Source organism: Cannabis sativa, chromosome 3 (genome assembly GCF_029168945.1).
Source record: "Cannabis sativa cultivar Pink pepper isolate KNU-18-1 chromosome 3, ASM2916894v1, whole genome shotgun sequence".
NCBI lineage: Eukaryota > Viridiplantae > Streptophyta > Magnoliopsida > Rosales > Cannabaceae > Cannabis > Cannabis sativa.
In genome coordinates, this window is record NC_083603.1 from 41907281 (window position 1) to 41977837 (window position 70557).

The 70557-nt window shown below is 30.9% G+C and overlaps 9 protein-coding genes across 18 annotated transcripts; 6 read left to right on the plus strand and 3 right to left on the minus strand.

Moving 5' to 3' along the window:
- The first annotated feature begins 4446 nt into the window (after positions 1–4446).
- On the plus strand, positions 4447–6456 carry LOC115710269 (transcription factor JUNGBRUNNEN 1). Its single transcript, XM_030638630.2, has 3 exons — positions 4447–4754; positions 4883–5178; positions 5811–6456. The coding sequence occupies exons 1-3, from the start codon at positions 4556–4558 to the stop codon at positions 6315–6317; spliced, it is 1002 nt and encodes a 333-aa protein (XP_030494490.2). The 5' UTR covers positions 4447–4555; the 3' UTR covers positions 6318–6456.
- A 176-nt stretch (positions 6457–6632) lies between these two features.
- On the minus strand, positions 6633–10664 carry LOC115708659 (uncharacterized). 2 transcript variants are annotated; one of them, XM_030636642.2, is made up of 10 exons: positions 10370–10664; positions 9611–9824; positions 9320–9477; positions 9055–9203; positions 8383–8451; positions 8218–8310; positions 7842–8003; positions 7643–7749; positions 7375–7550; positions 6633–7283 (listed from the first exon to the last, which is right to left on the minus strand). In XM_030636642.2, the coding sequence occupies exons 1-10, from the start codon at positions 10488–10490 to the stop codon at positions 7039–7041; spliced, it is 1494 nt and encodes a 497-aa protein (XP_030492502.2). In that variant the 5' UTR covers positions 10491–10664; the 3' UTR covers positions 6633–7038. The 2 variants fall into 2 exon arrangements, with proteins under 2 accessions (XP_030492502.2, XP_030492503.2); XM_030636643.2 differs by having other exon boundaries at positions 9055–9200; positions 10370–10663.
- A 1724-nt stretch (positions 10665–12388) lies between these two features.
- LOC115709935 (uncharacterized) lies at positions 12389–16272 on the plus strand. Its single transcript, XM_030638200.2, has 12 exons — positions 12389–12905; positions 12999–13127; positions 13323–13415; positions 13529–13608; positions 13865–13978; positions 14400–14473; positions 14593–14669; positions 14863–14946; positions 15039–15131; positions 15227–15334; positions 15418–15489; positions 15604–16272. Exons 1-12 carry the CDS (start codon positions 12594–12596, stop codon positions 16021–16023), a joined length of 1656 nt encoding a protein of 551 aa, XP_030494060.1. The 5' UTR covers positions 12389–12593; the 3' UTR covers positions 16024–16272.
- A 5495-nt stretch (positions 16273–21767) lies between these two features.
- On the minus strand, positions 21768–23856 carry LOC133035740 (UDP-galactose/UDP-glucose transporter 7-like). 4 transcript variants are annotated; one of them, XR_009686858.1, is made up of 3 exons: positions 23151–23856; positions 22800–22941; positions 21768–22340 (listed from the first exon to the last, which is right to left on the minus strand). XR_009686858.1 is itself a non-coding variant. In XM_061111899.1 (2 exons), the coding sequence occupies exons 1-2, from the start codon at positions 22538–22540 to the stop codon at positions 22075–22077; spliced, it is 348 nt and encodes a 115-aa protein (XP_060967882.1). In that variant the 5' UTR covers positions 22541–23138; the 3' UTR covers positions 21768–22074. The 4 variants fall into 4 exon arrangements, 1 of the variants encoding a protein (XP_060967882.1); XR_009686856.1 differs by having other exon boundaries at positions 22800–22944; XR_009686857.1 differs by having other exon boundaries at positions 22617–22944.
- An 8080-nt stretch (positions 23857–31936) lies between these two features.
- On the plus strand, positions 31937–35437 carry LOC115708821 (uncharacterized). 3 transcript variants are annotated; one of them, XM_030636838.2, is made up of 6 exons: positions 31937–32172; positions 32664–32768; positions 33149–33233; positions 33662–33858; positions 34039–34226; positions 34945–35437. In XM_030636838.2, the coding sequence occupies exons 2-6, from the start codon at positions 32668–32670 to the stop codon at positions 35229–35231; spliced, it is 858 nt and encodes a 285-aa protein (XP_030492698.2). In that variant the 5' UTR covers positions 31937–32172; positions 32664–32667; the 3' UTR covers positions 35232–35437. The 3 variants fall into 3 exon arrangements, with proteins under 3 accessions (XP_030492698.2, XP_030492697.2, XP_060967130.1); XM_030636837.2 differs by having other exon boundaries at positions 31950–32172; positions 32969–33233; XM_061111147.1 differs by having other exon boundaries at positions 31966–32172; positions 32563–32768; positions 32969–33233.
- Positions 35438–35826: 389 nt separating this feature from the next.
- Positions 35827–38720, plus strand: LOC115708675 (rhomboid-like protein 11, chloroplastic). The gene is made up of 7 exons (XM_030636657.2): positions 35827–36321; positions 36517–36641; positions 37158–37243; positions 37373–37413; positions 37510–37676; positions 37751–37813; positions 38375–38720. Exons 1-7 carry the CDS (start codon positions 36042–36044, stop codon positions 38528–38530), a joined length of 918 nt encoding a protein of 305 aa, XP_030492517.2. The 5' UTR covers positions 35827–36041; the 3' UTR covers positions 38531–38720.
- Positions 38721–41675: 2955 nt separating this feature from the next.
- Positions 41676–45587, plus strand: LOC115709092 (elongation factor 2). The gene is made up of 4 exons (XM_030637127.2): positions 41676–41816; positions 42435–42473; positions 42572–42659; positions 42846–45587. Exons 2-4 carry the CDS (start codon positions 42471–42473, stop codon positions 45284–45286), a joined length of 2532 nt encoding a protein of 843 aa, XP_030492987.1. The 5' UTR covers positions 41676–41816; positions 42435–42470; the 3' UTR covers positions 45287–45587.
- A 2595-nt stretch (positions 45588–48182) lies between these two features.
- Positions 48183–51579, plus strand: LOC115710171 (protein WHAT'S THIS FACTOR 1 homolog, chloroplastic). Of its 4 annotated transcripts, none has more exons than XM_061111149.1 (4): positions 48183–49641; positions 49873–49926; positions 50698–50736; positions 51409–51579. In XM_061111149.1, the coding sequence occupies exon 1, from the start codon at positions 48183–48185 to the stop codon at positions 49356–49358; it is 1176 nt and encodes a 391-aa protein (XP_060967132.1). In that variant the 3' UTR covers positions 49359–49641; positions 49873–49926; positions 50698–50736; positions 51409–51579. The 4 variants fall into 4 exon arrangements, with proteins under 4 accessions (XP_060967132.1, XP_060967133.1, XP_060967131.1 ...); XM_061111150.1 differs by having other exon boundaries at positions 48183–49637; XM_061111148.1 differs by having other exon boundaries at positions 49873–50736.
- Positions 51580–65372: 13793 nt separating this feature from the next.
- Positions 65373–67317, minus strand: LOC115709298 (probable BOI-related E3 ubiquitin-protein ligase 3). The gene is made up of 3 exons (XM_030637371.2): positions 66863–67317; positions 66341–66767; positions 65373–66231 (listed from the first exon to the last, which is right to left on the minus strand). Exons 1-3 carry the CDS (start codon positions 66919–66921, stop codon positions 65473–65475), a joined length of 1245 nt encoding a protein of 414 aa, XP_030493231.1. The 5' UTR covers positions 66922–67317; the 3' UTR covers positions 65373–65472.
- Positions 67318–70557: the final 3240 nt, after the last annotated feature.

A 70557-nucleotide genomic window follows, 5' to 3' on the forward strand; every position in this document is an offset into this window, starting at 1 on the left:
TCCTAATATAAAATTTGAAAAGTGAATATTATAAATGCTCTAATTGAACAAATATAAATTTTGATGTGAAACGAGAATATTCACGTAGCTTGTGTGATCTTTTAGATTATTACTCAATACAAATTATATGTTATTCTATCTCAAAGATGCAATAAATGATATATAATTTAAGACTTTAATGATTTGAAAAGAATTAAAGTTATTTTTATAATATGTCATCACTTAAAGAAAGAAGATTAATAAATAGCATTAACAATTAAGTAATTGAAACAACTTGATTCATACCCCTAATCTTTTATCCATATTTAAATAATGTTAATCGCTTTTTTTTTTTAATTTTTGACAATTAATCAAATAAAAATATAAGTCCAATTTAATAGTATTCAATTTCAATTTTATATAGTTCAACTTAATATGTGTACTTGAAACTAGGGGTGTGCATAAATCGATCCAATCCAATGAGAACCGACCGATCCAATTACAACCGACCGCCAAACATTGGATATCCAATTGTGATCGGATCGGATTGGATGTTATTTTTAAATATCCAATTGGATCGGATCGGATGGTGGATGGGGTGTCTAAAAATCCAATACATCCAACATCCAATCGAACTAATTAGTATTTTCATTTAGTTTGGATGAGTAATTAGATTTTATATTGTTATACGTCAAATTTATATGTATATATGAAAATTAACATTAAAGTTTTACTTTTTTTTTTCTTGGATTGGATGGATCCAGTCCAATCCAATACATACTGGATCTAAAATATTGGATGGATCCGATCCGATCTAAAAATTACTAGGTCTAAAATATTAGATTAACCCAAATTAAACAAAAATATATATGAAATACATCCAATGGATAAAACCGATCCAATCCAACATCCAATGGATGTTGGATCGATTGGATGACGAAATTAATTGGATCGGATCGGATGGTAAAATCTAACATCCAATATATGATTGGATCGGATCTGGATAGGCCTAAAAACATTGGATGTGATCCAATGAACACCCCTACTTGAAACGTATATATTGGTTAGTTTATAATTTTTATAAAATACCAAAATAGATAAAGGTGCATTACTATATTATAGAATTTTCTTATATATAAGTTATTTCTTGTTGATTTCGTTTTCATACATAAATGTTCCACTTTAGAAAAGTGAAAAAAAAAAATGTACCGAAAAATAGGAGTATGAGATCGATATCAAATAATAAATATATATGTGTATATATATATACTAGCAAAAACTACGTGCGAGGCACGTATACTAAATTTTATGCTAGTTTTTTTCTATGTTATTTGAAAGTGATACAATAAAAATTAAAGAAAAAACATTATTAGTTATTAGGTGAGATTATTTGAATAAAGAACAATAAATAATCACGTAAAAATAAAAAATAATTATTTGAATAAAGAATTCAATATACACATTTATATATATCAATCTCATTAATCAAAAAGAATTTTTAAATATATGAACAATAATTTGTCACGCTATATGTTTCCCAATAAAAAAATCCACCTCCTCATAATAAAAAATAAACAATACATGTAATACAGATCTTTGTAATGAAGTACCTAAAAGAAACAAAACTTCAGTTAGCATAATCGGAAAAGGTTTAAGTGAACTAAATAATAACTAAGAAGATCTAAATTACAAAATAAAAATAACATGTCTATATGAGTATGATTCTATTGCTATATGAGCATAATTGATCTAAGAGAAAATAGATAAACTTATAAACATATAAATATACTTAATATTAATTTTGACAAAGAAACAATTCAATTATAAACAATTCTAAATATCAAATTTGACAATTTCAACACACTAATTACTCATTAAATAACCATAATGTATACATCATGATAATTTTATTTTATTTGATATCAAATGATAGAGATTATTGAGGTTTTCAGCCATGGAAAACACACTATGATCAAAAAGTAATGCTCATTAATTGTATATTTCAAAGAAACCCTAATTTCCATGAATGTCCCTAATAATATATAAATAATAAAGTTGTAAATTAAAAAAAAAAAGTAGCAAAATTTCATTTAATATAAGAAATAGAACAAATTGAAGATTTATACAATACTGGAATTTGAACTCTTAGAAGTCATTAGCGAAGGGGCGAAACTCGTTAGATCTCCTAGTTGAACACTACCTTAAAAAAAATTAAATGATGTGGAGGTTTTTTTATGTGTTTCTGTTTCGATATGTTCTTTTAAAACACCATAAATTGTAAAACAAGCCTAACAGTTGCTTAATGTTTCCTTAGCTTTAACGTGGCACCCACTTCTTAGATTGGCTTTTTTATCTTGTATATTTATGTATCTTTGAGATTTAACGGAAAAGGCTCTATTGCCTTGAGATTTAAACCACGTTTGATTTTCTTATTATTTACAGGGCCGGCATGCTTTGGTCTATGATATAAATACAGCAAATGAGACTTGGGAGTGGGTTGACCTTAAGGAGGTAACAATTGTGTTTTAAAATTTTGGTTCCTGAAGAATGTTTCAAGATACAAGTATGATGGGTTTTTTAATTATAGACGATTTGTTCCAAAACATAATAGAACTAACCAATTTAGGTTAATGATCTGGCTTCTGATGCGTCTATATTAAAGATGATTGGGGGTGTGCGGTTCTGTAAATGCTATGAAATAATTTTGTAGTTAGTCTGTGAATATTGCAATGAAAGTGTTGGTTTGACTTGACAATTTTGTGGTTACAACTTACAAGAATTCTTGACAAGGTTGTTGAATAGTAAACCAATATAAAACTTGTTTTACTCTGTTGAATAATATGAAAGATAATTCATTTTTTCACCATGTTTAAAAATAAATACAAATTTGATGAGCATATTACTTTTTTTTTTTAATTGAGAGTCTCAGAGTATCAAATCTCGGGTTGTTTTTTTTTTTTTTAAATGTGTTGTGATTCTCGAATATTTAGCATCAAATATCAGTTCAAATATTAATGGAATTTGTTTTATTATTATTTTATTATATATAAATAATATTTTATTATTTTATTAAATAAAAATTAAAAGTGACCCAAATATCAGTTCAAATATTAATGGGATTTGTTTTATTATTATTTTATTATATATAAATAATATTTTATTATTTTATTAAATAAAAATTAAAAGTCACCCATAAATTTCTCAAAAACCAAGAATTTCAGTTACATAGGCACACTTTATATAGAATAGATGTATTATATATATAGATGGTTGGCTTTTTGACTAAGTAAAGCTATTATTAATTTGGCATGATTAAATACTTTTAGCTAACATTTAATACATACAAAGGTTTCGTTTCAGGAAAAAAAATACATACAAAGAGTTACATATGATCTATATATTATATGTGAAAAGGATATAATTATAGAATTATATTTTTTAAAAAATCTAGAATATGTCATCGTAAAACATTTTAATAATTTGTACGACTAAATATACTCAACTTTTTCTTTCTTGGTCCATTATTAAAATACCAATTATAAAATAAAAGGCTCAAATCTCTATTATATTATATTAAATTAAATTATATATTATATTTTTATATAATATTATTAAATTTTAATTTATATTAAAATATTATATATATATATTTTTTTTGAACAAAAATAATTCATTAAACAGCAATATCCGCTATCACAATAAACTAAAGAGCATGTAGAACATATAATTAATACAACATATAATCTTATATAAAAATATTATATATATTAAGTGTTCATCAAATTAATTAATACAACATATAATTTTATATAAAAATATTACATACCATATAATTTAATATAATATTATAAAATATAATCCAGTATTTACCAAAAGGAACCCAAAAAATATATTTATATATAAGTAGGCAAAACCCATTTTTTTTCCAATACTGAAACAAAACTTTTAAGAATAATTAACATTTTTATGTTTTAATTTTATGACCACCTCAAATGAAAAATCATGTCATTTAAAATATATACGAATTAATAATTAAAAATTCCTCAAATATTAAAAATCCAAATATGAAATCTTATCCACCAAATATTCAGTATAGTTAGACAAAGTAGTCCACATGGACTTTAGTTTTGGCATATCTCATATAAATCATAATATGGTCGAGAAAAAAATAAGAGAATTAAAAAGTCTCTACTAATACTATTACTTACTACTACTCATTAATTCTTTTTCTGGGCAAACTTGTTAATCATATTAAATGTATATAGAAAGGTCTTATTTGGTTAACAATTAATAATAATGAGGAATTGTCGTGACTTTGTTTGGCTTTTGAATTTGCCCTAGTCAAACTAATGACCGTTGACCATGTTAAATATATTCAACTAACCAAACCAACCACTCTAATTATGAAGTAATAGTATTGCTCATCAACTTATATATATATATATATACATACATACACAACTTTAAAAGAGAGAATAGTATAAGTGTTACAATTACATATAGATGAGACAATTAGATTCCCTCATCATAATATTATTAAGAGAAGAATTATTATATACTAATTAATATATATAATATGGGTAGCAATAATAATAATAATCATATTAAGGATCATGATGATCATGATGATGATGTTCTTCCAGGGTTTAGATTTCATCCAACAGATGAAGAACTAGTTGGATTTTATCTTAAGAGAAAGGTTAATAATAAACCAATCACCATTGATCTCATCAAATCCATTGATATCTACAAATATGATCCTTGGGATCTTCCAAGTAAGTTGTACCCTTTTTTTATTACATTACATTACATATATAGTTCTTCTTTAAAATTCCCTAGAACTAAAACAGTTTTATTTTTCAATTATTTATGTATTTTAACATGATGATATGTGTATATGTAGAAGGATCATCATCAGGTGGAGATAAAGAGTGGTATTTTTTTTGTAAAAGAGGTAGAAAATACAAGAATAGTGTAAGACCAAATCGAGTAACTGGATCTGGATTTTGGAAAGCAACTGGAATAGATAAGCCAATTGTACGTAATAATAATCATATTGGTCTTAAAAAAACTTTGGTTTACTATCGAGGAAGTGCTGGTAAAGGTACCAAAACTGATTGGATGATGCATGAGTTTCGTCTTCCTCATAATTCTAACAACAACACTACTACTACTACTGATCCCCAATTATTAGAAGCTGTAAGTGTATACATATATATTTATATATCATAGTCTTTAGATTTCTTTGTTGTGTAAACTTAGTTTATTTTCCAATGCATCCAATAATATTCAAAAAATTAGTACACCAATTTCAAAATGTATAAAAATAAATAAAAACCCCATTTTGAGAACTACCCCATGTTTGTTTTGCAAACTTTAATTTACAGCTAGTAAAAATATTAAGTTTTATAAAAAAAATTATAATAGAATCATAACTATCATGTTTTTATTATGCATGGATGCATTTTTACCATTAAATTTAATATTCTAGTCAAAAAAGTCTTCCTAGGAACAAATATAATAATAACCCCAAATTCCCTATTTTATTAATATAATATATATATATGCTTTGTTTCATAGGTTTAATTAATTAAGTGAGACTATATAAAATAGTGATTTACTAATAATTACAAGTGGTTATAAAGTAATTTTTTGTACTAATTAAGCTACCATGGTACTTTATTATGTTATAATATATTATTACAAAACAAAGGATGAATATCACATGCTTTAGATTTTATATTTTTTTAATATATTAATTAGTTTTATTATATATATGATATATTATTAATTAGTGGTTTTAAATAATTAATTAAATATAATTTTTGCAGGAAATATGGACTTTATGTAGGATATTCAAGAGAAATGTGTCTTATAGAAAGTACACATCGGATTGGAGAGAATTATCAAGTAAAGTACGTACCACTACTCATCAACAGCCATTAATGGATTCTAAAAACAACAATGCCATGATGATCAATAATAATAATTACACAATTGATTTCAGTTCTTCAGTGATTTATGATTATGATCATAATAATTATAATGAGGAGATGAAGCCTGTTATAAATAATAATAATAATCACATTCATCATATCAAGATGAATAACAATAATAATAAAAATATTAATCATCATCATCAAGATCAAGATACTCAAGATCAACATCATGAGTTGCATGTAACTTCTTATGATGATCATAATATGGATTCCTTGATCTCATCAAGCCTATTTTCATCATACCAAGATGATCAACATGAATTCAACGATCAGATTTTCACACGTGCTGACTGGGATGAGCTTAGATCTATTGTTGGATTTACAGATTTTATTTTGTAAATTTATTAGTAATTTGTTACTACTTTTATATTATTAGTTACTAGTAATAATTAAGTGTGTGGTGTGGGGACTAGTGTAGCGTAGTGTACTGATTTTTTGCCACCCCCTTAATTAATTAATTAATTTTCTTATTCTTACACATTTTGTTTATTTTATTTTATAGCTACTTTTTAGGTAATTTGTGTTATTGATTTTCATAAAGTAAACCATTTTTCTCCCATTGAATAATATTATGAGATGTTTAAATATTTTCATTGTATTGTGACTCCAAGTTTCCCATCTTTAATGGTCAAAATTCAAAAACATATTAAGAAATAATGGTAACTTATAGAAATGGATTCATCAGAATTCAGAAGGGCTAATTTTGTTACAATTTACAAATCTGAAGCTGTTACATTACATGTTTGAAGTATCATATTCTAAAAAGTAAAGTCAATCTTAAATATAATTACAAAATACAGGGGTCCAACTCCAATCTGTAGCACACTTCACAGCTTCACAGCTCAATCTTGTTTTCTCTTACATGGTCTTTTTCCGGGATGCAGTGCAGCCAAAGCCGACAAGTAAAGAAACCGTGCAATCTCATTTAGAAGTCGATGGCTGCATTGACAGCATTGTACTTAGCCTCCTTCAATGTGCATATACCAAAGCCATCTTCTCTTCTCCATCTCATACTATGCTTGCCAATCATGATTCACCTAGTAACTGATTAAGACCATGGTTAAGAGAATTGAAACCACTTGCCCTTTTGTTCAGGTCTTCTACCGCTAGGTGGAGTAACGCTAATTCTGTCTGCACTTTTGGAAAGCCATTTCCCAAAACCAGGTGAAGAAACAAGCTCTTCGAGGGCTTTCTCGGTGGATTCTTTGGTGAACTCTTCCCAATCAGGCTTTGAGAATCTTCTCCTTTCAGGTGTGGTATGAAAACTAGACAAGTATAGCTGACTGGAGGTATTGTTGCTAAAACCTGAAACATAAACAGGTTCATAAAACAGAGCATTTTAGGTTGGTCCATGGTGTCTTTTATTAAGTGGTGTATAGAATCAGCAGAAGCAAACCATGATCAGAACTGCTTGGAGCAATAGAGTAACCCTTTGATCGATGCCCTGTTTGGAAATTGAAGTCTTCACTGCTTCGGATATTGTAATTGTATTTATCAAGAGAATCTTCAGAAGAGGAAAGCTCAGACAGACGTGACTTTCTGTGCCTTCTGTGAGCTAATTTTGTTAAATTTCTGAAAAGGTATTAAAAGGAGGATATCCATATCATTCATGACTAATTTATCCAAACCAAAAATATTTCAATATGGGAAACAAACAGCCTTACCTATGGATACGACGCAGGATTCTCGATCTAAAGATTCTTCTAGAAAGTGAAGAGATCAATATTCCAAATACTAAAGCTTCCAATGCCACTATGGTATCCACAGAACTCTGGAAATTACAAAGCACCCCTCATCTATGCAGTCACTTATTTATAATTAATTAACATAGAAACATTAAGAATATTGTTCAAGGGTAAGAACCTGAAGAATTAAAACCGCAGAGAGGATTCTGATGAACCATTCAACAAAGTGGGATGTGCTTAAATCAATTGATCCATCTTTTGTTAGGATACACTTGCGAACAGCCCAAAAGCCCAACCATGCGCCAGCAAGAAAATTGAGAACCAACAGAAATAATACCAACTGACACCATTGATTATCAGAGAAGCATTTAGCTTAGCACTATAGCCATCTATGACATATTTCCAAGAGAATTTAAAAAGAAATAAGCTGCTTTACAGGCAGTCTTCTCTATGAGTGAAAAGGCTAAGCATTGATAGAATAGCTTGCCGTAAAATTTATTTTAGACTTTCAGAGCAGAGAAACAATGCAGTTCTAATAGCCAAAAATTACTTACAGCATAGAATATTTCCTCATCAATTCCAATCTCCATAAGTATTGAATGCCAAAATTGAGGAAATTGGTATAAGAGAAATGACACATAACCGACCTGAGAATTGAGACGTAAATGTATCATGCTTGTGTAAGCTAAAGGGAATAAGGATTAAGAGCTGATACCTACAGCAGATGAATAAATTAACAATGAAGTCTTTGGATGAGTTGGATAAAGATTTGTTGTCTTTTTCAGTCCCTGTTAATGAAACCAAAACAAAGAGTCAAATTACATCAAAAAAAATTGCCAAACAAAACTCAGTTATTTTTCAAAAAAATGAATGCAGTAGATAATTCATTCTCATTCGAAAAGATGCCTTGCCGAAATTGTGGCAAAACAAATGTATCTAGAAGGGAATGGCACATTGTATAGCTCAAACATGAAATTACAACATAATTATTAACCATATATTAGATGCAACTTACAAGTGGATAGAATTTTAACTTCATGTTTAACTTGAGAATATAGAATCCATCTAAGAAACTTAACCATACCAGTCACTTATTTCTAATGTTGATTGATATGGTAACAAAACAAACATGATTAAAGACCACATGCATAATAATAATAATAGGTCACACAAACATAACAAGAAATACTTATCAATAAAGTATGAGTGTGTCTGGTGAACAAGATTCTGAAGTACATACTAGAGTTAAGCATCACAACAAAGTGAATTAGGCAAGAAATCCATTACTCATTTCTATGTCAATGACTACGAGCGAAGAAATGAATCCTTAGATAAATAATAAAGCCTACATAAACAGGTTAGAAATAGCACAAGAGAAAGAAATGCAGTACCTGAAAAAAGCAAATCAATATTACAAGGACGGCACCAGTTGTTATTGTACTGACATAGTAAAATGCTAACGAGTTGCTCAGATTGGGAGCCAAACTCATGAGGATAATACCCAAGATCAAATATATTACACGACTAAGGAAAAATCCTGCTGAAAAAGAACAGAGAAAATGTGTGATTAAAAGAGAGCAAAGCATTTGAACTACTTAGTAATGCAAAAATTTTACTGAATGGGAAAACCATCTGACTGTAAGTTAGGCAGTCTACCTTCTTCAATAGATACTACAAAACCTTCTAAAGATAAATTAGTAGTCCGAATATCTAACACCTTGTATCCAAAAGGCGACATGGAACGAGCCCATGAACCATTAGAAATTTTCTCCCATCGGCTATTGGGGCACATTCCTATCTCCAGAGATATGTTCCTGCAGATCGAAAGATAGATTCCCCGAGTTCTTTAAAACACAAGCTGTTACCAAAATGATGAGACACCAACAGAATATACCAACAATGCCATAAAGTTGAAAAAAAAAATGGCTATAGAAAGTAACAACTCACCTATGGAAGCAAACCTCAGCCTTTGGCAAAACACTTGAATCTTTCGCGGATACACTCAACATAACTGAATGAGCAAACTTTCTAAGATTTTTAATCCTCGAAAATCCATAAACATGAACCCTTTCACAGACCATGGAAGTGCCAGGCTTGGAACTGTGCAAGTATTTCACTGGTATGCCATGAGATAATTGCAACATGGCAAATGGAGCAACAACTGCAAAATCAAAGTTATAAAAAACTCTAATGATAGCAGTCTGCAATGATATAACATAAAATCCCACTCTGATTCATCATCAAGCAAAATTCATAAAAGAAAGTTTACTTTGGATCTTCAACTTTGATCACATTCTCTCCCAATAAAGAAAAGGCACCCCATAAAGTTCACTTTGAAGATAATTAATTGCATTTTTTTTGAGCACTACTTAATAGATTAGTAAACCAAATACATTACAATGTATAGCCCTTAATTTACTTGTTAAACAGTTCTTGCACAAAAAGTAGAAGTACCTACATATACATATATTTCAATAAATTGGATACAATAACTATCAAAGAACCCAAAGGGGGCAACTGTTTCACATGTTTATGAAGACAAAATATGAGCTTTTACCAGCCAGATTAAAAAAAAAAGTAAACTTTTTCCAATTTCCAAGGCAACCAAACAGAAGAAAAAGATAAATTCACATAGTTCTCATTGATGTTGCAAGTAAAGAATGTAGGCAAGCGACATAGTGAGAGGTGAGAGAGAAGAGAGATTACCTAAAGAATGTTGATTGGGTGGTGGAACAGTGGAAGAAGAGGAAGATGGAAGAAGAAGAAGAAGAGGAAAGAGAAGGGAAAGAATGGATGTAGAAATTAGGGCATTGTTAGCAGACTCCATTGCAGCTTGAGCCTTGAGGTTCAGTTCCGTTCTTTTCTGTTGTCGAAATTTTGTGAATATATTATTTATGGCGCGCTCTACACCCGGGAGAAGAAAAGGAGATTTGTGATTGTGAAACCAAAATTATTTTCTCTCATTCTTTCTTTCTCAATCTTTTAACTTTCTTGTTTTATTTTTTATTGGGAATACACTGCTGAGCATCACTTGGTTTGGTCGTTTTTTTTATATAAAAATTTAAAATTCGATTTTCGATTTGGATTGCTGCAATTCGAAAACCGACCGACCGTATTGAACCTCGGTCTGATCAGTTTAAATGCCTAAACTAAACTTTTTTTAGAAAAAAAAAATGATCCAATTTATTCTATAAATTCATTAATATTAATATTAAAGTTAAAAGAATAAGATAATTAGTTTTTTAACAATTAATTTGTATGTTTGTAGTTGTAACAATAATATATTATTAGTAATTATAATACATGTAAAAAAAAATTAATAAATTAATATATATGTATAACGGTCGATTTATTATCCAAAAAAAATCGACCGTTCAATGGCGCTTTTAACCATTAGCGGTTTTTTTGGTTTTCGGTTTTGTCAGTTTCGATTCCAATGGTGTTCGGTAAATCAGTTTGAACGATTTTTTCGATTTTTTGGATTTTATGCTCACCCCTAGAATACACTCATTTACTACCTTGTGTTTTCATGAAAAATATATTTGGTTTCAATAATATTTAATTAGTACCTTATATGTTTAAATTGTATAAATATTTAGCACCCTAAAGTAAAATTTAATCGATACAATTTTATCAATTTAACCAAACATTCCTCAATTATATGTAATCAAATAATTAAATTTGATTTCAAAATTCATAAAATTTTAGACTGTTAAATGTATTGATAAAATTTTATCAAAAAAATTTGAATTTAAAGTACCAAATATATATATGATTTTAAAATACAAGGTACTAAATAAGCATTATTAAAAATACAGGGTACCAAATATATAGACACTCTTTTTTTTATTTTTCTAATTTTTTTAATAATTTGTGTTTTCATATCATTAAATTCTTATTTTCTATTTAGAAATTATTCTAAATATACTAATAAAAAATGACACGTAGACAATAACTAAATATTTAATGGCCAAATACTTACGGAAGTTTTAGAAAAAAAAAAATGGGTTTCAAAATTATAAGTCGGGTTCGGGTTTCATTAATTTAACACCTGAAAAAACTAGGTTACAGCTAAACCTGCCCGAAACTCGAATGTATATTATTTTTAATTTTTTTTTATATATTTTCTATTTAGCCCTAAAAATATAAACTTAAAAAAAAAAATCCTATTTTTGAAAAATGATATATCTTCTTCCTTCATTTATTTTCTTTTCTTTTGTTATGAAAAAATGCATAAAAAATTATATTTTCAAAAGGAAAAAAGGCCAGCCCAATCCGAATTCAGTCAAAACTCACCTAGACCCGGTCCAATCCACACCCGACCCACTCGCACCCAAAACTCGAAAACCCAATCAGGAATTTGGTATACTAATCTTAAAGGAAATTACACTCTATACCTTTTTTATGTTGTGCTTTTTTATTTTTACCTTCTTTTTTAAAGTCTATCATTTTTACCTATTTTTTTAAATATTGTACCAATTTTGCCCTTGTAACTTCAAGATACTCTCCATGTAATTCTCTTATGTTAGGGTATTTTGGTTACAATAGATATAAAAAAAGTTATGTTTCATTTATATAAGATTAGAGATAAATTTGATTAATTGATTAATAAAAATTGTATTTTTCAACTTACCCCTAATCCTATACTTCGGAACCCGAAAATTTAAAATCAGCACCCCAAAGTAAAAGGATATTATAGAAACTTAGGGACTTAATTGCTAAAACATTAAATAAAAGGACCAACTATAAAAACCCTCCTCCTCTTTTCCATTAACAGACTCAGCCGCCAAACAACACAACGGACACTGTTCTCTCTCTCTCTCTCTCGGCCTCAGTTCGCCTGAGCTCGGCTCTTACGACGGCGTTTTCTTCCGAATTCGTTCGGCCATAATCATCTGCGCTGTCGTGGTTCAGCTTCGTTGAGAGCTAAATGGCTATGGTGGAGGAAAAAATAGAGACTGGTGAGCCGATAGTAGTGAATGGAGCTGTGAAAGTTGTTGAAGAAGAGGTTGAAGATGATGAAGGTGAGCTTTCTTGGTCTTCAGACTCTGAAATCGGAGAAGCTTTGGACTACTTGGATTCCAAGGATGATTACGATGGAGTAGAAGGGGGTTTTACGCTTAATTCGAGGCGGCCTAATGCTCATGGAGGGCTTCATTCACGACCTAATTCTTCCACTCTTCAACCTCTCAATAATCGTAACCAGAAGTTCTCTAATCATATCCGAGCTTCGCCTTTGGAGGTATGGTGTGTAGTTAAATTCGTTTTGAGACGTAAATTTCATTAATTTGTTTGAATTGGATGAAATTCAGTAGGGTTTTGGTTTGGATTACAGGAGTGGGAAGGGAGAATCAATGTTGGCATGTCGAATTCTGTAACCACTGCAATTCGAGGAAGCTTTAGGGATATGGCAATTGGTAGAACAAAAACTACTGAGAAAGCTGATCGTGCCACTGTTGAGCAGGTGAGCGAAAATTCTTGCCTTTTATCAATGTGCATTACTTTTTTCTCACTCTGTTTTTATTCTGAGTGTGTTTAGTTCTACTTGCTAATGTTGTTGATCACTATTTATCTCTTTGTGTTTAGTTATTTCAATGGAATTTTTCACACGTTTGATTATCTCCTTATATGGAATATGACCAAATATGATTGTTTCTAGGCAATTGACCCAAGAACTCGGATGGTTTTATTTAAAATGCTGAACCGGGGTGTATTTCATGATATTAATGGCTGCATTTCGACTGGTAAAGAAGTAAGCTTTCACTATTCTTGCCTTCTGTAGTTTGAAGAATATGTGTTAAGCTTACCGTAATTATAGAGAGTATTTTACTTTTTGTTTAAACTCTTGTCTGTTTATTTCTGCAGGCAAACGTTTATCACGCAACCAAATCAGAAGGCCAGGAACTCGCCATTAAAGTTTACAAAACATCTGTTTTGGTATTTAAGTAAGTATTTGAATCTGTGTAAATTCTTTAATGTGGTAACTGCAAAAGAAAAATATATCTATGTTTCTCTTATATTGAGTATGACTACTTGTTCTAGAGAATTTTGGCAGACTTTGTGATAAATGTTCAGTTTTCTTGCAATTGACTATAGTTCACTTTCTAAGTAAAAGCAGCATGTCAGTTCTTTTATCCAGAGAATTTTTCTTTGTTTAAGCCTGATATTGTATTTATCTTGTTCTCTCCTTTTCAATTTCAGGGACAGAGATAGATATGTACAAGGGGACTATCGCTTCAGACATGGATACTGCAGGCACAATCCTAGGAAAATGGTCAAGACTTGGGCTGAGAAAGAGATGAGGAATCTTATTAGGTAAGCAATAATTTCAGTTACAGAGAACCTCTGTATTTATATTTATATAACAGTGTATCAGTATTCAGTGTCTTGTTAGGTAAGCAATATTTAAATGAATGTGCACACAGAACTTCTAGTACCACAGAAAAATTATTGATTCTTTAATTGAGGTATAATTCAAGTGAATAGTGGGCTACTAGAGGCACTTGTGCATGGAAATTTATTCTAATTTTGTTAGTTATACCCCATTTCAAAGGAGATTTTTTATTAATTGTCAATTTTGTCTTCAACCAACCTGTAGATTGGGAAATTAATGGCAACCTAAGTCTCTTTTTCTGCTTGCCTCTAGATAGGAAATTTCCATAGATGAGCGTGCTTGCTTATTATTAATTTTAGTTGATGTCATTTAATAAGGATATATAACTCCTATTATGTGTAGGCTAAAGGCTGCAGGAATACGGTGCCCAACTCCAATACTTTTGAGACTTCATGTTTTGGTGATGGAATTCATAGGTATTCGTTGCCTTTCTTATTATTATATCTTGATGAATGTTTAAATTAATTAATATTCTCTCTTCTTATATATGGTTTTGTAGTGTTTGACACTTGAAATACTTTTGGTATTCTTATAGGAAAATCAGGTTGGGCTGCACCTCGTCTTAAGGATGCTAATTTATCACAGGACAAGCTTCGTGAAAGTTATATGGAGGTGTGTTTTAATTATTGAATTTAGTTTTTTTATTTTTTTTTTATTTTTGCAAATAGGAACAAAAACCTATGCATGCCATAGCCTGCTCTGCTGAAGGCATGCTCTAAAAGTTGTTTTATGTCCGTGGGGTCACTGGGATGTGATGGTTTTTCTTTCATTTATTTTGAATAATGTCTTTGTGAATTGTTAACAGATAATAATTGCTATGAGGACATTATATCAAAAGTGCAAACTGGTGCATGGAGATCTTAGTGAATACAACATACTGTATTATGAGGTAAGCTATATTTGTTATATGACTTGGTGATACGGTATACATGTTATTCTCTGCATCTTTATTCACAAGTAGTCTTCTCTTTTGTTTTTCAGGGTCACTTGTATATAATTGATGTTTCTCAATCTGTTGATTTGGACCATCCTCATGCCCTTGATTTCCTACGTGAAGATTGTGTTCATGTTTCTGTAAGTTATCCAGACAACATTAAAGCTGATAAATATCTACTTTTTTCAATTAAAAGTCAGCATCAAAACCTTATAAAACATTCGGTGAAATGCAGGATTTTTTCAAAAAACATGGTGTGGCCGTTATGACAATCAGAGAACTATTTGATTTTATAGTCGATCCATGTATTGCTGATGATGGTGTAGAAAGTTACCTTGAAGAGGTATTACCTTATCTGCATTCAAATCTTATTTTTATTTTCGAAAGAATCCTGGGAAAATCCTGACTTCTTTTGTTTTACATCAGCTGCAACAAAGAATCATGTCGAGAGGGGATGTAACTGCAGAGCAAGAAATTGCAGATTCTGTATTTGTGCAGGTACCATATTTGACAAGCTATAAAAATCTTTGTGGTATCAATAATATCTTACAAAGATAATAGTTTTTAAGCTAATGTTGGGTGGTTAATATTTTATGTTGGTACTTTTCTCAGTCATACATTCCAAAGACATTGGATCATGTGAAAAATGTTGAGGAGGATGTGATTCGGCTGACTAGTGGTCAGGACACGGGCGATATGTACTATCAGACTATCACCGGACTAAAGCAGGCTCTTTCTAAGGAACAACCGGCTCTATCTGGGGATCAGCCACAGGAAAATGAAGCAAACCTTGTAGGAAATTCCGCGGAGACTGAATCCGAGGCTAGTAGTGATGAAGACGAAGAAGACTCGACAGATTCTGAAGGGCATTCATCGGAAACTGAGTCACAAACTCCTGCTGATAAGAAAGCTGCTAGAAAAGAGCACAAAAAGAAGGTGAAAGAAGAGAAGAGAGAGGGTCGAAAGAATAAAGTGCCCAAGGCTTTGAAGAAAAGAAAGAAGAAGTTGTCTAAAGCCAAGAAGACAAGATAGTTAGTAGTAAGATATCTCTGAATATTTATTGTAGATATCAGAGACAAAGTGGTTAACATATTAGATATCCTAGCAATTTTGGCAGCTATTTTGAAGAGCAAGCTGTTTAATTTTTCATTTATTTACCCACTTTTTCTGGGATGTAGTGAGGTTTTCTCACCTATAAAATTTTGTTTTTAAGTGATGGCTTGCTTGCTTGATTTGTATGATATTAATTGATATCTTTACAAAACTTAAGAGGGTGATCATCCACATGCTACTTCAACCGATTATGGTAATTCTGATTAGAAGTTATTTACATCTATGATTTGAAATAACCAAAATCTGCACAAAATTAGTCTAAGAAAGCTGAATAAATGGCCCAAGGTAAATTTTAAAAATAACACACACACATTAAGGTGAAAAATTATACAACCTTATTTCACATGTCTAAAAAAATTTGATTTAAAGTTAAGTTTTGTAGGTAAGTGAGTGTCCTTATTACAACTTACAAGCATAGAGGAATTTATCTCATTGTTTGGATATGCCTCTCTTTACCTCATTCAAATAAAGCTATTTAAGATTTTTGCTTCCCGAACTATAACTTATACATTAAACATCAATTTTTTGGAAATAAATAATAAGTTATAGTAAAAGAAGTCGCGAGAAGCAAATAAACTTTTCAACACGTTAAAGATGATTCATAAACTATATACAATATTATAAATTGGTCATTATACGTGACAAACAAAATGATGATATCACTGCTTATACAGTTATCACGTCAGTACCATATCACGTATGTAATTAATTTGAAAAAAAAAAATTAATTAAATTTTACATATTTTTCTTAATCACTAATTGATTTTTTAAAAATATGTAATTTTTATTTTTTATAATTTTAAATTATACATGTGGCGCTGATGTGACAACTAACTAAACAGTCATATTATCATTTTGTTTGCCACGTGTGATAAAACTTGAGAGAATGACCAATTTACAACACTGTGAATAGTTTAGGGACCATTTCTAACGGGTTGAAAAGTTCAGGGAGCACAATAATGCATAGGTCATAGCTCGGGGGTAAAAATTTTAAATAACCTTTAAAATAAGGGTAAATACCATTTTAAACCTTGTGTTTTGTAAAAGAGTACAAATAGAACTGGTTAAATGATAAAATGGACTATGTATTTTCTAAAATAATACTAAATAGAACCCTGAACTGATTTTTTATCAAAATAAAACTTAAAAATAATATGATCCGGAGATATTACGATAAAATGGTTACATTTTCTTTATCTGTTCGTTTTAGAAATTGTCTTTAAGTTGATTATAGTAAAAAAAAAAATTATCGAAAAATTGAGCTCATGGTGCCTACTTTTATTATTTTAGAAAATATAGTGTCTATTTTATCATTTAACAAAATAAAAAGTGAAATCAATAACTTTTGTAAAATACAAAATCTAAAATAGTATTTATGGGTGATGTTAGACTATATATATAGTGTATGTAATATAGCATATACAATGATATGAAATGCGGAAAATAAACTTTAATCATATCAATAATATATGCGATGAAAGGATCGATGTACCTCCAACCATTGATCTTTGAGCTTCAATCCCTGCGATAGCTTCGGTATTGGAGTTCGGGCTTCCTCGCTCTCTCAACTCTCTTTAGATGGAATTTGCTGAATGAATTCAGAATGAGTGAGGAGCTCGGGGACCAAGACCCTATATTTATAGGTGAGATACTCCATCAGTATCTGCGCCACATTAATTGTCAGAATATTTTGACAATTAATTCAGGAAATCAAATCAGGTAATGAATATAGAAATCTGACCATATATAGAATATTACATAATTGATTTTGTTCAGATTCAATGAATATAAAATATTCATTTATCAGAAAATCAATTATTTATTTATTTCCTTAAATAGAAAATCATTTCCTTAATTAGAAAATAACTTCCATATATAAAATATTCTAATATTCTCCCACTTGGTCAGCATTTAAACTAAAATATTCAAACCCAACGTTCCTCATTATATAATAAACATACGAATCATAGCGACATGTCCTCATTATGAATCGAGTATTATCTTCCATGTATTACAATACATTTATTATATAACAATGTACTTTATGTGGCAATGTACTTAAGTGAATAAACCCTAAACCTTATGTTTACTCAGGTCCTCTGAAATTTTTCTCAAATGTAAAATTAAGATGCGCATAAATATGAGAAAATCAAAAATAAGAGTTTCATTAATAATAACTTTATTTGTACAAATTACATAAGGGAACCAAGTCCCATGTTCTCTACATGATCCTTGAATTTATGAGGTGGCAAGCCTTTTGTCATAGGATCGGCAATCATCAATTCAGTGCTAATGTGTTGAATGACCACTTTATTTTCCTTAACACGTTCTCTAATAGCTAAGTTCTTAATGTCGATGTGCTTGCTTCGACTTCCACTTTTGTTGTTCTTAGCCATGAAAACAGCAGCTGAATTGTCACAGAACATCTTTAGCGGCCTTGCAATGGAATCAACCACTCTAAGGCCTGAAATGAAACTCTTTAGCCATACACCATGTGATGTAGCCTCAAAACAAGAAACGAACTCAGCCTCCATAGTAGAAGTAGCAGTCAAGGTTTGTTTGTTACTCCTCCAGGACACAGCTCCACCAGCAAACATAAACACGTAACCAGATGTAGATTTACGTGAATCAGTGCAACCAGCGAAATCTGAGTCTGAGTAGCCAACTACTTCTAGATTGTCAGTTCGTTTGAACATCAATTTGTAATCCTTAGTACCCTGAAGATACCTCATTACTTTCTTTGCAGCTTTCCAGTGGTCTATCCCCGGGTTACTCTGAAATCTTCCTAACATTCCGACAGAATAAGCAATGTCGGGTCTTGTGCACACCTGAGCATACATTAGGCTTCCGACAGCAGAAGCATAAGGAATGTTCTTCATTTGTTCTCTTTCAAAATCATTCTTTGGGCACTGACTCAAATTTAATTTATCACCCTTCATAATTGGAGCAACGCTCGGTGAACAATCTTTCATATGAAATCTTTCTAAAACTCTGTTGATGTAGGCTTCTTGAGATAAACCTAAGATACCTCGGTATCTATCTCTATGAATCTTAATGCCTATGACATAGGATGCTTCACCCATGTCTTTCATCTCAAAGTTCTTTGAAAGAAATTGTTTCACTTCACGTAGCAACCCTTTATCATTGGATGCAAGAAGAATATCGTCCACATATAAAACAAGAAAACAGATCTTACTCCCACTTTTCTTCAGGTATATGCATTGATCCATGACATTCTCTTCAAATCCAAAGGAAGAGATGACATCATGAAATTTTAAATACCATTGGCGGGATGCTTGTTTTAATCCATAGATGGACTTCTTGAGCTTGCATACCAAATCCTGACCTTCACTAGAGGAGAATCCTTCTGGTTGTTTCATGTATACCTCCTCCTCTAGATCACCATTCAGAAAAGCAGTTTTTACATCCATCTGCTCCAGCTCTAAATCAAAATGAGCAACTAATGCCAAGATGACTCTGAGGGAATCTTTCTTTGATACAGGAGAAAAAGTCTCCGTATAGTCAATTCCTTCCTCTTGAGTGAATCCTTTAGCAAACAAGTCTCGCTTTGTACCTCTCAGTGTTGCCTAATGAGTCTTTCTTAGTTTTATAGACCCATTTACAGCCAATGGCTCTCGCCCCATTAGGCAACTTTACAAGTTCCCAGACTCTGTTGCACCTCATAGAATTCATTTCATCATCCATAGCATTGTACCACAATTTTGATTCTCTACACAACATAGTCTTTGTAAATCTTTGGTTTGATAGGTCTAGTAGATCTTCTTAAGACTTCACCAACAGGCTCTTGGGGAGCAGCAACAGGTTCAGCAGGTTGTTCAACAGTTGCAGGCAACTCTTGAACATTTTGATCTACTGGATTATCATTACCAACTTGTGGATCTTCAGTGATTGGTAATGGTTGTTCAACATTCGTTTGAACTACAGGAGTGTTAACCATTATCAATCTTGCTTTTGAAGTGGAAGGTTCTGAAGGATCTTTCTCAGGACCTAAGTCCTTTGATTGATCACTCCCACTGATCAAGGCATTCTCAAGAAATTTTGCATTCCTTGATTCCACAATTCTTGTGCTATGAGATGGACAATAAAACTTGTAACCTTTAGACTTTTCAAATGTACCCTATAAAGAATCCGCTTATGGTCCTTGGGTCCAATTTCTTCTCTTGTGGATTATATATTCTGACTTCAGATGGACATCCCCAAATGCGTACATGATTCAAACTTGGTTTCCAACCTTTCCATAATTCAAAAGGAGTTTTTGAGACTGCCTTTGTTGGAACTCGGTTTAATATGTACACGGATGTCTTTAATGCTTCAGTCCACAAGGATTTAGGAAGATTAGAGTTGCTACTAAGCATACTCCGCACCATGTCCATTAATGTTCGGTTTCTTCTTTCTGCAACACCATTTTGCTCGGGTGTACCGGGCAAGGTGTAATGGGCAACAATCCCATTTTCTTCAAGAAACTTCGCAAATGCACCAGGTGCTTGTCCATCTTCTGTGTATCTACCATAATACTCACCTCCTCTATCTGATCTCACTATCTTAATTTGCTTGTTGCATTGTTTCTCTACTTCAGCTTTAAATATCTTAAAGACATCTAATGCTTCACTTTTATTATGAAGTAAGTAGATATACATGTAGCGTGAGTAATCATCTATGAATGAGATGAAGTATTTCTGACCATGTGACTCCATATCTGGACTACATATATCAGTATGTATGATTTCTAATATTTCAGAACTCCTATGGACACCAGTTTTGACAGACTTGGAGGTTTGCTTTCCCTTAATGCAATCCACACAAGTATCAAAGTCAGTAAAATCTAAGGTATTGAGTACCCCATCTTTTACCAACCTTTTAATTCTATCAATGGAGATATGTCCCAATCTCCGGTGCCACAATGTACAGGAATCCTCTTTCATACCAGATTCTAATAAATACACACTACTACAAAAAGGGGTATTTTCGTCGTTTTATAAGTGACATATAAAGATTTTACGTCGGTCTACAGAACCGACGTGTAATCCGTAGACGTAAATAGTGCTTTATTTGCGTCGTTTTTAAAAAGACGCAAAATACAATTTTCGTCATTTGAAAACCGACGCTAAAAAATTACTTTTCTATTTTATTTTAAGCGTCGGTTAAAAAGTGACGCTAAATGTGTCATGGCATTTTAAAATTGTCACAAAAAACTTATTCCGTCGGTTTAAAAATGTCATATCTATTACGAAAAAACTTTTTTTTTTTACCTATTGCGTCACTTATAAAATGAAGCACAAATATAAGTAAGGGAAAATTGCAAACTAAATATAAACTAATTACATATACAAAAGATAACAACCATAAAACTTGTTTCTCAGATTATGCATGAAAAATCTTTCAACACAAACTATTAGCTAATTAACTATATCATGTTTGAAGAAATAATGAACCTATTTTTGAAATTGACAAATGACAACTAAATCAAAATTTACAATTTAGTTTGGTAACGAGAAGCATTCAATTTGAATTGACAGAGACAAACAAACCATACAACATTTGATAAGCAAACACCAAACAAAGATAAGCAAAAATTGCCATTTTGTTGAACTAGTTTCACCTCTGCATTAGCCTTTTAAATAAGAGAGCAAATATTACTCATCTGATTGTCAATGCATCCTGACATTAATATATATCCTTTATATTACAACAAAAGGAACAATAAATATACAACCTCTTTTTTCAAATTAAACTATACAAACTCTAAAAAAATTTCTTCTCTTCTTTTCAAATATTTCCAGCAATTATCACTTTCCACATATGATATGAGTAAGTCCTACTTACTCCAATCTAGTCATTGTAATCCATGAAATATTTCACAATTGACAATATTCCATATCCACACAAAGTGAGAATATAAATTTTCTTAGATACACTTGTACAAACAACCTAAACTGAATTGAAAATAGTCTAAGCATCATAACATACCTGTGTTGTAGGTCTTCCCTTTCCTGAGAAGAACCCGTCAATCAAAACTGCGAGTGGTGTGAGTCCCTTTATAGCAATGTACATTGGAATATTAACTCCCTTCAAGCTTGCCAAGGCAAATGCCACATTAGCATTATAGAACAATGACACTGGAAGAAGCTTCTTGGCAGTTGACATCTCTAATCCTTTAGCTTTTGTATACCCTGATCTTCGACCAGAGTATATATAAGAGCTGCAATGGCCAATTGCTACCCCAAAAAAATAGAGAGAAAGACAGAAATTAATCACCCTTCAACTTTGAATTTTCAATAAATAAGTACAGTTTCTGAAAATTAAAAGATTATTGTCTGTTTCATTAGGTAATACCTGCACAGTGAGAAGTGTCAATATAAATATTGCATAAGAATGGCTTTGTTAATAAAGACCATGGCCATGGAAGCAATCCCATATGACAAAGCAGCAAACAAACTATGAAAATAAATCTAAATTACAGAAAAATAATTACAACCCAAATAATAACTTACAAATCAATAATTCCCATTCAATTTCATCAAATCCCAATTGTAATTTTAGGCTTTGGAGTTCACCACTTAAGTCATTAATGAGAATTGATAACTTTTTTCATTGTGACAAATAATCAAACGTCTGGGCCACATTGTATTTTGTGTTGTTGTTTACAACACGTAACTATGGAGGGAGAGTTTTACCACAAGTCATGCTTTACGTGTAATCATGGTGGTTGCTTCCTGTCAACATCATCCTATGCTGCTTTGGATGGAATTCTTTACTCCAAGCACCACTTTGCCCAGTTATTCAAGGAGAAGGGAAGCTATAATCACCTAATTAAAACTTCTTCAATGAAGAAAAATGGAGTTCTATTAAATCAACAAAAGCCTGAGATAATAGACAAAACTAAAGCTGAAGAAGGAACAGAAGTAAACCCAGATGAGGATTCAGTCCAAACATAATTAGAGTGGATGAATAAATAGGGTCACCTATGAAAGAAAATAAAACGAGTAAAAAATGACAAAGAAAACTTGTATTGACTTATTTCTCACCGTAGAGACTATGAGACAGAGTGAGGCTCCATGAAGGTGGCTGCCGAGAAAGGGAAGATCTACTTCGTTCAGTACTTAGGAGACGATGGAGTGTTTTGGGCAAAGGGTTACCGCGAGGGTGAATATATATATATATTATAGCAATTAAGCATAATACAAAAAGTTACACAGAAAAATCACAATCCAAGTGAAGATTTAGAAGAAGAGTTATCGAGGGTCAAAGAAAAAGGGTAATGTGAGGGTTGTAAGGGAAAGAGAAGCAGAGTGGTTGACGGTGGAGGATCGACAATGGAGACGAAGAGGAGAGCGGAGCGGTCGACGATGGAGGATCGACAATGGGTCGAAGAAGGCAAATCCTCAGAGCTTTTTTGTCTTCAAAACGATTGAAGACGAATGTGAACAGTGGGATCGATTTGGGGGTTTAGGGATTTAGAAGTTGTTCCTCGCTATTTTATTTCTCGTCAATTTTAAAAGCTGACAAAACTTTTACTCGATTACAATTAACCGACGAGATAAGATCTCCATTTTTAATTTTTCTTTGCTTTCTTTGCCGTCAGTTTTATTTGTAGCGTCATTTTACTATACGACGCAAATCAATATTTTTTAATGGCGTTTAGTAAGCGACAGTCCTATCTTTTGCACACTATTCACGTCGGTCAACGCTGTGAATAGTAGCGTTGACCGACGCAAAAACTAGTTTTTGTAGTAGTGACACAACATAGTCTTTGTAAATCTTTGGTTTGATAGGTCTAGTAGATCTTCTTAAGACTTCACCAACAGGCTCTTGGGGAGCAGCAACAGGTTCAGCAGGTTGTTCAACAGTTGCAGGCAACTCTTGAACATTTTGATCTACTGGATTATCATTACCAACTTGTGGATCTTCAGTGATTGGTAATGGTTGTTCAACATTCGTTTGAACTACAGGAGTGTTAACCATTATCAATCTTGCTTTTGAAGTGGAAGGTTCTGAAGGATCTTTCTCAGGACCTAAGTCCTTTGATTGATCACTCCCACTGATCAAGGCATTCTCAAGAAATTTTGCATTCCTTGATTCCACAATTCTTGTGCTATGAGATGGACAATAAAACTTGTAACCTTTAGACTTTTCAGCGTACCCTATAAAGAATCCGCTTATGGTCCTTGGGTCCAATTTCTTCTCTTGTGGATTATATATTCTGACTTCAGATGGACATCCCCAAATGCGTACATGATTCAAACTTGGTTTCCAACCTTTCCATAATTCAAAAGGAGTTTTTGAGACTGCCTTTGTTGGAACTCGGTTTAATATGTACACGGATGTCTTTAATGCTTCAGTCCACAATGATTTAGGAAGATTAGAGTTGCTACTAAGCATACTCCGCACCATGTCCATTAATGTTCGGTTTCTTCTTTCTGCAACACCATTTTGCTCGGGTGTACCGGGCAAGGTGTAATGGGCAACAATCCCATTTTCTTCAAGAAACTTCGCAAATGCACCAGGTGCTTGTCCATCTTCTGTGTCTCTACCATAATACTCACCTCCTCTATCTCGATCTCACTATCTTAATTTGCTTGTTGCATTGTTTCTCTACTTGACTTTAAATATCTTAAAGACATCTAATGCTTCACTTTTATTATGAAGTAAGTAGATATACATGTAGCGTGAGTAATCATCTATGAATGAGATGAAGTATTTCTGACCATGTGACTCCATATCTGGACTACATATATCAGTATGTATGATTTCTAATATTTCGGTAACTCCTATGGACACCAGTTTTGACAGACTTGGAGGTTTGCTTTCCCTTAATGCAATCCACACAAGTATCAAAGTCAGTAAAATCTAAGGTATTGAGTACCCCATCTTTTACCAACCTTTTAATTCTATCAATGGAGATATGTCCCAATCTCCGGTGCCACAATGTACAGGAATCCTCTTTCATAACACATCTTTTAGTGCCAGCGTGAACATGCATAACATTATTAGTGGTATTATTTTGTAAATTAAGGCAGTAAAGACCATCAGACAAAATACCATTTTCAACACATTCAGATTTATAATATAAATTAAAATATTTGTCTGAAAATGTAAAGGAAAAACCAAAGGGTATAAGTCTTGAAACTGAAATCAAGTTTCTAGAGAAACTTGGTACATAAAAGGTCTTTTCTAACTTTAAAATAAAACCATTACTTAAAACTAAATTGCATGTTCCAATAGCTTCCACATGTGAGCCCATCTTGTTTCCAGATAAGATGCTTTGCTCACTTGCCACTGACTTCCTTAGATTTTGAATATCCTGCAAGGAATTTGTTATGTGAATTGTTGAACCGGAATCAATCCACCATGTGTTAAGATTAACATTAGCCATATTAGATTCATAACATACTAAGGAAATTGGATTACCTTTGTCATCCATCCATTTCTTGAACTGGCTGCACTCCCTTTTCGCATGTCCCTTTTGTTTACAAAAGAAACATTTGATGGAATTTTCTTTATGGCAGCCTTGGGAGCCATGGGCTTTTTCCCTTTGTTCTTCTTGAATGACTTGCGTTTCTTAGGTTGAGTGGTCAGGTGAACACTTTCTCCTTGCTCCTGTAGGAGCCTGGCTTCCTCTTGAACACACATGGTCATCAATTCATTGATAGTCCATTTTTCTTTATGTGTGTTGTAGGAAATTTTGAAAGGCCCATAATGTGAAGGAAGATTGTGAAGGATGTAATGAACCAGGAAGGTATCAGGAATGATAACGTCGAGTTTCTTCAAATGAGCAGTGATGTCCCTCATTTTAGAAATATGTTCTCGAACTCCTTTAACACCGGTGAGTTTTGTGGACGAGAACTCTTGGATGAGGTTGATGAACAAAGATTTATCTGAAGTGTCAAACTGCTCATCCATAACTTTGATAAAGTCTTTCACCTTCTCAGGTGGCTCCACCGATCCACGCATTCCCATAGGAATTCTAGACATAATGAACATGATGCAGAGACGATTAGATTGCTCCCACTTTTCACGCAAAGGCAATCTCGAAGCAGTGCTAGTATCAGTGATAGCATCTGGTTCATCTTTCCTTATTGCATAATCCATGTCAGTGCAAGCTAGGTGGAGAAGAACTCGTTCCTTCCAGATTTTGAAGTTGTCACTCCTAAGCTCAGGGATTTCACTAGTGATTTCAGCATATTTAGAGGTGGATGAAATAGCTGCAAGAGTAGGATTACAAAAATTTAGATGTTAAAAGAATTGAGGCTTTAATGAATTCATGTTTTACCAATGTAGAAACATGATGAAGATGAAAATTTTATTAAATCTAAAATTGCCTGTGGGCTAAATTTTAAATCTAATAAAATTAGATGAACTTTATGATAGATTTAATGAAGTATTTAATTTAGAAATAATGGAGGAATGAAATCTATCTTTAATTAACATTTGTGATAACACTATTAAATCAAATCCTCATAACTCCCTGTGGGGTAAATTAAGAGAATTTAACTTAATATATTATCCTAATTAATTATAAAAATATAATAAAATCCCTGTGGGGTAAAATTATTATATCCAAATAATTAATTACAAGTTTTGTCCATTAAGGTGAATTTTAATTAATATATAATTTTATATAATTAAAGATGCTGTGGCTACTCCCTAATTATAAAAAATTATATTTTCACTTTAGACATTAGGTATTGGGCTCTACCTAAAAGTAATTTCGTTATTAACATAATAGACAATCACTGAGATTAGTGCTCCTAGTGTGGTCGTCCGAAGATCATTAAAAACCATTCTAGATATGAGCATTTGTCCCAGGTTCATGTTTTCTTATGTCAAACCACAAAACTACTTACGTTTTATTCATATTTTATTCATTTTATAAAGTTTTATGAATATTTTATGAATAATTTTATGAAGTTTTATGAAACTTAATTGCTAAATAAAATATTCAACCTATCTTAATGTTTGAATATTTCTAAATATATCTAGCACTATAAAAGGAATTTATGTATAGCATTTAAATCATACAAATCCAAATTAATTGCATTAAACATAAATTTGTCAAATAAATACAAAATAATACAATTAATGTATGATTATTAATTAAATGCTAATTCCTTAATATGAAATTAATGGCAGATTTTTCAAAATTAATTTAGACAATAAATTGCATAAATTTGGTAATATATAATTAAATGCACAAATTAGCACAATTTTTACATGCCTAAATAAATCATGTAATAAATTACCAAATTTAAACAAATTTCCATTTTCAAGTTATATTATATATATGTATTAAACAAAAATGGAAAATTAACTAAATGCAATTTATTGACTAAATTAACACACAAAATAGGAAAATAATTAATATTCCAAATAAATAAAAAATTTATCAAAAATTCGGAATTATTCCTTTTTTTTTTTTTTTTTGAAAAATCCATACTGCCAAACGACATGTCGTTTTTTATATTCTAAAGTGTGCAGAAAACGTATAAAAACGACGTGTCGTTTTCCCTAAGGTAAAAACGACATGTCGTTTCATCCATGAAGAGGCTGCCTCAGAAGACGGAAAACGACATGTCGTTTTCCACAATGTGAAAAACGACATGTCGTTTTTCAACAACGACAACTAAATGTAGGCTATCAAACGACACGTCATTTTTGACAAACGACACGTCGTTTTGGGCAAACGACACGTCGTTTTTTGGCAAACGACATGTCGTTTGCGTCGTCTTCTTCAGCCAAACCGGGTCGATTTTGACCCGTTTTTCTGCACGCGGGTCCGTCGAACCCGACCCAAACCCGATCGGAAATTGCGTTTCTGACGACCAAATTGCGTGTTTTCAAATCTAAATGGTTCTAAATCAAATAATAAAGAGATCCACATAGATTTTATGCACAAAAACACGAAAAAATATATACTTTAATATCACGAAATTAATCGGGTCCGAAAAAGTTTTAACTGAAAATTTTTTCCATCCTTAAGTTTTTCAATAGATTTTCAATGCTTAGATCGATCTATAATACTATACGAATATAGTAATGTATATAGAATTCGAAATAAACACCGAAAAATGAAAAAAAGGAAAAAACAAAACCATGGACCGATCGTGATTATATATACGCATGTATATATATATATGCATGTATATATCACATAATAAAAATGAATATTATGATTATTATTATGTGACAAAACATATATATAATATACAATATATATAAACATATATACATATAAAATATATATACACGTACGAGTATAAATGTATGAGTATATAATATATATGTATATATGAACAATAAAAGATATATATATATGTATATACTGATTAAAATGTATATATAATATAAATGGTATGAATATAAATATATATATACAGAACCGAAAACAAATATGTATATATATGAACAATATATGAATGTATATATATATATATATGAAACTCAAATAAAATCAAGGCAGAGATAAAACCTGGCTCTGATACCAACTGTTAGACTATATATATAGTGTATGTAATATAGCATGTACAATGATATGAAATGCGGAAAATAAACTTTAATCATATCAATAATATATGCGATGAAAGGATCGATGTACCTCCAGCCATTGTTCTTTGAGCTTCAATCCCTGCGATAGCTTCGGTATTGGAGTTCGGGCTTCCTCGCTCTCTCAACTCTCTTTAGATGGAATTTGCTGAATGAATTCAGAATGAGTGAGGAGCTCGGGGACCGAGACCCTATATTTATAGGTGAGATACTCCATCAGTATCTGCGCCACATTAATTGTCAGAATATTTTGACAATTAATTCAGGAAATCAAATCAGGTAATGAATATAGAAATCTGACCATATATAAAATATTACATAATTGATTTTGTTCAGATTCAATGAATATAAAATATTCATTTATCAGAAAATCAATTATTTATTTATTTCCTTAAATAGAAAATCATTTCCTTAATTAGAAAATAACTTCCATATATAAAATATTCTAATAGGTGAATGAAAAGTGAAAAAGTTAGTCAAACTCAAATTTTCCTTTCCATATTGACTTAAAATGTATGGTTGATTGAAAAGTTGGGACTCGCCATTCCAGACAACAGATTATAAACCACATGAAGGGTACGCGTTAATTGTTGGGACCAATTCTAAAAGAACATATATAATCTCTTACATTATCATGACCATTTCTAAAGATGTGTAATTTGGTTATGTCTAAGTGAATCAGTCTATGTCAATGAATAAACTTAACAACATAGATCCTACTACAAAACTTAACAATATCATCTAAAACGAAACTCAAAAAAATAATGATAAATTTTATTTTTAATTTTAAGCATAACATTCAAACAATCAAATTCAATAATGATATTGTCATACCCAAAAGAAAAACATTAAGAGATAGCATTTTGAATAGCCAAAGTTTCAACAACTTCTGAGTCAAAACAATCTTCCAAGTGTCAAACACCTGAGGCTTTAGCCACACCCAATTCATCACAAATCACCATATCCAACCCACCGCAATGATTTGCCAAATTAAGAGCAACATTAGTATTCACTTTCAAAAAACTACAAGGGGAAAACCCAACCGCGCGTGCAACTGAAGCACCATCCTGAGAACCAGTCACTCTCAATTGTGACGGGGGGCCAGCCACTACCTGTTGTTTGTTGTGGAAATTTCTAAGGTAATCTCTAGCCCAGATAATAGTGAGCTCAGGAGTCAACTCAACATTGTTATGGACTTTCCTGGTATGCTGAAACCAATTTTGCCACAAAATTACTATAACCAATTCAATCATCTCTTTGGGAAGGGGATCAACAAATCTATGAATAAAGTCCAGAAAATCTACGCAATGGCTCCTCGGGTCACCCAACACAAACTTACAAATCTTCCTACACTGTATCAAAGAAAGACAACCCCAAAGAACATGATGAGTAGTTTTCTCTTCTACCCCACATAAAGGACATAAACTATCGTATAAAAGAGCATGGCGAGCCAAATTACCTTTAGTAGGAATCCAATTATGGGATATTTGCCATGCAAAAAGTCTCACCTTAGGAGGGAGATTGAGGGACCAAATCTTCTTCCACCATCCTGAAAAACCATTAGACAGAGAGGCCCGAGTCAAAGCCAAGTTACGACGAGCCAACCAATAGCTACTCTTGATGGTAAACCACTTGGAATTCTCAAAGTTCCAAATAAGTTTGTAATCCACTCGACAACTCACACCACTCTTGTTGTAGGGAAACCAAATCGCAACCCACACCACAATTCACACCACTCTCACTGTAGAGAAACTAGAATCGCAAGCCACCCTACGGACGTTCTAGTTGTGAAGAAACCAGAATTCCAACCTACACCACAACTCACAACACTTTCGTTATAAAGAAACCAGAATCGCAACCCACCCAACAACTCACGTGACTATTGTTGCAAAGAAGCCATAATCACAACCTACACTACAACCATTCTATTTGTGGAAAAACTAGAATCACATCCTGATCTGCAACTCACACTACTTTGGTTATAGAGAAACTAGAAATTACAACCCACCTTGCATTCATACCACTCTAGTTGTGATGAAATTAGAATTGCAACTCACACTGCTCTAGTTGTGGAGAAAACAGAATTACAACCCACTCCGCAACTCACAACACTCTAGTTTCTTTGAGGAAAAATCGGAATCCCAATCCACCCCACAACTCATAGACAGTCACACCATTTCTGTTTCAAACTTATTTTGTTGGGTGTAGGCTTTAGTGCCTCTTAAAAATATCTTTGAGCTATCTTTTCTTCAGTATTTATTTTTTTTTTCTATAAATTTATTTGTTTTGCTGAAAGTCATAAAATTAATTAAAAAAATCTTAAGATACATAAAAGTAAATAACACATGTCAAAACATTAAAAAGTTTTTAATAATTGTATATATAAAAAAGACTCACTATTATAAAAATGAGCTTTATTTTTGATATTTTTGCTGGTCTATCTTCGGTTGAAAAGAATCTCGTTATTGAAGAGTATTAAGGTGAAGATGTAAGTCCTGAAAACATAGGTCCAAAGACATAGGTCCGCGATATTTTTATTTCTTTTTCTCCTTACTTTTATCTTCATGTTTTATATTTTGTATTGTAAAAAATTAAAGATATACAACATTTTTCTAATAGTAGTTAATAAGGATTTTTATCTCTCGAACTTTGATATGTACCAAATCATGTTTCCCGAACTTTTTTAGGCTACTAAAAATTTCTCGTAAACAATTAAATTGTTGGATTTAAGGACTTTTGTCTAATTTACTTAAGGAAGTCTGACATAGATAAAAGTTCAAGAAACATAATTTGGTATATATTAAAGTGTAAGGGCATAATTTGATAAAGGCTAATTAGCAATTTTTACCCCCGAACTTTGATATGTATTAAATAATGCTCCCTGAACTTTTTTTGCCGTTAAAAATTCCCCCTGAACTATTAAGATTGTTAAATTTAAGGACTTTTGTCTAATTTTAGTAAAAAAAATTCTAACATGGATAAAAGTTCAGGGGACATGATTTAATACATATCAAAGTTTGAGGGGCATAATTTGGTGAATATAAAAGTTTGGGGAGCATGTTTTAATAATTCAGGAGGAATTTTTGACGGCCAAAAAAATTCAGGGGCATAATTTAGTATATGTCAAAATTTAGGGAGAAAAATTACTAATTAACCTTCGATAAATATCAAAATTAAAAAGATATAATTTAGTACATAAATAATCAATAAATTAATAAAATTGAATAAACTAGACAAAAATTCATAAATTCAAGAATTTTAATAGTTGAGTGTAAATTTTGAATGTAAAATTGGAAAATTGAATGAAATTTGTACATGTGAGAATTTTTTTTTTTCTTTCATTTTGTAAGTTACTTTTTGCAAAAGTTGGTTTTTCTGTTTTGATTAGAAAAACCGACCGGTAAGCTAGCTGCTTAATTGCTCCGGTGATCACTCCAGCGGTTGAACCGCTTCTCATGTTCCCTCTCGTCTATCTCTCCATCTCCATTTCGATCTCTCCAGCAGCTGGTACTGTTACAGATTCTTCTACATTGTTTGTTCTTACAGTTTTTGACATATATCGTTTTTTTGTTGATTCTCTCAAGCATATGTTTCGTAACACATTGATTTTTCTTGTGGTATATATGTGTATAAGTTGATCTGATTAATGATGATATCGATTATTTGTTGCCCAAATCGGAAATTGAATCCTGACTGTACATTGTTTGTGTTTGGGAATTTGATGGAAGTATTAAGGCTGCCTTATCTACATGAGCTTAGAGAGATGATGATCAAGTTTCTTGATTAGTTATTTATGATTTTACACTTCTCCGATAGTTATTTAATCCCTAAATCATCTTTCAATTTTCAATTTTCCTGAAAAATCATAATGATATAATTCACCTTAAATTGTATTAGGAAAGTTATTAGGCGTAACGAAATTGACTTGTTAGGGGAGGATTGGCCTCACCTTATTAATAAGTGGATCGAGTATATACTCTAATAAATTGCTTGAAGAGGAAGATGTTACGACGTTTTTTGGCTATTTTAATTGTGGTGGTTTCACTTTCATGGAACCTTGGTGTTATAGATGCCAGTGTTGGTGATGAAGATCCTAGATACAGGTATGGTATGCCTTTACCATGTTTATCTATATGCAAGAATAATTCCATTGTTTTCTTCTCTGTTTTAGTAATTAATCAAGCTTTTTCTTTTTGGTTATAGCTATTGATAAAAAGGGGAAAATTGTGAGTTAAAAAAAAAGCTTTATAGAATGAATTATAATAAAATTGTTTATAGTGATTGTTATTAATTATCAAAATAGGGTTTGTGTGAAAGAGTGTAAAGAAACTGGATGTGTTGGGGAAACATGCTTTCCATATTGCAAGTTCTCTTCCAATGATGCCACCATTGATGGTACTTGGTTTATACTAGAACCTCTTTATTTGAGGTGGAAACAATGGCATTGCCAAAGTGATTGTTGTTACCATTGTATGATTGATAGAGAGAAAGAAAGAGAAGCTCTTCTTGGCTCTGCTCCTCTCAAATATCATGGTAAATGGCCCTTCAAACGTGTATATGGGATTCAGGTAGGATTCTTAACTACCGTGCAGTATATTTTTTTTATTTGAAATTGGCTAATTAGGATATTTTCACCCGAACTTTGACATGAACCAAATTGTACCCCTGAGTTTTTTAGGTCGTTAAAAATTTCTCTCAAGACTATTGAAATTGTTGAATTCAAGGACTTTTGTCCGATTCTGTTCAATTTTACTAACGGACGTCTAATGTGACGATTATCCATGTCTAAATCGTGTCTCCTAAACTTCCGTTCACGTCAGACGCCCATTAGTAAAATTGAACTGAAGTCCTTGAATCCAACAATCTTAATAGTTCGGGAAAATTTTTAGAGACACTATTTAGTACATGTCAAAATTTTGGGAGAAAAATCCTAATTAACCTTTGGAATTGATGTTAACATAGAGTTTATGTTTGTAACGGTGGTTTTCTTATTCAGGAACCTGCTTCTGTTATTTTCTCTCTTCTGAACCTTGCAATGAATTTTCATGGCTGGCTATCCTTTTTCATTCTTGTACACTATAAATTGCCTTTGAAGAGAGATAAGAAGGCATACTATGAATTTGCCAGTTTATGGCATATCTATGGGCTCTTGACAATGAACTCTTGGCTCTGGAGTGCTGTTTCCCATTGTCGGTAAGCTTTTAAATGCCTTTCTTTATCTATGTTCTCAATCAGAAACTGAACATGGAATCTAGTTCTACTATTCCTTTTTTCTTTGGCTTCTGAGATTAATAATAGTATTCTCTTGTGAAACTGCATCATAGCATAGATGTGCTACTCCTTTTTTCCTTGTGAGATTAATTTTCAATGCAGAGATGTGGAACTAATGGAGAAGCTAGACTACTCATCAACAGTGGCATTACTTGGTTACTCCCTTATTGTGGCCATACTAAGAAGTTGTAACTTGAGGGATGATGCTGCCAGAGTCATGGTTACAGCCCCAGTCCTTGCATTTGTAACCACCCATATAATGTTTCAGAATTTCTACAAATTAAACTATGGTATTATTCTTCTCCTTGTTCTCTATTTCATAATGGTAAAGAGGAAATCAAACATATTTTAGCTTAAGATTTTTGTTCTTTGGTTGCAATCAGATTTTTGATAACTGTACACTACAATTAGATGTATGATACAACAACAATTACATTCGAAACACAAACATATACCAAAATAATAAGTGAATAGTTTGAACTACTTTTCTCTTGTTCTAGTATCTTATACAGTCCAAAATTTGAAACTAAGTATGAAACAAGGGTGTTGAGCGAAATGGGGTGAGTTTTCCATGTCTCATCGATGGAGTAATAATATGTGTAAGCATAAATCACGCACAAATTTAACACACACCTATGTGGCAAAACACTTTAATAAGTGGGAGTCGCCTTAAATAAAAATGATTGGATGAATTTACTTGCCACATAAGTATGTGTCAACTTTGTATGTGGTAGATCTTATGTAGGCACATATCATTACTCCTCATCGACGTACTCAAGAATTACAAGTGACTCTGCTAAAGAGCTTTTCATTGTGGACAGAGGCAGTAACTTTCTTGTGAATTGGATTATATTTGAGGAGAGAAGAGCTCTTATTCCTTAAATCTTCTTCAAAATATTTGTATTCAATGCCTTTGAGTTTCAGAGCTAGTATGAAATGCTGTACATTTAAAGTTAATGCTTTGAACCATCCTTAAATATTGAGTCTTAAAACGTGTTTAACTTGCAGGGTGGAATATGATTGTTTGTGTCTTCATGGGCGTGCTGCAGCTACTTATTTGGGCAATTTTTGGCCGTGTCACTCGCCATCCATCTCGGTGGAAGTTGTGGCTGGTGGTGGTGGCAGGTGGTCTATCAATGCTTCTGAAAATCTGTGATTTTCCTCCATATGAAGGATATGTTGACGCCCATGCGCTATGGCATGCCACCACAGTCCCACTAACTTACATTTGGTGGAGTTTTGTCCGAGATGATGCTGCATTTAGAACCATGAATCTGCTGAAGAAGGCAAAGTAACTTGTTTTGAATATGGGAATGGGAAATTGGGAATGTGCTAATAATTTTTGTGCCTCTTCTATTTCTTTTTTTTATTCTTTCTAGATTAGTTTGTATCTCTTTTCATTGATGTAACCATCCAAGATGTTAGGCATTTTATTATTATTTTTTTTCTTTTTTCTTTCACATTATCTATATTAATAAATTCATAAACTAAATTAAATGCATATTATGTCTTTCTAAAAAAATATGTACGATATTATGTGAAAATTTAAGGTAAATAAAAAAAAAATAGTATTTTAATGAGATATTTTAAAGGACGACGTAGAAAAAATAATAGAATAGAAGTGCTCCAAGAAATTAAAGTAAGAGAAATGTTAAACAACACTTTAAAGTATGAAGTACCACAAGAAATGACATATGCCTATAATATACTTTAGAACATTATTATTGGGCACCAGTGGTGCCTACACTTTTTATAAGTGACGTTTCATGATTGATTAGTAGTATTTTTTTAATAGCATGACACCAAGAATAATACTAAGCACCAATAAAATAATACTTTTAGTAATTCTCTATATTTTAATATCGGATAGCACACATTTTAATTTGATAACCACTAAATAGCAATCCTCTTTTATTACTAATCATCTAAGGTAACCATTCTTAACAATTTCAACCCTTGTAATGTAAGCGGCCAAACTACTTTAACGTAATCTTCATTCTCAACAATTTATAACCCAAATCAAATGGTATGATTCAATGTAATCAAACTAGAATGGTTGATGTAAATTGAGAGTAATAAGAAATTGTTGGTGGCATTTTGATGATATGGGCACTAACATTAACATGGCACACTTCCCACAACTTCAACCTATTAAAACTCCTTTGCTCATGGCCTCCATATGTGCCTTTCCCCCTACAAGCTACAGTTGCAGTTGCACCTCCAAATCCAAGTTTGGTTTCTCCAATGGCAAACCCAAACCCCTCTCCCTCACACACTCCTTCATTTCTCCAAAACCCACCAACACCAACCTCACTTTCAATCTTTTCCGCCTTCCTTTTCCCTCTCTTTCTCCACCTCCAACAATTTGCAAGATGAGCGAATCAGGTACTCTATTATTACTGCTAGGTCTTTTCACAAACACTTACTGTGCATGTTATGTTTTCAATGTGGTGAGGTTTTTGAGCAATTAAGTTAAAGCATGTGATTATGTATTTTTATGGTTTAATTTTCCTTTTGAAAAGTTTAATTCCATCAATCAAGAATGACTGTAATTGTAAAATTAATGAGATATGGTTTTAGATATTATGTCACAACTGGAGCTTGGGAAACCTGAAGACAGAAGGAAACCACATAAACGAGTGAATGGAATATTTTGGATTTTACTTCTGAATTTGGGAGTGTATGCTGCTGATCATGTGTTTCAGGTAGTCATTAATTTATGGTGATGGTGATAGTTTGATTCAACTGTTTATCATGTTCATTGGACAAACATGAAAGTTTGGATAATGAGGAAAGGGCTTGAACTGTTATACCTTTATTCTGCAATGATTCCATTCTGGGGTTTTGTGCTTTGCAAAATCTTTAATGATGCGTTTGTAATAGCCTATGTATCCCAGAAAAGAATGCGCTATGCTCGGCCCCCTTTTCAGTAGATGAGATGGATAATGAGGGAAGGGCTTCACAACCTGCCTGCCTTACCCTCACCTTATCTCTTTCCTGAGCTGAAACAAAAAGAGAAAAGCCCTACAAATCATAATTGGTTCAAAGGGGGATAGATAGTGGTAGAATTAGAGGATGATGTCTTTGGGCCAAATGGAAACAATGTCTGTAAATGAGATTTGTGCATGAGACATGTTTAGTCACTCATCTTCTATTATTGTATTTTTATTTTTATATAAGGGCTGTCATGTTGATACAATAATTTCTGCATTTTCTGTTAGGTTCCTGCAATGAAAAGTCTGTATCTTTATCATAGTTTTCCTGAGTGGTACCAGTTTCTCACAGCAACCTTCTGTCATGGTAGTTGGTAAGATACCTATGTTCTTTATGGTTGGAAAAAAGTTCATTTTAGTTACCTTGTGGTGCAGAACACCCCTTATTTTGTACATAGTTTCCCAACTTTGGGTTTTAACTTTGTTTCAATAATCATTTTCAGGAACCATCTTTCTAGCAACCTCTTCTTCTTGTATATTTTTGGTGAGGATCTCATTCTTCTCTCTAGTTACTGATTTATTTATTTATTTATTTTGGTTGACAATAATTGGTATTAATGTTACACTCTTCCACCTACAGGAAAGCTTGTTGAAGAAGAGGAAGGAAATTTTGCATTGTGGCTTTCTTATATTCTTACCGGCGTTGGAGCAAACCTTGTTTCATGGCTTATTCTTCCACGGAATGCAGTTTCAATTGGAGCCTCAGGGGCTGTTTTTGGCTTATTCACTATCAGTGTCCTTGTAAAGGTATTCCATGGTGTAGATTATTATGTAAACCTCTTCACACAAGAGAAGTTATTAATCTAGTTTGGTTAATGTAGATGTCTTGGGACTGGAGGAAGATCCTTGAAGTGCTTATATTAGGCCAATTTGTTGTAGAGAAGGTGAGTACTTCCTTTATCTCTTACAGACTACTACAGCAAATGATATGGACTTATATAAGAAAGAGATATCAGTAGTGGTTTTTAGATATTCTAATGGAAACTTGGGTTGGGCAAAACAATATTACTTTGGCATATTGATCCATGATGATACTATTTTCATGAATCACATGTTGGTGGTAATCCTTTAGCTGTGGTGAGTCTGGTTTTCTTACAACAAATAGCTAGAGATAACTGTCAATCTTCATGATATTTGCCATCTATTACAGCCTAGACATTATTTAGGCTACATTGCCTTGCTATTTATCTGGAATTGAACATTTTAAAAGGCTAAACACCACATTTGACATGACTCTTAAAATGGATACTTTGAAACTTTCACTATATGTATCTTCATGTCTAGCCTATATGGCTTCCATTACAGAACATTTGACCTAACTTATGATCTTTTATTTCGTTTGCTTCTGGGAAAGTATGAGCAACATAAAAGAAAGCAACTTTTGGTTAAAGGATTCTGCCTAGACAAAAGGTTTTCAATTGAATTGAACTTGTTGAACTTGATAGGTTATGGATGCAGCCCAAGCTTCTACGGCAATATCGGGTGCGTTTCGCGGAGGCTCTTCCATGAGTAGCATCAATCACATTGCTCATCTATCTGGTGCTCTTGTTGGTGTCATGCTGGTATGGCTGCTCAGTAAAGTTCCTTCAGAACCTACATAATCAAGATCAAGTATCAACCTTGAATAGGAAAACAGGCATCAAATAGAGTGAAAATATTTGTTTACATCTGATTATTTTGATTACATTGAAAATTAGATTGATATGTAACTTGAATTTGGAGCATCAATGATTCAGTTGACATGGTGAAAAATGATAATAAAAAGTAATTTATTATATTTCTGTTAGAAAATGCTATCAATCTTCAAAGATGAAACAGAGCAATTGAGATAACAAATGTAAGTTGTAAATTAATAACAAAACATACTGTGAGCAACTTTGTTTGCAAATAGTTTCACAAAAAATAAATACAAAATGCTTACAATCATTAATGATCAAACTAAAAGGAGTTGAAAGTCTATGATTGCATCTCTCAAATGAGTTCCATTAAATTAAATTGACAAAAATGTTATTAATATATATATATTTTTTTTTTAAGAAAAGACAGAAAGATAATATCTAATAATAATAATGTAATATTTTAGTATTGAGTGGTTAAATTATAATAATAGATGATTAGATGGTGCTAGGCACGATCCCTTTAGCAATTTTCATCATTATCATTATTTTTTTTCTCAAAACCAAAATAAAATTTGTATGTAAGATTAATTTAGGATATTTCCATAAACTAGTATATTGTTACGTGCTATGCACGTATGCTATGTTTTATATTAAGTATTATATTATGAGTTCGAAAGGAAATAAATGAATCAAAAATAAATAATATTTAATTTAGAGAGATTTAAATAATAAATTTAAATTAAACTTTTATGTCCAGTAAAAACATATTGGAAACAATAATAATAAAATTATAATATATGTTGCATTTGTATGTAAGATTAATTTAGGATATTTCCATAAACTAGTATATTGTTACGTGCTATGCACGTATGCTATGTTTTATATTAAGTATTATATTATGAGTTCGAAAGGAAATAAATGAATCAAAAATAAATAATATTTAATTTAGAGAGATTTAAATAATAAATTTAAATTAAACTTTTATGTCCAGTAAAAACATATTGGAAACAATAATAATAAAATTATAATATATGTTGCATTTGAATGAAGTAGTGTAAAAAAAATTCAAAAATTGTAGTTTGTAGTGTAAAAGATTGTTTAATTTTTTGGGTTTAATTATTAGGTTTATTTATTTATTAACGTTTAATGTTAACAGTCTGTTAAGTTAATCGTGTAAGGCTAAATAAAAAAAGAATCGTTAAACAAGAATTGTTAAACCAAGAATTGCCGTTAGATAGCTACTTTTAATATATAAAGATACATAGAAAAATAAATTACAAAGAAGTATATATACATTTTTTATAGATTTGATTTTTGTACAAAAGTACTTACTATTGTTTATTATATTATTTTTACAACAATATTATTGTTTATAGATTTGTTTATTATTATTTACACATTTTCATGTTGCTTTTATATTTACATTATCTTGTTTACTACTCAATAATACGTAATTAAAAGAATTCATAAAAAAGTTACCCATAATTTGTGAAAATATAAAATAAGAAAGCGTGTCATTTTAGGCATTTTTTGTAAAAACTAGGTGATTGTTACGTGCCAAGCCACGTAGTGTTAGTTTTATTTAATATTTTAGTTTTTTATTTTAATTAATAATTAAAATAATATAATTATTTGAACGATTTGTTTTATAAAAATAAAATATGTGTCAGTATATTTAGTAAGTAAAACATAATTGTGTTATAATAATGTATGTTATTAACAGTAAAATGTACATTAATCTTCTAATTGAAAAAAGTTCTATTATCTCATTTCATATTTAATAATAGCTACACAACTATATATTTATAGACTTTCACATTCTTTGCAAATTACTAATAAGCACCAATAATATTTTCATATTCTAATATTTTTCAACATTCTCCTCTTGGTGGTAAAATTAAAAATAAAACTAAAAATAAGCACAAACATATAAGGTAAATACTAATTACAGCCCATTTCATCTTTTTTTTTATTATTTTTTTAAGCCCAAGCCCAAAAATCTCTAAGCCAACACAATCAATCTTCTTTTATATTATCTTTTCTAGATATTTTATCTATATTTTTTTTAAAAAAAAATAAATAAAAAAATTATTAATATTCTCCCAAGATAGGTTTGTTAGAGAGACATGTGGCTAAGATGATTTTTTTAATTTAAAAAGAGATTATTAATATTTAAAAGATTGTTTAATTTTTTGGGTTTAATTATTGGGTTTATTTTTTAACGGAGATCAAACCTAATCGTTAAATTTAACAGAATATTCTTTTATTTTTAAGTATATTCTGTTAAACCAAGAATGTTAAACCAAGAAATGCCGTTAGATAGCACTTTTAATATATAAAGATAAAGATATCATCCGTTTTTCTCTTTTTCAATAACAAAAAGATCCAATTAGTAGATGGGTTAATATCATTATGGATTATTTATTTTACAAAAATTACTAATTAAACTCCCTCTTTTATAAATAATAAAATGAACTGTATTTTTTTTTTAAAATGGTACAAAATAGTATCATAAGCTCACCAACATATATAAAAAATATAGTTGTATCATAACACATTTAGATTGAGTTATTATTAAATTTTCTTTAACAAAAAATTAGCTTAGAATACGAAAAATACTTGATCTAATTTATTATTTAACAATTTAACAAAATAAAAAATTCAATCACTAACTTTTACAAAACACAAATCTAAAATAATATTTACCTTGTTTATAGGGATAAGTTGAAAAATGCCTCTTTTATTAATCAATTAACCAAATTTGCCTCTAATTTTATATTTATTTGAAACATACCTATTTTTATATGTATTGTACCCAAAATACCCTGACATAAGAGAGTCACATGGAGAATATCTTGAAGTGACAGGGGTAAAATTGGTACAATGTTTAAAAAAAATAGTAAAGTGATAGACTTTAAAAAAGAAGGTAAAAATAAAAGAAGATAATATAAAAAGAATATAGAGTGTAATTTTCTCTGTTATACACATGTAAAAATTGAAAATACATTTCGTATTTCTTACTAGTTTAGGCCCATTTGTTTAGCCGACAGAAATGGAAGTAAAGATAGGCCCATAGTCATCAAAAAGAAAGCCCAGAAAGCCCAATAAAGGAAAAACCCTAGTTGAGATAGGGAATAAGAGGAGCAATACCGCATATGCCCGAAACTATCTCTACTCTTTGCCTCATCTGCTATTTAGAGGAGACTGAAGCTCCACCTTCATTTCTCCCTTTCTCCGCCGCCTCTCTTTCTCTCCTCTCCCTTCCCTGGTAATCTCTTCTCTTCTCTCTTTCTTGTTTCAGATCACTCATTGATTTTATGCTTTTTATTTTGCTTAGCTTTCATTGATTTACTACTGAGTTTTATTTCAAACAAAACAAAAAAAGCTTGCTCTATGATTATTCTGTTGACATGTTTTCGATCGATTTAGTTTAAGATCTGGGTTTTGTTAATCTTTTTTGTGGATCTGTTTGAAATTAGAGTCTGGGTTTAGTTTCTGATTAGTATTAGTTCAGTTTTATTGCAGCATAGCTTCATTTATTTTGTTTTTTTTTTTAGCTAACCTTTAGTTGATTTGCAATCGGATTCCTTTTTTCGTTGACAATTGTAAGATAGGGTTTTGTATATTGATTTATCATATGAATTGTTTTTAGTGATTGAGTTATGTTTTTGTGTGGGTTTTAGACTGAGTTTGGTTTATCTTTTTATTTTAGTTCTTGATTTTTTGGAAAGAGAATTTAATTGGTTGGTTTTTATGGTTTTTTTTTTGTTGCTGTTTTTGGTATGTGAGAATGTTTAGGTTGTTCGCTAGAAAATGTTCATGATAATTGTATTTCTGTTTGTTAATCATTTTTATTGATCTAATATCCATTGCTTTTATTGGACAGGTATATTTGTATCTGGGTAACTGAAAACTAGTCAAAATGGTAAGTGCCCTGTGCAAAAGCTTTACTTAAGTGGTTTTAAATGGTGCTTTGGCTCTTGTGATTTGAATATTAACAGACAATAATTTTGGTATTTGCAGGTGAAGTTTACAGCAGAAGAGTTGCGTAGGATCATGGATCTTAAAGAAAACATCCGTAACATGTCCGTTATTGCTCATGTCGATCACGGTATGTCTTATAGTATTTTGTTTATTGTACCTTGGTACGAGTTTATGAAGCATACATATAATGGCTATTATTAATTTGCTGTATATAATCTTCTGAAGCTTTGATACGTTGATATTTATTTGATCTGTTGGTGTTATTTATATCTTATTTATTGATATTGTATTGTTTGTATTTTTTTTATTTCAGGAAAATCTACCCTTACCGACTCTTTGGTGGCTGCTGCCGGTATTATCGCACAAGAAGTTGCTGGTGATGTCCGTATGACTGATACCCGTGCTGATGAGGCCGAGCGTGGTATTACTATCAAGTCCACTGGTATCTCTCTCTACTACCAGATGTCTGATGAATCATTGAGCTGCTACAAAGGAGAGAGAAAAGGGAATGAGTATCTTATCAATCTCATTGATTCACCTGGGCACGTTGACTTTTCCTCTGAGGTCACTGCTGCTCTTCGAATTACTGATGGTGCTCTTGTTGTGGTTGATTGTATTGAGGGTGTTTGTGTTCAAACTGAAACTGTGCTCAGGCAGGCCCTTGGTGAAAGGATTAGGCCTGTTTTGACAGTGAACAAGATGGACAGGTGTTTCCTTGAGCTTCAGGTGGATGGTGAGGAAGCTTACCAAACTTTCCAGAGGGTTATTGAAAATGCTAATGTCATTATGGCAACTTATGAAGATCCTCTTCTCGGTGACGTTCAGGTCTATCCCGAGAAAGGAACAGTTGCCTTCTCTGCTGGTTTGCACGGTTGGGCTTTCACTCTTACCAACTTTGCTAACATGTATGCTTCCAAGTTTGGAGTTGATGAGTCTAAGATGATGGAAAGACTCTGGGGTGAGAACTTTTTTGACCCTGCCACCAAGAAATGGACCAGCAAGAACACTGGCTCTCCTACCTGCAAGCGTGGTTTCGTTCAGTTTTGTTATGAGCCAATCAGGCAAATCATTGCCACTTGTATGAATGACCAGAAGGATAAGCTGTGGCCTATGTTGAAGAAGCTTAATGTCACCATGAAGAATGATGAGAAGGAGCTTATGGGCAAGGCATTGATGAAGCGTGTCATGCAGACATGGCTACCTGCAAGTAGTGCTCTATTGGAAATGATGATCTTTCACTTGCCATCTCCTGCAACAGCTCAGAAGTACCGTGTTGAGAACTTGTACGAGGGTCCTCTTGACGATCAGTATGCAACTGCTATTAGGAACTGTGATCCTAATGGTCCTCTTATGCTTTATGTATCTAAGATGATTCCCGCTTCTGACAAGGGTAGATTCTTTGCTTTTGGTCGTGTTTTCGCTGGTAAGGTGTCTACTGGTATGAAGGTCAGGATTATGGGCCCCAACTTTGTTCCCGGTGAGAAGAAAGATCTGTATGTCAAGAGTGTTCAGAGAACTGTTATCTGGATGGGAAAGAGGCAGGAAACCGTTGAGGATGTTCCCTGTGGTAACACAGTTGCCATGGTTGGTCTTGATCAATTTATTACCAAGAATGCTACTTTGACCAATGAGAAGGAAGTAGATGCACACCCAATCCGTGCTATGAAGTTCTCTGTGTCACCTGTTGTTCGTGTTGCAGTCCAGTGCAAGGTTGCATCTGATCTTCCCAAGCTTGTTGAAGGACTCAAACGTCTGGCCAAGTCTGATCCTATGGTTGTGTGTACCATCGAGGAATCTGGTGAGCACATTATTGCTGGTGCTGGTGAACTTCATCTTGAGATCTGTTTGAAGGATTTGCAAGATGACTTCATGGGTGGAGCTGAAATCATCAAATCTGATCCAGTTGTGTCTTTCCGTGAAACTGTCCTTGAGAAGTCAGTCCGTACCGTGATGAGCAAGTCTCCAAACAAGCACAACCGTCTTTACATGGAAGCAAGACCATTGGAGGAAGGACTTGCTGAGGCTATTGATGATGGACGTATTGGCCCAAGAGATGATCCTAAGATCCGATCCAAGATTCTTGCTGAGGAGTTTGGTTGGGACAAGGATCTTGCCAAGAAAATCTGGTGTTTCGGTCCTGAGACCACTGGTCCTAACATGGTTGTTGATATGTGTAAGGGAGTTCAGTACCTTAATGAAATTAAGGATTCTGTTGTTGCTGGTTTCCAATGGGCATCTAAGGAAGGTGCTTTGGCCGAGGAAAACATGAGAGGTATTTGCTTTGAGGTATGTGATGTTGTTCTTCACGCTGATGCTATTCACAGAGGTGGTGGACAGGTCATCCCAACTGCCAGGAGGGTTATCTATGCTTCCCAAATCACTGCCAAGCCTAGACTTCTTGAGCCTGTGTACTTGGTCGAGATCCAAGCTCCAGAGGGTGCTCTCGGTGGTATCTACAGTGTTCTTAACCAGAAGCGTGGACACGTCTTCGAGGAGATGCAGAGGCAGGGTACCCCACTTTACAACATCAAGGCATACCTTCCAGTCATTGAGTCTTTCGGTTTCTCAGCTACATTGAGAGCTGCTACCTCAGGACAGGCTTTCCCACAGTGTGTGTTCGACCATTGGGACATGATGTCTTCTGATCCATTGGAGGCCGGAACTCAAGCTTCCGTACTTGTTGCTGATATCAGGAAGAGAAAGGGTTTGAAGGAGCAAATGACCCCACTTTCCGAGTTCGAAGACAAGCTGTAAGTTTCTACTACAACTTGTGCTTGTTGAGAACATACAGCTTAGGTTTGAGGAGGAAAGATGAGGAGAAGGGAAAGAAGTTATCAGGAATCGACATTTTTTATGCTTTTCTCCATTGCCTTATCTATTTTGCTTATTTTCTAGTCTGTTGTTTTTTAAGTTTTGTTACAGGGGATATTTGGTTGTATCCTTTGGCATTTTAGGGGAAAGACCTTTTATTATTATTATAACTTTTTAAATTGTTTGTGCTTTTTTGTTTGAAGAGGACACAGTATGTAATGTTAAATGTTGGCTTTTTGTCTCACATTTTTATTTTATTTTCAATTTTTTATCTTAAAACATTACTTTTCTATGGAATTGGTTTTTATACTAGGGGATTTCTTATATTTGGTCTTCTTTTTTAAGATAGAAGCCAAGCCATATGTGTTTTTATATATGTCGAAATCATTCATAAGTTATAATCTTCAAATTGGATTACTTGATAGATAAAGTTAAAAATAAAAATTGTTTTCTTGAAAGTAAAATTGAAAAGCATATTTTGTTAGATGGAAAAAACACTAGTAAGTAGTTAAAGTCTTTATTATATAAGTTTGAAAAAAGGTCACCTAAAATGGTGAAACTTAAACACACTGGTGAGTTAGAATACTTAATTAACAACTGTGTGGCAGTTATAATTTAGTAAGCATATTTTTTAAGAAAAAGATTAAGAGACTTTTGAAAAAGGTGATCTTAGTGACTAACAGACTAATTTGTGTTAATTTGTGTCAAAGTGAACTTTGTGAGGATTTTTACTGGTAAAGAAGTGATATTAGTAGAGAAGTGGAGCATGTGTGTTTGAGTGAAGTTGAGAGATGATCTTTCAGAAGTTTCGAGGTCCTCCGTTTATAGAAGTCTTTTGATGGTCTGTTTCTTCAGCTCTCAAGAATGGATGGGAGTCTCCATTCTCCCACTTTCCTCTTGATTTGGTCTTGTCGATAGAGGCTTTGTTGGGCTTAAGATTTGTTCAAAGCCCAAATTATTATTTATGGCCATGTATTTAAATGGAAGAAATTATAGAGTACATTACATGTATATCTATTTTATTTTATTTGTTTTAATTTTTATATTCTTTAAGATATACTTTCTTTTATGAATGAATTTTCTATTAAACCCCTTTAGTTAATGTAAATTATATCTTAAACTTAAGTAAAGAGTGAGGGTATATTAGGCAACTTGCACATAAAAGTGGGTATATTTTAATAAAATATAATATGAGAGTATTTTTGATTAATGGATATAAGAAAATAGTATTTTTCAATTTATCCTGAAATTATAATAGAGAAAATTACACTCATTATGTAATTTTGAAAAATGTTTACTACACTTTTAAGTTTGACCAATTTATATAGTTTTTTTGTTTTTTTTTTGTATTTTTATGATATTTGATATGTCATATATGTAAATTAAGTTTACAAAGTCCATATTTAATGTTTTTATTTGTTTAGGCTGTTTTATTTGTTACTGGTGCTGGAAAAGTCGCTAGAGTTTGCTGCCGGTGCAGGAAAAGTCACAGGAGTAGTTATCAGTGCCGAAAAAGTCGTCAGAGTTGTTGCTGGCGCCGAAAAAGTCGTCAGAATTGGTATTATCACTAAAAAATCACCAAGAATCTGGTTTCTTGATGAAGAAATTACTTTCTTGGTGATTTTTCCGGTGAATTTGCCAAAGACAATGCCAATTCTGGCGGTTTTTTCGGCACCGGCAGCAACTCCGACGATTTTTTTGACACTAACAGCAAACTCTAGAAAAAGTCGTCGAAATTGGCATTGTCGCCGGAAAAATCACCAAGAAATCAAGAAACCAGTTTCTTGGTAATTATTCCGACAACAATGCCATCCAGCGCTGACAGTAACTTCAATGACTTTTCCGGCACCGACAGCTACATTGGCGACTTTTCCGGCGCCGACAACAAATTTCGACAACTATTTCGGCACCAGTGACAACTCCGACGATCACTGTAGTTTCATTTGTTTTATTTTTTAAAAAAGAAAAATATAAAGGGAATTTTAATATATTTTATGGTAATTTAAAATCGCATATCCTATATAAGTTAAGTTTTTATTTAAGTACCATATTTTTTTTCTATTAAGTTTCCTTACCATATTTATGTAAATACCCCATTATACTACATACTTCTTTTAAATTGATGTCTTTAATTTTTACCACCTCTTTCAAAATTTATTATGTTTACCTTTTTTTTTTAATCATTCTACTAATTTTACCCATATCACTTCACGATAGTCTCTATTCTTTTGTAATCAAAATTTTGTCCCAACTTTTCTACAAACTTATACATCCGTCACCAAAAACACAATCTATTATGTTTGAAATTATGTCTTAATTATGTGAGGGTGTAAGAATAATTTGGGTATAATGCTCATAAAAAGAGATATATTTGAATTAAATTTTATTTAGAAGTAAATTTAATTAATGTATAAAAAAATGGCTATTTTCAACTTCTCCCCATAATATAACTCTTTGACCCATGAAACCAAACAGGCCTCGCTCACTCTCTAGTTTAATTGGGCTGTCCAAGTAGAATTGGGCCCTTATGGAGACCCAAACAAAAACAAGTTTCATTAATTTATTTAATATTATTTATACATTTGTGCCTTTCTTGACTTCTCTTTATATTCCTGGAATATTGATTGAAAGTGAGAAATAAAAACCAATGCTTTGTCACAGAGGTGAGGAGATTCATTTACTGATTATATTTTAGTTATCTATTCTTGTTTGCATTGATTTTAATGTGGTTTATTGCTACGGATATATTATAGATGTGTTTACTTATTATGGTTGATTAAATTGCACCCCAAGTGTTTGATTTTAGTTCCCAGTGAAGAAATATTTGGCAAAACCAAACATGCAGAGGAGATTCATGGTGTTGGGCTTTAACAATTCTCGCAATTCAGCTTATATGTTGGTTCCTGTGAAGTACAAAAACAGTGGAGGAAGTAGACCCAAGAAGAAAATTTACCACAGAGTCCATGAATTGGACAAAGCTATGGACTTGCAGAAGAAGCCATCTTTAATCTTAAGGCTGAAATCCATTATCCAATCTCAAAAACAGCAGTGTCTGCTTCTCCGTAACCTTGAAAAAGAAGTTGGGTTTGTCCAAAAATGGAACTTTATGTCTGTTATTGAGAAATACCCTTCAATATTTTATGTTGGTGGTGGTAATCAAACACCCCCATTTGTTAGTTTGACTGAGAAAGCTGAAAGAATTGCTAGTGAAGAAGCTAAAGCAAGGGAGTTAATGGAACCCATTTTGGTTAAGAACTTGAGGAAGTTGTTGATGTTGTCAGTTGATTGTAGAGTACCACTAGAAAAGGTTAAACTTATTGAATCAGAGTTGTGTTTGCCTGATGATTTTGACAAGTCATTGATTCCAAAGTACCCAGAATTCTTTTCAGTCAAGGATTTCAATGGAAAAGCTTATCTTCATTTGGAGAATTGGGACTCTTCATTAGCAGTCACTGCAAGAGAGGAAAGATTTTCAAGTCAAGGAATTCTGGTCTCTTCTGGTGTGTATCCAAGGAAGGTTAGAATATCAAAAGATGGTAATTTTGTTGGTCAACATGCATTTAAAATAAATTTCCCAGCTGGTTTTAGACCAAACACAAGTTACCTTGAGCAATTTGAGAAGTGGCAGAAAATGGAGTTCCCATCTCCTTATCTAAACGCTAGGAGATTTGAAATTGCTGATCCAAAAGCAAGGAAGAGAGTGGTGGGTGTGCTTCATGAGCTTCTAAGTTTGACTGTGGAGAAGAGATTGACATCTGCTCAATTGGATGCATTTCATTCAGAGTACTTATTACCATCTAAGTTACTCCTTTGTTTGATAAAACATCATGGTATCTTTTACATCACTAATAAAGGTGCAAGGAGTACTGTGTTTCTTAAAGAAGCTTATGATGGGTCAAATCTGATTGAGAAATGCCCCATTTTGATGCATTATGATAAATTTTTAACACTTTGTGGTAGAACTGGTGGGATCAGCTCATCAAAAGACATGGCTTCTACACAGCATGGTTACTAAAAAAAACTTATCTTTTGGGTAGTTTTTTGACATCATCTTTCAAAAGGGTGAGATTTTGAGACCATCCCTTAGAACATGAAATGAATTTGGTTCAAGAAGACAGAGAAGAAGCCCACTTTAAAATTGTTGAGAACCAGAAATATTCCTTGGATAGGAACACAGAGAAGAAATGTTTTGAAGTGGCAAAAAAAGGAGGACAGCAATGATTTCAACTGTATTTGACACTTCCAATTACACATGGGTCAAAACTAATAGGGTCTTGGCCCAATCAACTTTTATGTAGGTATTCCCAGGCCCAATCTGTTTCTGTTTGAAGGCCTGAAATTCATTCAAATTGGTTTTTGCACAAACTAAAGAATTATTGTTTAAATCACATACAATTTAGCAGGCAGTTATTAATATCTGCAAGTTTAATGACATTGACCTTGTTTATGTGAAAATATAAATGTTAAGTTCATTACATTGCTTCTTTATGATGATACTAATCTCTCTTTTTTCTCCTTATTATGTTGAGGTCTCACTTGTTATTTGATTGTAAAGAACCAGTAATTCCATCCTCTGCACAAAGGTAAGAACTTCACTTGAATAGCTACTCTTATTTTTCTTTCAAAAAGTAAAAATTCCTTTTCTGATTTACATAAACTTAATAAGCTAATTTTATTATATGTTAAGAGAAGTGGGATTTACACTAATATAAATATAAGTTAAGTATTAGCATGAGGACCCTTTTGATTTGTTTTTCTCAATTTTCATGATTTAAAGCTGATCTTCCAATATGGTGCACTAATGAAATCTGATATATTATCCTTAAACTCATGATTTTGAGCAGTGATAAATTAGATAATAGATATGGTATAGCTATTGGACAGTGGACTATATTGGTAGGGTTTCAAAAGGGTTAAAAAGGAATAGAAAATTAGTTAGGAATCACAAGTTGGGGAAAGAAAAAAAAAAGTTGACACCCACTTATTATAGTGCACATTTAAGAGGCATGAAGCATCATCAAAACTCAAAAAACAAACTCAGATTTCATTGGCTCACATAATTATGGCAAATTAGGTGTTTTTGGATGACTTTTTCATGAGGTGGGTTATCTTAGTAGTATCCTATAATAGACTTTAATTACTTATAATAATATATGATTTAAACCAAATCCCAGCTGTATATGATTGATATTAGTCATGTCACATTGTATATATAATTACTTACTATTCTATTCTCCCTTTATATCCCAAATCTAACTTTAATTATACAAACATGAATAAAGTGAAGAACAGAAGCAGAAAATAAGTTTTGTGTTTCTTTCTTTATTATTCTCTTTTAACATATTTGTATGCAGGCCTAGTTGTAACCCACTCAAGTGTCAACTCTTTACCAGGTATCAAGTCAAATTTCTCAGACAAATACTAACTTAATGTGTCTCTTTAAGTCCAAAGATAGATATAACAATAATAGATATAGATTAGATTTCTCATAACACCCCTTAATTATTGTATCTTCCATCCATATTAAAGTTATTCGAAGCCAATCTAATCAATAGTCACATTATTAATATGATGCATTTGGTAGCAATACGTCTCTGTAATTGAAATGAAAATAGACCCTTTTTATTTTTTCATTGTGGGGGGACACTTTCTAGTGGGTTTAAGTATGGTGACCCTCAATTTGTCTGTGGGTTTAACACGTTTTCTTGTACTAAAAAATCTTTCTTTTTTTTTTTCTTTGTACTTTAGTTGTATGTGTCAAATATAATAGCCACCATCTTTGGCTTCTTCTGTGTTTGTTTTGGTGTAAAATATTTAATTTATATATATATATATATATATATATATATATGTTGTCACTTTCGATGACTCTCATGAGTTTTGTATTAGTATTAGTACACTAGTACTACTGTTCTGTAACCAAACAACTTATTCACATTACTACTTCACCACTATAGCCACATAACATGACTATATAGCATAAGAAAATGAAAACACTAGGACCATCATGAAATTATTACCAAGGAAAATAATGAGTTTCTTTATTTCTTTCTTTTTCTATGTAGGTGGACTTGGTTGGATATGAGACAATACATACAATTCAACCAAAGGTACTATAGATAAATATTGTTAATAATTGTGAAAGTGATATCTATATTTATCTTGTGTTTATGTATACTATTTATCAATCAATCAATGAATAATAATAATAAATATATTACAATGTGAAATGAATTTGTGTTTGAATGATAATTACAACAAGTATATATTGATACTTTTAATTTTTATCCTTTTTTTTTAAAAAGAAAATTATTATGTTTACTTTATTTTTTTTTTTTAATAATCATTCTATCCATTTTATCCATATCATTTATGATAGTCTCCATTCTTCTTTAATTAAATTTTTACCTCAATTTTTCCACAAACTTACACATCCATCTCTAAAGAATACAATCTATTATGTTTAGAATTATATCTCGGTTATGTGAGGGTGTGGAGGTAATTTAAGTACAATACTCATAAAAAGAAGTATATTTGAATTATATTTTATTTAAATATAAATTTAGTTAATGTATAAAAAAAAATGTATTCTTCAATTTCTCTCAGGTTATTTTGGGTCTTCAACAAAAATAAAATAAAGTCGAGAACCCTGTATAAAAAAATCAGGTCGTTAGGATTTGAATTTACAGTTCCTTCCTATTAAACCGCCCAGGCATCGAATCGACCTCGAGAGAACTAGTCCAAAATTTATTTTTAATCCATGTATGTTCTTACCATCGTAAATCGATAGAGTAATCATAATAATTGTACCAATAACGATAAAAATATCATCTTTAACACAATATTAGAGCCTTTAAATTATGGTTTTTATCATATTATTATACCAATAGAAGTACATTTTAAGACCTACCAAACATTGTATTATCATATATTTAGAGTAATTTTAGAAAAAAAAATGATTAATAATTGTTAATTATGTAAAATATATATATATCTTGAGCTACCACTTTAATTCAATACACAAAGCATATATATACATAAATATATATATACATACATAGAAGGAAAATAAATGCAGTAAGAAGGGACCATGTTTCTTATATTGTAAGACATGGAGGGGACATGTCTAGCCTGTGCCATCACTATCCAATTCATTATGAACTTAAAAGTCAGATTGATTATGCTATACATATAATAAATGTATATATATATATAAATATATATTTATATGTGAAGAAGAAGAGAGTACTTTGCATTCACAATTACAGTTCATAGTGGAGCCCATTTCCCAGGCCCAATATATTAATTCCACTTCTGTTTTGTTGCTTTATTGGGCCCATTTTTCATTTTTGTCAAAATTAAAAACAAAAATCATAATAAGGCTACTTCAGAATCTGATGGTGGTTTCTGCCGACCCATTATGAATGAGATGGAGAGACAGAGGTGATTTCATTACTATGTAGACTATAGCAAAATAATAATAATAATAATTATCAAAATAATAATGATTAAATAACACTAAAAAAAAGAAGAAAAACAATGGTATTGGTATTCAAATGCTACTAAGAAAAAAATAAAGTGTAGTCAACTTGTATCTATTACATAATTGAAAAGTTTAGATATTTAAATGCATAATTATAAGGTGGGAGAAGCATGGCCAATGCCATTTTATTAAATTTTAAGAGAAAAAAATGATAGTAATTAATTGATGATGATGAATATTGATAGTGATAGAGAATAGATGATGGATAGGTAGTCATTGTTTTGTCCCTTGTACAATAACTCTATACAATTTTTATATTATTCAATATATATATATATATATATATACACTGTTGATTGACATTACAATGCATCAACTAGTGCTTATCATCACTTGAATTATTAAGTCATTTTGGGGGGTGACATGTGCATTTGTAATGGCACATAGTGAAGTTTTGGTTGGTGACATTTGTGCTTTCCTAGCTAATTTTTCCCTTCCTTTATTTGATATATTAATATAAATATATATATATAAAAAAAAAATAGTTGATGATGATATTTAGGAAATATGGTGATTGAAAAAAATAATATATGTTGACACATTATTGAGGTAGATGATAGAGTGTTCTTACTAGGATAGGAATTTATTTATAGGATTTATTAATCAATCATTATTATAGATATATCTACCATCTAATCTAATTTTTGTATTTGTATCTCATTACCCAACATAGAAGAATAATGTGAACATTTATATATTTATAACATTATTAATGGAATATGCTTGTGGGTTGTTAAGCATTAGAGTTTTTTTTTTTTTTTTTTTTTTTTTTACATTTTGGTAAACAGAAAAAAGTGATCAATGAGCATAAACCATTAAGATTTCCATGTTAATACAAACCGTCCATTGATTAAAGTATGTCTCTTTTAATTGTGTGATTCATCTTTTGATTAGACATATATAGAAATACTCTAGATTATGTTATAGAAAATCATGATCATCTCCCCACTAAATTATTATATATAAATAAATAAGAGAGAAGTTATGTATATAATATGTTTTTCTTTTCTATATATAAAATCCTATATACATGTGTTTGATGCACTTTCTTTTTCAACAATATATACCATAAAGATATAAAATATGAATAGGGGATTTGATTTATCATACTAATAGTAATAAGAGGTGGGATTTGAAAGAAGTTGATAATGTTATAACATAAGAAATGGGCCCAAAAATTTCCCAAATTCAGAAGAATTGTCGGCAAAATGATATTGTAGGATTTTGCACTTCCATATTGGTGATAATACCAAAGCTTTTTAATTTATTTTTCCATTCATTTAAATGGGAATTTATTTTTTAAAAAAAATGCAAGAATTTTATTTGGTTCAAAGTGATATATGTGTGATGATTCTCTTGTAACGTCACCTTCAAACTCCAAAGCTCATGTCTATTTTCACTATTAGAATGTACTACTTCCAAAAAGGGTAGAAGAAGAAAAAGTATAAGCAAAATAAAAAAATAATAATAATAATTAAAAAAAAAAAGTGAAAACCAAAACATAGTACACTCCATTTTCCCATTGTTATTCTTGATAGAGATAATTTCATAATTAGAAATAGAATATCATCACTTTCAATATTTTAATATTCATTATTATTACTACTAGCTAGCCATATAATATATTATATTATATGAACAATAATTACTAGTAGTAGTAGTAGTAGTAGTGGTGGTTATGTATATATATATAATTGCTTTTGCATGATTTAGTGGTTAATGTAGACATAAGGGAACTATTAACACTTTTAGACAAAGTTGCCACTAATGAGAAAGAAAGTAAAAACACACTCACACATGTACACAAATTATTATACCAAAAATGAGGGGAGTTGGGTTCACAACCACAATCTCCAAGAACCTATTAATGGGATGAGTAAGAGTAGATGGTGTCATAGCACATGGAAATATTTTTGTTAGTGGGAGAAGCTGATGTTTACACTTATAAAGATCCAAACCAAAACCTCTATTTCTCTCTCTCTCTATATATATAATAAATAAAGGGAGAGAGAGAAAGAGAATATATAGTTGTAACAGTTGATACCCTTTACTCTTTTTGTGTTTCTTTTTATTCTATCTTTTATTATTTTCTTCAATGTTTTCATAATCCATTATAGTGGGGATTACATTGATAATAGAGTACTCTATAATCTATATATCTTTAGTCCTACTCCATCCATTTTTCTAGCTATGATACAAGCACACACCAAAATTAAATTCAACCTTTGTAAAGTAGGACTCATGGCAAGTCATTGAAATTCCCACAAAAACAAAAAAGAATGTAAAGAAAAGATTTTTTTTTTCTTTTATATTATGTTGAGTGTATATAATAGATATGATATATCTAGGTGAGTGAGAATGAATGGTTTTAGTTTTATATGCTCTTCTTTCTTTTTGAGAGGTTATGGGTTCTTTATCTTGATTGACCCACCTGCCCTTTTTCAAAAGAAATATATATATATATATATATAAATGTATGTGTGTATATAACCCATATAGATGAAAACTCTTGCCTCAAATTTATAGGTTTCTTCATGAACATATAAAGTTGTGCCTCATCTTTGATACATATATAATTAATAATAGTATCATACGATGGTAAGTGTAAATATTATTTTCAACCTTCTATTTTATAAAAGTTATTAATTCAATTCTTTAAATGACAAAATAAATCTTGTATTTTTCAAAATTACACAAATAAGACTCTGAACTAATTTTTTGTCAAAATAAAACTTAATAATAATCTGATCTAGAAATGTTATGATAAATTTGGTTACATTTTCAGTAACTATTAAAATTATCTTAAAGTTGTTTATATTAAAAAATAAAATTATTAAAAATTAAATTCAGTGTCCTATTTTTACCATTTTATAAAATATAAGATTCGTTTTGTCATTTAATAAAATAGAGAGTTTAATTAGTAAATTTTACAAATTAGAAGGTCTAAAATAATAATTATCCTATTAATAATATATTTATACAAAAAGACAAAAAAGATCAAAAGGTAAGAGAGATAAATGAGAACACTACAATAAAAATCACACCTAGTTAATTTTGTATACTTTGCCAACATAAATGGACAATATAATGAATTCCCTTTAGATTATTTGGAGTATTTTTTTTTTTTACTTTGTCAAAAAAATTGTTGTGATTCATTTATATATTCTTAACTTAGAAACGGTACATATGTATATGGGACCATATATCTTAAATTCTAAATTGACATGGAAAGCTAGCTAGATATATTTATATATATATAGCTAGCTTAGCTAGTAAGGTCTAATCATTTCTCTCTCAAGTGACTTGTGATTTGGGTGTGTATAGTAGTAGGGTCCTCATCAATTTTGTTTAAAGTTTCATTATCAATATGTGTAAAAAAAATAAAAATAAAAGAACTTTATCATGATAGAGGTGAGAAAAAAATCAACTCTAAGATGATGGTAATATAGTATATAGTATATAGCATAGAACATGAGTTAGTGCCCCCTTTCACAAGGGAAGAAAGTTAGCTAGGGTTCCCATCATCATGGCCCATCCATGCCCTCTTTAATTGGATCCATATTCTATGCTTTTTTGTACTGTCCATTACTTAGGCTCACAACCCCACCTCAACTGAAAAATATGGAATATAAATAAAAAAAATGTTTTATTATTATCACCAAAATGGACAAGTAATTATGTGTCACACATTTCCATTTGCCCTAGCTAGCTACTTGTACTAACTTGATCACATATCATCATCAAGCCCTCTCTCTCTCATAATTCCTTGATTTATTTTATCTTTCTCTTTTGGAAGGATTATAAAGAAGAAAAAAAAAAAAAAGCATAGAAAAGCATGGGGGCCTAGTGACCTTTATGTCCTCACAAAGAAAAATAGCATTGGATCAAGTGTCACTTTCACTTTCACTTTCTTTGGCATTTGGTTTTAATTTATTATTATTATTTATAGCTTAGCTAGCTAGCCTTGTACGTGACGATGAGATTGAGCTTTGAGCACGCTCTCTCTTTGATCTATAATATTAATTAATATTATTATAATCATCATTATTCAATTTAATTAATTTATATAAAATAAGAGCAAACATTAATGATTTCCAATGAATATGAATCACTAGAGCCTAGAGGGGTTAAACAAAGTAGAACAAGGAAATAAGATATGTGGGGTTGGAGATATATATATACAATAATGACCCACATGAAATGATGTGTGATTTTATAGAGGGTGGGGACCTATATATATAAAAATCACTATATGAAATGAAAGTTGGGTTATATATAAGATTATTATTATTATTTAGTCACTTTATTCAAATATATATTCTTTTTTTAAGGGAGAGGAGACATGGGATTGTTTTTGTGTTAGTTGTCTTACTTTTTAGGAATTTAATTATTGATAATTTGTGTAGTTTTCTAGTTGATGATGATGATGATATGGTGATAATATATATATTTAGTAAATTAATTTTAAAAAAATTAATTAATCTTTTTGATATATTTTATTTATATGGGTGATGAGGTTATTAATTACCTTGGAATTCCAATGTGCAATGCACCACTAAACTCAACCAAAACCAACTTCATGAGATATATAAATTAATTAAAATATGCCATCTTGACAAAATTAATAATTACTAATTAATTAATCCACCTTTGACAATCCCTATTATATTATCTCCAAAGATACCGCTATACTATATACATATAAATAAATAGTTTGATTAAATATATAATACATAAAGCAGCTGATTCTTAACGAATATTCTTATTCTGTTATTCTCCTCCACTTTTAAAATTTGATATTACATTAAATGAAAGCCATTAACCAAAAAAAAAAAAAGAAGGATAATGATTAAATGAAAGCCCAGTGATTATATGGTATATGACACGGTTCGTGATCGGCGCCCCCTTCCCATCTCTCTTTTTCTCATATATCTATTTATATAATATATCAAACAATAAAATATAAACAATGATTTCTATTCAAAAATATATATATATACGTAATGATTTCATTTGTTTATTTAACATCTCCTCACTTTTAAAATTTGATCTTTCTTTATACATTCGTAGAAGAGGTATTAGAATTTAGAAGCCACATAAATGGATTTCGGTATATTGGTGATATTTAGGCAGAAAAATTCAACTCGAAATTTGAAAATAACAAGCAGACATAAATAATATTATTATTCAACACCTACATATCGAGTATTCTCCAAATTCATCTGGCATAAACGAGAATATGTTAAGAACAACGAGATTACTAAAAACAATTAAAACCAACTCTAAAAAAGAAAATATATAGTAATACTTAACACTTTCAAATGTATAATATATATTGCTTAGTAATTACTAATTACTATCTTGAGACATCACCGATAATGTACTATTATTGCTTAGTAATATATTTATGATTGCGCATATATATTAGTTGTTTCTTTGGCAGAGATTTTGATCATATTTCACATTACTTGTTAGTGGTTATTATATTTATGACCTAGAACAAGAAAAATAAATTTATATATTCGATTGTCATTGCTCCCATTTTATTATAAATTTATTTGTTTTATGTGTTTTAAGAGGTTAATAATATTGAATTAATTAAAAGTCATTGATTTTTTTTGTAATTAATATACACAAAAAATTAATTAAAAATCATTGATTTTTTTGTACTTAATATAATATTGAATTCTATTACATATGTAGTTTTTTTTTTTTTTTTTTTTTTTTTTTGCGAAAGCATATTATTGGATTGGTGAAATCATATTAAAAAATATCAACCAAGATTTTTATTACATGTCGTGTGATTTTTGTAATAAGAAACTTATGTTCTACAACGACAACGAAAAGCAGTTGTGAAAATCCAAAATGCGGAAAAGATGTCTTCCTACACCACGGTAAGCACATTATAACTAAATTAATATTTGAACTTCTTGCATATTCATACTAAGTTACATATTCTGTATAAATTATTAGTGCAAGGACATATGTACAACTCGACGATGGTACAGAGTTGCTAGATGCTGTGATGTTCGGTGATGTTGCAGAAAACATATTCTCATGTACTGCAGTTCAATTAAGATCATATTCGGACGAGGTAACTATAAAAAAATAAATATGTAAAAATTATACATTTTCGTACATAGAAATACATTAAAACTTATAACTAATCATTTTTTTTTTACAGAAACATAAGTTGTTTGTCCAAAAAACTACGAAGCAATCATCAGCCAAAAAATGGAGAATTCAGTTGTACGTAGATGCAAACCGAACAATGACTTCAAAGTACAATCAGTTCACCATTCAAGCAGTTGAACCAATGGAAGATTAGGAAGAAGTTACCTTTTTTTTTTTTTTTTTACAGTAATTTTATTTTATTTAGTGTTGAGACTTTTCTTCTTGAAACTTGTTTTTAACTTTCTCTTGACTTGTTATTTATGGATTTACGTAGGAGTAGTGTATGCAAGTATTTCATATACCCAATTTTCTAAAAGTAAATAATAAGTATTATTTTATTATGATTTATATATACCTAATTATATTTTACCAACCAATTATAATAGCACAAATATTAATTTGATAAAACAAATTATTCGTATGATCATACCTTTACATACAATCTAAATAAGAAAAAATAAAAAAAAATAACTAAACTTTACCTAAAACTAATCTTTACGTGCCTCGACACGTAACTCCTACCTAGTATATATATATATGGTCATGTCTCAATCGATCGAATAAATCTTAAGATGGTATAATATTCGGGTCCACTTATTATAAGTATATACACTATTAATTATTATTAATTAACCTCACTTGTAATCAACAACCAACCCTTTTCTTGTTTTTTTAATGCATATGATCATGTTAGGTTGTGCTTTGAATTTTAATTTTAAAAATTAATTAAATAATAAGTACTGAATTCAGTACTATTATGTATTTATATATACATATAGCTAATTAATAGGCTATTAATATTAAATCCTATAAATATATATATATTCATATAAATGGCAGGCCAACCATACCATGAGAGGGGGTCCATTCAAACTGTTGTAACTGATATATATTGCTTAACGTATGAAACTAAATAATTATATATTAATTAACTATTTTAATTAGAGAAAACCATAATATATATATAATAAATCTTTATTATTAGCTCTAGCCATCACCATATGACGCAATGAATTTGAATTTTGCTTCAAAACTATAATTAAATCGTATAGATATAGCTTAAAAAATATCGACACATGTATGAATAATATTCTCCACTTTCATTAATAATAAACTTCTCAACATATCTTTTGTTTTAATATATAACGAATAATTATTTAAATCATCTTGAAATTTATTAGGCCTCGATCATGCTCTACCATATATACTGTAATTAACAATACAAATAATAATAACAATAATTATATATGCCATTTATTTATAATAGTAGTTCTTTATGTCTCTATATAATTAATAATATTATTATTGGGAATATATAAAATATCACCAATTTTTATTTGCAAAAGACGAGTATAGTACTATATATGGTGATATAGTATATAATTAATTATTATAAGTGACATAACATGATAATTATGACTTTTTTAGTGATTCATAAAAGAACCAACTTGGCATTGCTATTGATATTTCACCAATTAAGAGTAAGACTCTCTTAATTAACAATATATATATATATCTAACAATTTTTTCAAAAAATATATATATACAAATAATTATAAGGATTCCTTTTCTAAGGAAATATAAAAGCATACGGCAAGATATATACATACATTTATATATTTCTTTGAAAATATGAATATAGAAAGTTGTTTTCGATTGAGATTTGGACAACTAATATTAGAGTTAATAATTAATTATTAGAATATACAACACAATATATAAGGTCAAATTCATTAGCCTAATAATAAGAAAAAGGGGTACTATATATAATGGGCAAAATTTAAATAGTTTTATAGCCTTAATTAATTAGTTTATATTATTTGCATGTGGTCACATACATTTATATAAGTAAATATTTTATATATATGGATAGATACAAAAGAAATTATAAGAAGAAGAAGAGTATAATTAAGAAATAAGGAAAGGTAGCTAGCTAGGCAACATAAATGAAAATGACTATATATATTTATATTTATATAACAAAGGATGGAATCATTTAATTTTAATTATTTTCACAATAATGGAGTGTAGTGTGTGTACATATATACTTTTAGTGCACAACTTGGTTAGAGCTACTAGCCAAATTTTTAGATAATGACAACGTGCATAAAAAATCAAATTTCACGTATGAGTTTTTGGTTGGTTCTTCTAACTTTGTTTTAACATTATTATATATATAATGATCTAGACATATATATATAGCCCTATATATATGTATATAGATAGATGCAAACTTAACTTGGGAGAAAGGAAAGAACATTCTACCAAAAAATAATATGTTTAATTATTAATTAGTATTGTTTTTTGTCACTTGGCTAAATGTTCAAAGGAAAATACCGGAATAGTTGTAAACATTATCAATACTTGTCAAAGAATAATAATTTTTCCTTTTTCTTTTTTATTATCAAAATTTAAAATATAAAAACCACACATATATATATATAATTAATTTTTAGTGATTTGGGTGTGTTCAAACGCAGGCCAAAAAAGAATCCCTCTATCGATGTTTCCACGTCAAAAATTGTGTCCACTAGTGGCCATTATGGTGTTTTCTTTCATGTTACTAAATATATAAATATATATAAATTATAAGAGAAAAATAAAATAAAAAATAATTAAAATTTGTGAAGGAACCAAAAGGGGTATCATTTCTTTTTTAGGTAAATTTTTTAATATAAGTTGTGATTAGATTCCTAGGCAGGAACACCTTTTAAAAAAATTGGCAAAAGTCCAATTACATATTACACCTCCCCAAACCCAATATAAATAAATATCTTATAATAAAATGTATCAATAATAAAGTAATTGAAAGAGTAAAAAGGCAATTCAATTATTATATATAAAAAAATGATGAAATCATTAAAAATAATAAAAAAAAATTGAAATCATTATCACACAAGCTAGTCAAATAGAAAAATGTCCAACCTATGATAGCAATAATTTATTCTCACATAGACAAAACAAAATAAATAAATAAAAATTAAATTGTGACCAAAAAAGTAGGCCAAATTGGGAAGTAAAGATAATGATAATGAATTGCAAGAAAGGAAGGAAGGCACACTTGGTGGGAATCGGATTCACGTGTTATTGAGGGCATGCCGGTCATAAAGGGACAGATGGTCCTAATCTTTAGTGGGGGCCCAGCCCATTAGTGGGCCCAAAGATCCTATCTCTTTACAAAAACAAAAACAAAATCTCTCTCCCATTATTTATTTATATATTTTATTTTATTTTTATGTGAGATGTCTTTGTTAATAATCTCTCCCCTCTTAAATATATGTTAAAACTTTGGTCTTTGTATTTATTTTGGTTTTTCAAGTGGACCCCACTTCCAAATTATTTTTTGTCCCTCAATTGAGACATATTGTTCTTAAATTGGCCCATTATTTGAACTTTGATTGATTATTATATATATTGGATTGGATATAATTAATTTAATTGACAACTAAACACAATATTGTTGGCTACTTTTTTAGGTTTTTGGCTTTTGCTAGGTTTGGTAAACAAAGGAAATAAAACATTAATGAAAAGGGTTTGGGTAATTGAGTATTTATCACTATTAACTATCATTATTGCTATAATTTATTGTTATTGAAACTTTACCATACTTATAATTTTGACTAGAGGAGGTTTTACCAAGGAAATTGATTAGTACACTCTTTTCTTTATATATATATATATATTTTCTTTACTAAAAAAAATAAAAATTAAAAGAAGAAGAAAACAAAATAGAAAAAACCAAATTCATTACTTGTGATGATGGTGCTTTTTCCAATCAAAGTATCTAGTTGAAGTTACAAGCTAGCTAAATGATACATGAATATGAATATGAATAGGACATCAAATATAATAATTAAGGTAACTTTCAATGTCCCATTTGAATATTTAATTTAAATTCACTATTGATTATTTGTCCTTATTGAAAATGAGTACTACTCTCAACACTAACCTCCAGCTACAAGTTTCAACAAAATTATATAATCAAACAAACTTTTTTTACTTTAAACATATCTAAAGGAATACATACATACATAAAATAAATAAATAAATAATACAAATATAGTAATTATTAAAAAACTCAATTATGAAAATATGTATTCACTATTCATATAACGTGCATATAATGTAATCTAATTAATAACGTTACTCATATATGAAATTGACACGTTATTTTACATATGGTTTAATAATTTGGCCAAATGTCACCAAAGCTTTTAATTATAGCAACAATAACTTGTCCAATTATAGATTATTTAACATTGCACGTACGTTTTGACTAATCCTTTTATATTCAATTGATTAATCCTTTTGACTAAGCTTCATTGCAAATCCTCTTATTTTTAATAGCAATAATAACCATTTATTTATATTATAAAAATGTTGCTTCCCACAAACCTAAGTTATATAAAAAATAAATAAATTCCACTTAAATTTCATTTTCAAAAGATGGTCATTTGTTACCATTAGCAACAATGTTTTTCTTCTTTACTTAATTTTAGAAATGAAGTAAAACCTAAAATAAAATAAATTATAATATGTAATATATAATATATATTTGATACCATTAAAAAAAGAAGAACATGGGTACAAATTCATTGTTTTAAAGCACATGAAAATAGTGATCACAAGACAATATGTATGTATGTGTATTTATTTATTTAATTTATTTAGGGAAATATTAAATTGCTTATACATATATAGATGCTTTTGTACGTATCTTTATTTTTGTAAAATAAATAAATAAATAAAAGGCTAATTAATTACAAGTCCAACTTGCCAACTAAAATAAAATAAAAATGTCTTGACAACAATAAATGTTAGGATATATGAAAGAATGGTTTGGTTTATATTTTTCAATGAGACAAGGAATTCCCATTTTAGTAATTAATTATTTAATTTTTTTATTGGTAGGACCCAATAAATGAAAGGGTCTCTCCACTTCCTCTTACATATTAAATAAATATAACAATTTCTTTTTAATAATAACAATAACTTCAAGTCTCACATTTAGGTTTATACTTATAAAATAAATTCCAACTCAATATGATACCATTATTTTTCCACCCAAAAAAAAAATAACAAAATTAATTTCCAGATAAGATACCCCATTCTATATTTATTATTATTTTCTGAATAAACTCTTACTTATCTTACCATTGACCTCAATTTTGCTGCCAAAAAAAAAATAATAATAATAAATCACGTGCAGCTCAGGTGCAACAGCACACCTGACAAAATTATTTCCTATTTTAACCTCCAGCATTTACTGCCGTGGTAATTATTATACGAGTCAAAGGACAACCGTACTTCTCTCTTCCTCAAAACATAATTTTACCATTTTTTTATATTAAAAGAAAAAAAAAACAACAATTACTGCCAAAAATTCTAAGTTTTATTTTATTTTATTTAATTAAACAATGCCACCTATACATATCAAACAACTACAACAACACCGTCATTTCCCATCTTATTATTAATTAATAATTTATTTAAAATCATAGTACGTTAGTAGTGGGGTTGTGTGTATGGTGGTGCACAGTAACGTACGTAGACCGCGGCTCGTACAACCACTATCACCATTCTTTTTTTCACCACTACTAGCTACTATTTATATATTACTGCTACGAAATCGAATAGAGAAAAAAAAAAAAAAGCCTTGGGAATCCAAGAGTGGGGCCCACTGATAAGGTCAGAGAGGAGTAGGGGACTAATTAATGGGTCCCACTTATCCATGATATTTTCAGGTCCAACGTCGTCGTCTTGATTACGCAACGCTGGCGCTTAATAACTTAAACGTACATTTAGTAAATTTCGGGGGTGGTGTGGTGGTGGTGGTAGTGGACTCATCCCTTGTCACTAATGGCAGCCTTGGACTTTTTCCTTTTATTAAAATTAAAAAAATAAAAAAATAAATAAATAAAAAAAGAGTGTGGCCGTTGCAGTCACTGATCAGCAACAGCGACATTTGCGCGCGTCCTACGTGTCAGCTTTTCCCACACACCTGTCGTTATTTACTTTATCGGCCCACTCGTTGACCCCACCACAAAAACAGAGCGCGTGACGTAAACGCTCCATTAAAATTACCTTCGAAAAGATTTGTCGGATTTTCATGCGCATTGGTCACACCAATAAAAAAAAAAAACAACAGACACACATAAATGATATAACTCCTTGACCCTGCCTTTTGGGCATTTACTCTGTACCCACCCCAACTTGCTAACATGTGCACTCATTTTTACTAACCTGCGCACACTTACCCGTAAATAATATTTTAATAAGAAATAAAATAAGAAAAATATATACACAATGGAATTGGAAAAAGAAACCAAAATATTTGTATTGATGAAAATTTTGGTGTTAAGTGTTTTTTTTTTTTTTTTGATCTATGAAATGAAACAATTTGTTGTTGGTTTTAGGACATGTTAACATGGACACTAGCATTCTTGGTTGATTTACAGATAGGGCAAGTGTGAAGAGAAGAACCACACACAGTACAAAGACAGAGATGTCTACATGGTAAAAGCAACACGCATGACTCTTCCTTCCCACAATTCCTGCAAAGCCTATTGTGATTGATTGTACTCGTAGTATTATTACTGGTTGTCGTACACCTCACGTTACTTGTCGTTTCCAAATCAACGACATCTATTTTGTTGTTATTATGATTGACGACGTCGTTTAATGTACTCCTCCACTCTCCTAATACTGCTCCTGTTTCTATTACGTCGTCGTTTTCGCCACAACAAGATTGGGCATCGTCAGCTAGTGCGGCTGCCAATGTGTTGGGTTGAAGGTCATCGTCTTCGTCTTCGTCGTTTTCGTTATCGATGTTTACGTCTTCTGGTAATAATCCGGCACCGGCTCCGGCGACGCAGCGAGTATTGCGGTTGTTGTGATTGTTGTTGTCTTTGACTTGTGCTAATACATGTTCGAGATTTGTTCTGAGAGCATTGGCGGTTTCTTGATTGGTTTGTGCTAAGTCTCTCCATATTTGATTCTCTACGCATAATGTCTTTACTCTTTCTTCTAATGCCCAATTTAACTTCCCAATCTTCTCAATCTCTTCTTCTTTGGCTTTTAGTCTCTTCATCATTCCTATCTCTATTGCCTCCATTATTCTCCGAGCTTGTTTTTTCCTCCTTTCATCAACTTCGATCCTCACTTTTTCCATCTGAATTTATTAGAACAATAATGAAAAAAAAAAACCATTAATAAATTTGTAAACAGAAAAATAAGAAGAAGAAGAAGATAGTTTCTTAATTCTTATTAATAATACTTACATGTTGAGAAATAAGGCGATCGAGGTCGAATTGCTGTTGCTGGATTTGATAAGAGAAATCTTCACCGAGAAACGAAAACGGAGAAGTAGAGGAGTTCTTGTAATAATGAATCGGTTGAGTAGTTGTTGTGGAGGTACAAGGAGGAAAAGAGAGGAATGAAGGATTGACGTTGTTAATGGCTGCAGATGAGTCTCTAGACCGTTTTCTAGAAAACGACGTCGTCGTCGTTGTCGGAATATTGTAAGTAAGTCCGCTATCGGATTTCTTGGCCGTCTTGGGAGGAGGAACCGATGAATCGTTGTACATGGGATTGTACACAGGAAGGAGAGTCTCAGTCGGTAGAGGAAGACCTCCGTGATATCCCATCTGAGTAGTAGTACTGTTATACATATTTGTATTAGCTTCAATTGGATTATTCATCATTTCTCTGTAACAATAATAATCACCATTTTGAATCAGCTTTACAATTTCACAAACACATACAGAAAAGAAAAAGAAGAAGACGAAGAGATTAATTAGTACCTGTTGGCAATGAGTTGATGAGAATGAAAGAGATTAAGGTGACGAGCTTCAACAGCCATAGATGATAAAGGCCTGCCTTTATAATATTTGATGATATTATATATCGATCACAGTGTATGCGTTTTGGGTTTTGGTTCTTGTTCTTGGTTCCGTTTGAGTATTGGTTTTTCGAGAGAGAATATAGAAAAAAAGAGAGAGTAGGAGAGGTATAAGAGAAAGTTAATGGGAGAGAAGAAATGAACAAAATGGCATGCAATAGAGGTGGCAAGGATGTATGGTGGGGTTTATTTAGGGTTTGGTTGGGTTAGGAGAGAGAAAATAATTAATTATTATTTATTTATTTAATTAATAAACGGAAAAAAAATCGACCTCAGATGAGTAAAGAAAGGAAAGAGAGAGAGAGAGATTCGGTTACCTAAAAGGCCCTTGTTCTTTATTACTTGATTTGCTTTTAAAAAACAGAAAGCAGAGATCCGGTCAAACCGTAATACTAGCTCATTGTTAGGGGCAAATCCGGAATATTAACCCATGTTTATCGGAACTGGGTAGGTTGCTTTTTCTTTTCCTTTTTTTTTTAACGGACACGGTAAAAAAGATACTTTGCTATTAAGGTGAGGTGAGGTGGAGATTTTAATAACTGACATCCTGGGTATCTGCCACGTAGACCTGCCGACTGGGGCCTGTTTAGAATCGCCACGTAAGCAAAGATACAGTCCAAAACCAAAACGAAACCCTTTTTATATTATCTCTTTCTCTTTTTTCTCGTCCCTGAACAACGTGATGGGGTGGGAGTAGTAGTAGTGGGACCCAGAAAAAATTTACACGTGTGGGTCAGGATGAGTGAGTGAAGAGAAGTTAAGGAAGTGGACAAAATTACCCTTCTGGACACGTGCGAGAGGGTCCGCCAGCGTGGAGTTTTTTAATGGGCCCCATTGTGGGCCCGGGTAAAGCCCAAAGTGACCGTGTTGTTTTTGGGTGGGTACGGTGTACCTGTACTCTAGTGCCTGATCCCTTTTGGCAGTTTCTTACTTTGAGGACAGCTTATTTCACGGCTGCTCGCATGGGAGAAACGTTGGGTCTCAAAACTTTTGGACTGTTCTAACGCCACGTGTCAATCAATTAACTCATCTTTTCTTATCATGTCCACGGTTACTATTGTGTGACCGCATTCTTATCCAATCAAATCACGGCCTTACATTTATTTTTAATCTAAATTACTTAATTACTTCTCCCAAAACATTGAATGCATTAAATGATGGTGTGAAAGGTGTGAAGATTTGGACAAACAAAAAAATAATTTTTTTTTTATTTGTGAGATTTAAGAATATAATAATTTATTATTTATAAGTATATTTAATAATAATAATAATAATAATATATTAAAATTAAGATAGAGCGATTCTTAACTTGCACGGGTAATAAGCATTGGTCTTTGATAATATATTTTTAAAAAAATACTGTACTGAACGTGATCGTACCAGAACATGATAAGTACAAATATACGATTTAATTATTATTTTGTATAAAGTGGACAAAAATCGAATTGTTTATATAAAGAATAAATTATATTTTATATAAGACACATAAGTTTGATCTAAATTCATGTATTTGTTTGTTTTTTTATGTATTTAGACTAATTAATTCACACATCACGCTAATCTTAAAGAGAGAGAGGTTGAAAAGATATGATTAAATTATTTTTATATTAATTTTAATTAATTAATTAATTAATTTCCCAATAGAGAATCAAATCTGTAGAGTGCTCGAAAAGAGAGCATGGACCCAATATTAAGAATTGCCATAAATAATTGACCTTTTCAGCTTTTGAACTTCCATGTATCATTAATTGATTGGTGTTCATTGTTTTGGCCACCACTTAAATTATATATGTATTTAATCGAAATGCATGCACTAATAATTAATTTAATTTAATGAAATGAAATGAATGAGTGAATGGTTACATGACAAAATTAACCATTAACACAATAACTTAATTGTCATATCCATTCTTTCTTTCTCTCCATCAATCAATAATATATATATTAATATTATTGTCCACATCAATATTTAATTCAATGGAAAAAAGTTATTAAATTCGTAAATATTATTTTGATTGAATACTTTAGTAGTAGTTGATGTTTTGATGATGATCATATTATATATGATAAAAATATATATTCATATTCATATTTAATATTTATTAGTTAAACACTCGCAATTAATAAGGCCTACTTTCTTGCTTTTGAAATTTTCATCAATTTTGACACAACCTTTTGACCAAATCGATATTTATTTTGACGTACTCACCTAAAAACAAAAAAACAAAAACAAGAAAAATTTGCTATCATGATGAATCCTAACCAATTATTTTGATATATATGTATATATATTTATAGATGGGAAGATTTTAAATAATTGTTCTAGATTTATGCTGACTTATTGCCATGACTTTTATCTTGGTTTCATATATATATGAAAAATATCCATTTATATTATGTGTTTCTTATAACTTCGTACCTAAGAATCGGGCTAATAGGAATTATCTACATTGTTTGGTCCACCATTAAAATCTCTGTATATTGAATCTCATGATCATAATAATAGAACTTATATATATGTGGATATGTGTATACATATATACGATAAATATACCAATAGGTACGTGTCACTGTCATATATATATTGTTATAATATTCGTAAATTTCACCTTATAAATCTTGCAATAGCGTTGGACAATAATGCCTAATAATATATATATATAAAGATACATATTGTTTAACACGTACCATAATATAGTTAAATTATATATGGTATTATCTAATTGGTTGGGGTGATTTAGAATAAGAAGCTTTTCTAATTAATCAAAACCTTCCTTAATTAATATTTTCATGTAAATTGTAATCCCCACAATTATATAAATATTATATGTATTTTTCACTTTTGCATTTCCTAGCTAGATTTTGCCAACTTTTATGATAATTAATTAAAATAGATAGGTTAGGCAATTAAAAATGGTTCCCACATACAAAAACCTCTATACATATATACCAATAAATAATTAACTATATATAACCTAATTATAAGGAAAGTGTACCTAGCTATTAATAATATAATATACATATGTACTATATAGTCTCTAATTTATTAGGGTTGAATTAAACCTCTCAAAAAATATTACTTAATTATAGCCTTAGATACTTAATGTCTTGTTTATATATTAGCCTTAATAATAATTATGTAAGTTGTGCTATATAGCTCTTTTCTTCATAAACCTAATTAATTAGCCCTAGCTAGCTCGTTCTTGTATATTTCGATAATATCATCATTGGAAAATAATGATAGTAATTAAGCCACTTAATCAATCAATATTAATAATTTTTATTTATTTAGTTTTTAATTTTGTTGCCCTAATTTGCAGCTATCAAGATGGTTAGATAGCTTGATTATTATACAGCTATATATATATATATAGATATATGAAAGTGAGACAAAAATGATGTTCTCAATGCATATGTAAATATTGAAATCTAAGCAAGAAGAGAAAATCCTTTATATATATATTTGTTAATTATTTTAGTAAAGAAGATTGACAAAACTAGCTCCATTTAAGGAGACAAAATGACAAAACGAGATCTGTCAAAATTATTTTTATATATATATCAGTGGCAATTAAACGATTAAAACTTATTTGCCAG

Bases quoted from the DNA above. Each gene is read 5' to 3' on its own strand.
- LOC115708659 (XM_030636642.2), bottom strand. From the start codon at position 10,490: ATGGAGTCTGCTAACAATGCCCTAATTTCTACATCCATTCTTTCCCTT. The intron at 9,478-9,610 runs GTGAGTTGTTAC...TTCGATCTGCAG, and splicing joins GCTGAGGTTTGCTTCCATAG to GAACATATCTCTGGAGATAG. The intron at 8,311-8,382 runs GTAGGTATCAGC...CTCAATTCTCAG, and splicing joins TGTTAATTTATTCATCTGCT to GTCGGTTATGTGTCATTTCT.
- LOC133035740 (XM_061111899.1), bottom strand. From the start codon at position 22,540: ATGGGATTGCTTCCATGGCCATGGTCTTTATTAACAAAGCCATTCTTA. The intron at 22,341-22,458 runs GTATTACCTAAT...TTTTTGGGGTAG, and splicing joins TGACACTTCTCACTGTGCAG to CAATTGGCCATTGCAGCTCT.
- LOC115708821 (XM_030636837.2), top strand. From the start codon at position 32,668: ATGTTACGACGTTTTTTGGCTATTTTAATTGTGGTGGTTTCACTTTCA. The intron at 33,234-33,661 runs GTAGGATTCTTA...TTTCTTATTCAG, and splicing joins AACGTGTATATGGGATTCAG to GAACCTGCTTCTGTTATTTT. The intron at 33,859-34,038 runs GTAAGCTTTTAA...TTTTCAATGCAG, and splicing joins AGTGCTGTTTCCCATTGTCG to AGATGTGGAACTAATGGAGA.
- LOC115709935 (XM_030638200.2), top strand. From the start codon at position 12,594: ATGGCTATGGTGGAGGAAAAAATAGAGACTGGTGAGCCGATAGTAGTG. The intron at 13,416-13,528 runs GTAAGCTTTCAC...TTATTTCTGCAG, and splicing joins GCATTTCGACTGGTAAAGAA to GCAAACGTTTATCACGCAAC. The intron at 15,490-15,603 runs GTACCATATTTG...TACTTTTCTCAG, and splicing joins CAGATTCTGTATTTGTGCAG to TCATACATTCCAAAGACATT.
- LOC115710269 (XM_030638630.2), top strand. From the start codon at position 4,556: ATGGGTAGCAATAATAATAATAATCATATTAAGGATCATGATGATCAT. The intron at 4,755-4,882 runs GTAAGTTGTACC...GTGTATATGTAG, and splicing joins TGATCCTTGGGATCTTCCAA to AAGGATCATCATCAGGTGGA. The intron at 5,179-5,810 runs GTAAGTGTATAC...TAATTTTTGCAG, and splicing joins ATCCCCAATTATTAGAAGCT to GAAATATGGACTTTATGTAG.
- LOC115710171 (XM_061111148.1), top strand. From the start codon at position 48,183: ATGCAGAGGAGATTCATGGTGTTGGGCTTTAACAATTCTCGCAATTCA.
- LOC115709298 (XM_030637371.2), bottom strand. From the start codon at position 66,921: ATGGCTGTTGAAGCTCGTCACCTTAATCTCTTTCATTCTCATCAACTC. The intron at 66,768-66,862 runs GTACTAATTAAT...TTATTGTTACAG, and splicing joins CATCAACTCATTGCCAACAG to AGAAATGATGAATAATCCAA. The intron at 66,232-66,340 runs GTAAGTATTATT...TAATAAATTCAG, and splicing joins ATCGCCTTATTTCTCAACAT to ATGGAAAAAGTGAGGATCGA.
- LOC115708675 (XM_030636657.2), top strand. From the start codon at position 36,042: ATGGGCACTAACATTAACATGGCACACTTCCCACAACTTCAACCTATT. The intron at 37,244-37,372 runs GTAAGATACCTA...AATCATTTTCAG, and splicing joins ACCTTCTGTCATGGTAGTTG to GAACCATCTTTCTAGCAACC. The intron at 37,677-37,750 runs GTATTCCATGGT...TGGTTAATGTAG, and splicing joins CTATCAGTGTCCTTGTAAAG to ATGTCTTGGGACTGGAGGAA.
- LOC115709092 (XM_030637127.2), top strand. The intron at 42,660-42,845 runs GTATGTCTTATA...TTTTTATTTCAG, and splicing joins TATTGCTCATGTCGATCACG to GAAAATCTACCCTTACCGAC.